Genomic DNA, 72,089 nt, shown 5'->3' with positions numbered 1-72,089 from the left:
TCGGGGTCCACACCAACATCATTGTAACAACTAGGACTCTCCTCCTCGAGATGACCCTCTAGGCCATACTGGCATCTATTTGCAAAATCATCTAAGAAAAATAATGTATAACAGAGTGTGAGCCCCACTGAGCTCGTGAGCAAATAACATCAATCATGTATGCACATGCAATCGTAATTCATAATACATATGATCCTACATGATGTGCAAGTCCTGTTTATTATTAGCCACCCAACAATACAACTAAGTCAGGTCAGTGCTACTACAATCCCCAATACATGTATCCCTGGTGCGGGTTTCTAATCCTTTCCCAGATTACACCCATTGAATTGTCGGAGAGGACCAGCCAGTTCTTGCATCTCCCTCATCAAGGTCAACCCGACCAGCCCTCTGTGATTAACCTATAGGGCAATCCATTTCTTTTCTCTTTTCTTTTCTTTTCTTTGGCTTATAGCCCATATTCACCATTCCGGTGTTCTTTCATTTCTTTTCATTTCTTTTGTCATATTCATATGGTCACCCACACAGGCATCCAACACCTACGCCCCTATTGGCAAGGGTGCGTAGCACGGGTGATGAAACTTTAGCCCCATGTCTATATGGCATCGTATGAGTTGGGTGGTGTCAACTGCATCCCATTCTACGGGCTACCACAGGCCTCATTTTCAAGCCGACTACGGCATCTAATATAACAATCACAATCATCATCAAGAATTCATAGTGTTGATCAACAGACAGTCATTATGCAATGATTTGAGTAATTTGAACAAAAGTAAATAACTCAGCATTTATATTCACAATTCTTAATAGCCGGCACAGTATTACAATTGCACATACACATATGATGATATTATCTACTCACCTGAGTTGGGTTCTAAGACCTCAGTTGCAAACTCAGTTCCAAAAGCAGTTTGGTTATTGACCTCGAGTGCGGGATCAATTCCTAGATATAAATCAAAAGTTGTCATATTAAGTTTCCAATCTGTCTTTGATAGGTCTAGGGTTAACCTAAGCTTACTGGGTTGACCCGGTGCTTGATTGGTACTCTTTTGGGATCACTGGGCCTTGCACTGGGTCTTAGGTTCATGTCCCGGTGCATCATCCAGTGTTAGTGGCAAAAGGGTAATATGGTCATTTTCAATAGTTATACCTGACCCTAGGTCAGATCAGATCCACAGTGCTATCCATAGCTTGCCTGTACTGTAGGACCAAGCATAATAGGGTTTCCTTCACCTGCGGGGCCCACTAGGGTTCTAAAGTATTCCTCCACCAAGGATAGATGCGGGGAAGGGATTTTTGGTCATTTCCCAACTTCCCACAGTGTCCCACAGCTAATGGGTGAGGTTCCCATAGCCAGATCAGCATTTTAGCAATTTTCCATTCACTAGGCGATGGCTCTGGGCGATGTTTGCATCGCCCAGTGCATCACCCAGAGGCTGCAATCGACAAATGGGCTGAGATTCCAAGGTGGGGCTTCTTGGGCAGTGTGCTCAACATCACCCCATGCATGTTAGGGTGCTGTGTAGCCCCCGGGGTGGTCTTTCTACTGGTCCAAATGGATCACCCATTTGGTCAACCATTTGGCTGCCCAGACAACCCAGTGAATAGTGTCACAGGGTTTTCTCTAAACTTGGAATTCGATTCCAGCCACATGCAAGGCTAGAAATGGATGCAAAACAGTGGTTCAAGGCTGCAACCACCTAGGGTTTGGTCTCTGCAGCCATGGCTTGCATCTAGGGCTCCAATCAGTCAGCCAGAAGTGAATCTGGGCAGTGCAGCTGTGCACAGCCAGATTCGGCTCCAACGAACAGCAAAACAGAACTATAGAATTAAGTAAAAATCCCAGATCTTCCATGCTCAAGGCTTGCATGGCGGATCTGGTGCTGTTCTGGGCAAACCCTAGCTGTTCAGGGCTGCCCAGGGAGCAAAATCACATCAAACATAGAGAAACAATGGGGACAGCAGGCATATACAAGTATGTTTATACCTGAACAGGTCTGATAGAACTCGGGTTCAGGCCTGGTGCAGGGCTGCAACATCTCCTCTTCCTTCTTCCTTCCTTCCTTCTTCCCCTTCCTCTCTTTTCTCTCTTTCCTCTCTCCTTTCTCTCCTCACGGTTCCAACAAAAATAAGAGCTCTAAATGAGCTCAAGACCCTTCTATTTATAAGCCCGGCCCACACTGAGGCTTGTTTGGTTGTAAAGGCCCCTTTTGAAAATCAGTTTTTAAACTGATTTAGACTGATTCTGGGCACACTGGTGGGGTCCACAGTGAACCAAGGGTATGAGGTGGTCCCTCGGACTTCCCTCTATGAGTGGAGGGTACCCATGTTCATATTGGGTGGTCCCCATAATTAAAAATCAATTAAATATGCAGAATCACTCACTGGGCGATGTCACTGGGCCTTGCTGCATCGCCCAGTGCCATCTTCCAGAGAATTCCAGCAAGCTGAAATTCAATGGGCTTGCACAGGGGTCTGACCCTTGGTTAGGGTATTGTCCCCATATGCCCCATAGGAGATTTTCCACACTTTTATAAAGGTGGGTCCCATCATTATACGGAGGAGAGAGATTACCTGGGATCAAATCCATATATCAAGCAATGGGCTGTACATTTGCAGGGGTTTGCTGTCCACCTACTGACAGCCATGTAGGATGATCCACACAGAGTTTTCTCATTAATCCAAACCACTGGTGTGATACTCCACAGTGTTCTTGGTTGCCTGATCAGGGGTTCCTGTCCTTCAATCAAAATTCCAATCAGCCAGGGGCAGGGTTTGACACCGACAACTATAAGGACTAGGAGCGGGTGCCCTAAACCTCTCTAAGGTCACTAATTTTGTTACATCATTGGTCTTGGAGAATCCATGGATTGGTCTCTCCCTTGATCGATTCTTAGGGTTAGGGTTGGAGGGATCATTAGACAGCAACAAGGTTGCAAATAGGGCTCCATCGGGGTTGAATGTAGAGGGTGGAACCCACTAGTAAGGCTTATTGTATAGTTTATCCCATACATTGGGTTCCAAGTGGAACCCTAGGTAAAATCCGTTCCCTAGAGAATCCCCAAACCCAAAATAGAATAGAAGGAAAGAGAGAATAAGGGTGTTTGCCTCAATCAATGTAGGGGTTAATGTAAACCACCCTAAGTTAGCAAGCATTCAAGCCTTTCTCCTCTTTCTTTACTTTTCCTTCTCTTCTCTTCAATGCCCCAATCGATTGTGGTTGGAATGAGTAATGCCAATAAGGTCAAGGGTCTTATTTAATGCAAGTGGCTCTAAGGCCCTATTTGGTTTACCTATAAGTCATAAAGCTCACCTATTGTCTAAGTTAAGCCCTATGGGCCCGCCTATATTGTCAAACCCTACTCCTGACTGACTGGAATTTTGATTGAAGGACAGGAACCCCTGACCAGGCAACCAAGAACACTGTGGAGTATCACTCCAGTGATTGAAATTGATGAAGAAACCCTATGTATGTCTTCCTACATACCTGTCAGAAGATGGACAGCTGACCCCTGTAATTGCACAGCTCACAACATTATGTATGGCCTGGACTCCAGGTAATCTCTCTCCTCTCTATAACTTTGGGACCCACCCCTGGAAAAGTGTGTAAAAACCACTAATTGGCATGTGGGGGACAATGCCCTAACCATGGGTCAAACCCCTATGCAAGCCCCACTGAGATTCAGCCTTGCTGAAATCTCAGGGCGATGCACTGGGCGATGCAGACAACGCCCAGAGACATCGTCCAGAGTGCAAAACAGCATATTTAAATAATTTTAAATTATGGGGACCACTCATATTGGACATGGGCACCCTCCATAGGTAGAGGGGAGTCTGAGGGACCACCTCATACCACTGGACTACTGTGGACCCCACCAGTGTGCCCAGAATCACTGTGAATCAGTCTAAAAACTCATTTTGAAAAAGGGCCTTAACCAGCCAAATAGGCCTTAGTAAGCTTGGGCCTATAAATAGCAGTGCCATGGGTTCACTTAAACCCCTTGGCTACTGTTCAAATCGTGGGGAAGGGAGAAGAAAGGAAAGAGAGGAAAATAGAGGGAGAAGAAGAAGAAAGAGAGGAAGAAGAAGAAGGGAGGAGCAGCTCACACATCTGAGCTCGGATTTCGTGGCACCCAAGCTCAGCTTAGGTATACAAATTTCTGCCCAAACCTGTTGCTCCCTTTGATGCCTGTGTTTTGGATGATTTTTCGCTCTCTGGCAGCCCAGAATAGCTGGGAACTGCCTAGAACTGCTCCAGATCTGCCATGCAAATATGAAGCATGGAAGATCTGGGGATTTTAAGTAATTTTACAGGTTTGTTTTAGTGGTTTGAGAACCGAAACCTGGCTGTGCATAGCTGCACTGCCCAGTTTCACTGTTAGTTGGCTGTTTGGAGCCTTGGATGCAAGTCCTGGCTGCATGGGACCTAGCCCTACATGGTAGCAGCCTTGGATCATCATTTTACATCTATTTCCAGCTTTGCATGTGGCTAAAACTGAGTTTCATACCTAAAGAAAACCCTGTGATACTATTCACTGGGCTGTTTGGGCAGCTCTGGCAGCCAAGTGGTGGGCCCAGTGGAAAATCCACATGGACCAAAATGAAGATCACCCCTGGGGTCACCTAATACCCTAACATGCATAGGGGAAAGATTTGATCACAGCCCATAGCCAGCAACCTTGGAAACTCAGCCAAATCTCGTTTTGAAATCTTTGGGCGATGCACTCAACACCCAGAGACATCGCCCAGTGAATGATTTGCTACTATTTTGATGTTCTGACTTTGGGGACCTCACCCAGTGGCCATGGTACTGTGTGGGAAGGTGGAAAATGATCTAAATGCCCCTCCCCACATCTGTCCATATGAGGAAATGCTTGGGACCCCAAGTGGGCCCTGCAAGAATTGGAAACCCTGCCTGTGCTTGATCCTGCAGCATTGTCAAGCTGGGGATAGCACTGTAAGCCTATTATGACCTAGGGTCAGGTACTAATACTATAAATGACCATTTTACCCCTAGGCCACCATCTTTGGATGATGCACCGGGACATAGACCTAAGGCCCAGTGCAAGGCCCAGAGAATTCCAAGTGAAAACCAACTGAACACCGGGTCAACCCAGTAAGCTTAGATCAATCCTAGGATCTCCAAAGATAGATTGGAATATTAAAATGACAATTTCTGATTTATACCTAGGATTTGATCCTGCGCTCGAGGTCTACAACCAGACTGCAGTTGGAACTGAATTTGCAACCGAGTTCTTAGAATCAGACCCCGGTGAGTGAAGTATTATCATACATGTATGTGTAACTGTGTTACTATGCCGGTAGTTAAGAATCTTAAATTATAAATGCCGTGTTATCTAATTTTACTCAATTACTCAAATGACTACACATTAACTGTCTGTTGATCAACACTGTGAATCTTATTTGATGATTGTGAATGTTAGACTAGATGTCATAGTCAGCTTGGAAATGAGGCCGGTGGTAACCCGTAGTATAGGATACGATTGACACCGCCCGACTCATACAATGCCATACAGACATGGGGTTAGAGTTTCATCACCCGTGCTATGCACCCTTGCCAACAGGGGTTAAGGTGTTGGATGCCTGTGAGGGTGACCATATGCATATATGAGAAATGAAAAGAAATGAAAAGAAAAGAAATATGTTTGCACCGGAATGGTGAATATGGGCTATAAGCTGGAAAAGAAAAGAAAAGAGAAAAGGGATGGATTGCCCTACAAGTTAATCACAGAGGGCTAGTCGGACTGACCTTGGTGAACGAATGTGGGAGTTGACTGGTCCTCTCCGACAACTCAATGGGTGTATCATGGGAATGGGTAACCAAGCCCGCACTAAGGATACATGTATTGGGGATTGTAGTAGCACTGACCTGACTTAGTTGTATTGCTAGGTGGCTAATAATCAATCTGGACTTGCATATCATGTAGGATCATGAGGATTGCGGTTGCACGTGCATGCATGATGATATGTTTTGCTCACGAGCTCAGTGGGCCTCACACTCTGTTATACATTATTTTTCTTAGATGATTTTGCAGATCGATGCCGCTGTGGCATGGAGGCTCATTACGAGGAGGAGAGCCCTGGTTGTTATTATGATATTGGTGTGGACCCCGACGAAGGTTGTGCCGATGATGCATGCATTCTCGGTGGTCATTGATGAAGACCGTTGAGGAGTGCACTTGATGCTTTTTGTCTCAGGGACTCTTTTTTGATTCTGTTAAGAGTTTATCCTCGTCTTGTTTGTGGTGCAATTTTAGTTCTTTTTCTTTTTGGGGTTGAGTTATCTCACCTTATATATATATATATATAAATATGTATGTATTTCAGTCTTTTAGCTTTTGTCAGCTTTGTTTCTCTTTGTGGGTTATATCTGGGTGGGAATGTTTCAGAACACTTTATATATATACATATCACCTCATTCCCGTAATGCTACGCTTTCTCTTTGATTATTACAATTGTAGTTTATCTGCAACACTCTGATCTTACCTGTAGTAATGTGATGAATGTGGGACAGTGAATGTAATAACTGCTTCTAGATCCGTGGGATTTGGCGGATTGCCGTTACGTAATTTGGGTCACCTACTTAATCCTCCCAGGGGGTGGTTTGGGGTGTGACAGAGCTTGATATCAGAGCGTGAGGCTCTTCTTACATTCACGGAGTGTAGATTAGGGTTAATAAGCTACCAACATTAAAACTAGTAATAATTAAAAGCTACAGGTGAGGTAGATGTAATTAAATAGAAGATGCATAATTTCCATTAAATTTAAAGACAACTGTGGCTAAGCCACTACATAAGTTTGATTGAAAGTATTACTTCAGTATTTACATAAGCTAAAAAAAAAACTACATACATTTCCAACCAAAAAAAAAGAAAAAAAAGTACATAAGCTAAAAAGAAAAGATATGTCTGAACCACGTAGCACTGAGTCAGAAGTTGGCTGAAAGAAACTACTCCGACGGAGGCTGTGACTGGCACGAGTTAACACGGTAGAACCTGTCCCAGAAGTCCAGGCACTGCTCTACAGACACTACTACGCTCTCCAATGATGTGAAGCCCCGATCCACCTAGTCAACATATCAGTGAGCTGAGTGCTGAGACCTTGAAAATGTGACATCATCTAAGCCCACTCAGATGGCCTTGGCACATGTGAGCTAGAAGCACTCATCGTTCCATAAGCAGGTAAATCTGTGAAATATGCACCAATGCCCTCGAAGCCTCCCTGCTCCTCACCCTGAATGTCTCCCTAGATGTCACCCCGCTCATCACCACCCTGCACCTCATTATACTCCACATCCTGCTCATCACCTAGCATCCCCATCTCCTCATCCTCCGATGGATCACCCCCTGGCACCTTCATCTTCAATATTGAGGTCTTATCAATGGGCTTGGATCTATCCTTCTCCATATACTCACCCACCAAAGGAACCTCAAAGTGCCGAAAGACTAAGGTAAGGAACTTCCCATATGGAAGGTTCCCATCAGATGGGTTCTGTGCATGATATAGCATAACCTAGAGTAATAGGTATGGGAGGTTTATGACTGGACCCCCTCTGCCTGCTCCGAATAGGCAGTATGTGATATATGCTCTCATCATAGAAATGCTACCCCTGTTACCGCCCTTGGGGTAGATGTTGTAGGTTACACACCTACTAATGACTCGGGCACTGGGCTTATAGGAAGCCTCAGATTTGGGAGTGTCCTGTGAACCTGTCAATGTTTTGCAGACCCTCCTCCTGGTCTCCAAAGAGAACATCTCAGAAATATCAACACGGGGCTTGTAATAGCACCTCCCCCCAGTGTTGGGCAGCCCCAAAATCCCTGCTAGTGAGGCAGTGGTCAACCTGATATCCACTCCCTTCACCCTACTCTCCAACCCGAACTCTTGTGCCCCAAATGGCACCAAGTTGCAGCAGAAATACCGGACCAAGTTGGGATAACAAGGTTCAGTAGGAGTCAACATGGGGGTCCAACCCAAGGTGTTGAACCTAGTAAAGAGACTATATTGATGGAAGTCATCCACTTGGACCACCCGACCATTGACTATCTTGAGGGACTTAAACTTGTCCCAATCCTTAAAATGCTCATACCTAGAGAAGAGGAATCGGTCAAACTCGGACTCCTCCGAAGATGAATCGTCCCTAGGCGAAGAGGGAGGCACAGTAGATGATGATGATGATGATGAATGATCACTCTCAACCCGTAGCCTCTTCTGGGCTACCGATTTCCTAGCCGTCCGATGACTTGTAGACATTGGGCTACAAAAAAAAAAAGGGAAGGAAAAAAAAAAAGTTAGGGTTATGGGAAAATAGGTAAAACCCTAGCTAAAACAAGAGTAAACTAAGAAAAGATCTAATGTGGAGAAAATGATTAAGAAATCTTACCTTGGCTCGTGTGGATTCGCGAAAGACTTGAAGAAATGTGAGGAATTGGTGTGGAAACAGTCACACTATCCAAAGAGCTTTCTTAGGTGTTTAGAGAAGTTTAGGAAAGGGATGGTACAAAATGGGCCCCTCTCGGACTCATATACCTATGCCCTGATTCTCTGGGCGATGGCACTGGGCGATGCATCCAATGCCCAGAGACATCGCCCAGTGATTATATTTTTGCTGATTTTGTGTTTTGACACATAGGAACTTGGATATTACCTAAAATAACCTTAATAAACATGAAAATATAAACTTTTATAAATAATCAAAAAAAAAAATAATAATAATAATAATAATAATAATATAAAATAAAATAATTCACTTATTGCTTGATAACCCATATAGGGGAAAATAGCCATCACTTGGGAGGTTCTAGTACAAGACACATAGGAATTTGAAAATTTCTTTTATGCCTAAATATTTAATGATAGATAAATACATATATGCCTATAAGAAACAATTTGTATGTGAATAATTAATATTATGTGCTTGATACTATGATGTACAAACTGAGTGGATTAATGCTATGCAAAACCAAACATAGGTATGTAGGTATGTTGTAATACGTATTTATGATGTGTAGGGAGCGTAGATCTTACCCTATCCAAAGACTAGGTCAGCCAAGAATAGGATCTAGTAGGTTGTCTCGCCAATCAAAACTCTTTAGACGCTAAGGTACCTTGAGCCAACCCAATTATATTCTCATTATTTATAGTCATCTGAATTTTAGTAGACATGTACTTAATTCCTTTAATTAAGTATAACCTGATGCTTAGAACCATTTCTATGACAGGACCCATTACCTCAGCCAAGGTTGGAGACCCCAGCATCATGATCTATATTAGACAACTACGAGAGAGATTGAGACGGATACGACTAGTACTACCCTGACCCGGGAACCGGTTGGACTTTTATCTAGCCCTTGCTGCCATTAGTGGACCAGGGGAGCGAGACTTTTATATGTCCTTAGCTGAAGAAGTAAGAGCCGACATAGAGTACCTACTTGCGATGGAGTTTGTGACTGGAAGGAAGCTGGAATTGCTTGCCTGTTAGACCAGGTAAATAATTAAAAGTCTTTTACTTAAAAACTTGAAGACTCTCATATAGTGTCATGCATAGCACATCATTACATGAAATGTTTAAGAAAGAGAAACAAAACACAAAGTGAAAGAAACACCTCATAATAAACAAAGATGACATATCTAACAATCCACCTTACTGGTGCGACTCATGAAGATCACTGGAACTATGGACTTAGTTTGTACCTGCACTAACTAGGAAACAATTGATGACCCCAATGAGCAATATTGGAATATTAAACATGCCCCTCTTTTTAGAGAAACAACGATGGTCAACACAAGAAGAAGTTCACAAGGTGGTCGCAAAGGAAAACAACCTCGTATTATACCGGAGGTTGAATTGCCAAATGGGACTGAGGCTCAAAATTTTAAAGCATCGGCTGCTTCGTCAAAGGCACCAGTGGCTGCCCAAGCCACTACTGCAGCACCTCAACCAAATGTGGCAGCCGGCGATGTAACAGCATTCATGACCACTATGATGCGGACCATGCAACAATAACAAGAATTGCATGGTCAGATGTCCACACAGTTTGCAACCATGATGCATGAGTGTGCGACGCCACCACCACCACCCAACTGGCCTGACTATTTCCACCACCTGTGCCTCAGCACCTAGCGGCGAACTCTATCGCCAAAGTTATGGAGAGATTTAAGAAACTCCAATCGCTTGCATTTTCCAAAATAACCTCCGAGGCAATGCAGCCGGAACGGTGGATTAGTGCCCTAGAGAAGGCATTTGAAGTACTTGAGTGCACGAATGCATAGAAGCTGATATATGCGGGTTATCAGTTGCAGAATGAAGCCGAAGCTTGGTGGAAAGCTACTAAGCCTAACTTGGAAGCTACTCACCCAAATCCCAGGTGGGAGCAATTTAAAGAAGTTTTCTTCAAGAACTACTTCCTAGAGAGTTTCAGGAATAAGAAAGAAACTGAGTTCACCACACTGGTGCAAGGGACCAAGTCAGTGTTGGATTACCAACAGCGGTTTGAAGACCTGTTCCATTTTGCTCCAGAGCACCTAAAAGGGAAAGTTAGTAAGGCAAAGAAATTTGAGAAAGGACTCAAGACTGAGATTGGATTAGTACTTTCAATCATGGACATTCAGGACAATGCTCAGATGATCGACAAGGCGAAGACAATGGAAGATAGATTTAAAGAGAAAGAGAAAGAGAAGGCTACGATGTCGCCTAGGTTGAACAAAAGGTTAAATAATTTTTAAACTTTTGGATGGCCAAATAAATTTTATTGAGGAACCAATTCAAGCCCTAATCCGACTTCGTATCGTAGGCCGAATGTGGGTCAGAACCCTTTCTGCCCCACTTTCAATCGACCTGCTCAACCGACTACGAGTCAAGCGACAACAGCAGCTTCGCCAGTCCAACCAGCTACCAGTTAAGTGAACCAAGCCTCAACACCTGCTGTTCCACCCTATAAGTGCTATGTGTGCAGTAAGGAAGGACACATGGCTAGAGATTGTAGATCGTGTGGGTATAGCAACAACTCACCAAACCAACCCTACGCTAAACCATTCCAGCCACGGGACAATCGGACACGAGGAAAGGTGTTCACAATGATAAATGAAGAAGTTGAGGCAAACCCCGATGTATTGACAGGTACATTAGCTGAACACTACTAAATTATAGGGGATAACTAGTTTACCTTATGTAACCTAAATTACATACAAACCCTAGGTACCCTGAATGTCTCAACCATACCTGCATGAGTATTATTTGACTCAGGCGCATCCCACTCTTTCGTTTCTACCACTTTTGTGAGTAGGATGAAAGATCAATCGAGGGACATCGGGCACGAACTAGTAGTCAGCACACCAACGGGCAGTGTCGTGAGTTTGAAGCAGGTCTACGACCCTTGCCAGATTGAGATTTATGGGAAGAATCTAACCGCACAATTGGTAAAGTTGGATATGAAGGATTTTGACGTGATACTCGGCATGGATTGGTTATCCGCCTACGGTGCAAATGTCTTGTGTGCGGAGAAGAAGATAGTGTTTAAAATGGATGATGGGTCAATCCTCGCCTATCAAAGTGCACCAAGAAGGAAACCCAGAAGGATAACCTTATCAGCCCTCCAGGCATGAAAATTGTTAGACGAGGGATGTCAAGGCTTTTTGGCCTCTGTGATAGACATGGAGGCAAAGATAAAACCCTTGGAAGAACTGGATGTCGTCAGAGAATTTCCTGATGTTTTTCCAGAAGATCTGACACAGCTACCACCTGATCGCGACATAGAGTTTACGATTGATCTAATTCCTGGTGCAGCACCAGTATCCAAGGCACCATATCGAATGGTGCCAATCGAACTAAAGGAGTTGCAGGTTCAACTTCAAGACCTGCTGAAGAAGGGATTTATACGACCCAGCGTATCACCCTGGGAAGCACCCATGCTGTTTGTTAAGAAGAAGGATGGTAGTATGCGACTGTGTATCGACTACCGCGAGCTGAATAAGATGACTATTAAGAATCGATATCCGCTGTCACGCACTGATGACCTATTTGATCAGTTACAAGGAGCAAGAGTTTTCTCCAAGATCGATCTTAGGTCGGGATACCATCAATTGAAGATCAAAAGCGGCGATATTCACAAAATGGCATTCCAAACTCGATACAGACATTATGAAGTCCTGATTTTGTCGTTCGGATTAACCAACACCCCAGCAACGTTCATGGACATGATGAACAGAGTATTCCAAGACGTATTGGATAAGTTCGTCATTGTGTTTATTGATGATATTCTGGTGTACTCCAAGAATGAGGAAGAACACGCTCGACACCTTACTTTTGTGTTGCAGCGGTTGCGAGAACACCGACTTTATGCCAAGTTTAGTAAATGTGAATTCTGGCTTCACCAGATTGGATTCTTGGGACACATCGTCATTAAGGACGGCATCAAAGTAGACCCAGGAAAGGTGAAAGCGGTTCTCGAGTGGGAGACTCCAAAGAGTGCCATTGAGATTCAAAGTTTCTTAGGTTTGGCCGGGTATTACCGGCGGTTTATTGAGAATTTCTTACGCATCTCGGCACCCATGGCAAAACTTACAAAGAAGGGAGCCAAATTTGAATGGAATGAAGCATGCGAGAAAAGTTTTCAGGAATTGAGAAATTGATTGGTGACAGCTCCAGCCTTGACCATTCCGGACGGCACCGGAGGAATGGTAGTACATACTGACGCATCCAGGATAGGATTGGGTGGCATCTTGATGCAGAAAGGTAAAGTAGTCACCTACGCCTCCAGATAATTAAAAGAACATGAAAAGAACTACCCCACTCATGACTTAGAGCTGGTAGCAGTAGTCTTCGCGTTAAAGATATGGCGGCATTACCTATATGGTGAAAAGAGTGAAATCTTCAGCGATCATAAAAGTCTAAAGTATTTCTTCACCCAGAAGGAGCTGAACATGAGACAGAGGCAGTGGTTAGAACTGGTGGAAGATTATGACTTTGAAATCCAGTACCACCCTGGTAAGGCCAATGTTGTTGCTGATGCATTAAGCAGAAAATCTCAGACTGCATCACTCGATTCCTTGGTTGTAAGCAAACAGTTGGTAGAAGAAGCTCGAAAGTTTGATCTGGAACTCGTGATCGAAGGAATGGCTATACAATTAGCAGCTATGGATCTACAGCCATCGATACGAGAAGAGGTAATTGCGAAGCAACCATTGCACCCCGAGCGGGCCAAGATCATTTGGGAAGTACAACAAGGAGTCCATAAGGACCCAGATTTTTCTTTGGCCCATGATGGTGCACTAAAGTTTCAAGATAGATTGTGCGTGCCTGATGATTATGATGTCCAAGATCGAATCCTTAAAGAGGCGCACAACTCACCCTATACAATTCACCCCAAAAGTACAAAGATGTACAAGGATTTGAAGAAGTATTACTGGTGGATGGGAATGAAAGAGACCATAGCTATATACGTGTCCAAGTGCCTCACCTGTCAACAAATAAAAGCAGAGAGACACCGACCGTATGGATTACTGCAGCCACTTCCCATACCTGAATGGAAGTGGGACAGGATCACTATGGATTTCATGACAAATCTACCCAACACCAGGAAGGGCATGAATGCGATTTGGGTGATCGTAGACAGACTGACAAGGGCAGCTCACTTTATACCAATCAAGATAAGTTATTCTATGGAGAAGCTTGCCCAATTATACATCAAAAATATAGTCTGCTTATACAACGTGCCTGTCAGTATTGTGTCTGACAAAGATCCTCGGTTTACCTCAAGGTTTTGGAGGAGTTTACAAAAGGCATTGGGATCTCAACTGAATCTTAGTACAACTTTCCATCCGCAGATGGACGGACAGTCAGAAAGAACTATTCAGACTCTAGAGGATATGCTCCGAGCCTGTGTTTTGGAAATGAACAATAGTTGGGATTCTCACATACCTCTGGTGGAATTTGCATACAATAATAGTTATCACTCCACCAGTGGCATGGCACCATTCGAAGCTCTTTATGGATGGAAATGTCAAACTCCGCTATATTAGGATGAAGTTGGTGAACGAAAATATCTTGGGCCTGAGATGATACAAGCAACCTGTGACAAGGTGGATGTCATAACAGAGAAGATCAAGGCAACCCAGTCAAGACAAAAAAGTTATGCGGATAATCGAAGGAAGGACATTGAATTTGAAGTCAAAGAAAAAGTGTTCCTTCGAGTGTCTCCAACTAAAGGATTGCTACGTTTCAACAAGAAGGGCAAGTTGAGCCTAAGATTCATCGGTCCATATGAAATCCTTAACAAAGTGGGACCCGTAGCATACCGACTGGCATTACCACCATCTTTGTCGGGCGTCCACGATGTTTTTCATGTGTCAATGCTTAGGAAGTACATTAACAACCGGACACATGTACTATCAACTGAACCTGAACAATTGGACGTGGACATGACCTACGAAGAGCAACCTACGGAGATATTGGACAGAAAGGAGCATAACCTCCATAACTGTACGGTCGCCTTTGTGAAGGTTCGATGGGGAAACAACCCGATAGAAGAAGCTTTATAGGAACCTAAAGAGGAAATGAAGGAAAGGTATCCTCAACTCTTTGAATTGCAAGGTAAGCAAATTTCGAAGATGAAATTTTTGTAAGGTGGGGAGAAATGTCAAACCCTGCTCCTGAATGGCTGGAATTTTGATTGAAGGATAGGAACTCCTGACTAGGCAACCAAGAACACAGTGGAGTATCACTCCAGTGATTGAAATTGATGAAGAAACCCTGTGCATGTCTTCCTACATACCTGTTAGAAGATGGACAGCTGACCCTTGCAATTGCACAGCTCATAGCATTATGTATGGCTTGGACTCCAGGTAATCTCTCTCTTCTCCATAACTGTGGGACCCACCCCTAGAAAAGTGTGTAAAAACCTCTAATTGGCATGTGTGGACAATGCCCTAACCATGGGTCAAACCCCTGTGCACGCCCCACTGAGATTCAACCTTACTGAAATCTCTGGGTGATGCACTGGGCAATGCAGACAAAGCCCAGAGACATCACCCAGAGTGCAAAACAGAATATTTAAATGATTTTAAATTATGGGGACCACTCATATTGGACATGGGCACCCTCCATAGGTAGAGGGGAGTCTGAGGGACCACCTCATACCCCTGGACCACCGTGGACCCCACCAATGTGCCCAGAATCATTGTGAATCAATCTAAAAACTCATTTTGCAAAAGGGCCTTAACCAGCCAAACAGGCCTTAGTAAGCTTGGGCCTATAAATAGCAGTGCCATGGGTTCATTTAAACCCCTTGGCTACTGTTCAAATCGTGGGGAAGGGAGAAGAAAGGAAAGAGAGGAAAGAGAGGGAGAAGAAGAAGAAAGAGAGGAAGAAGAAGGGAGGAGCAGCTCACACATCTGAGCTCTGATTTGGTGGCACCCATGCTCAGGTCAGGTATACAAATTTCTGCCTAAACCTGCTGCTCCCTTTGATGCTTGTGTTTTGGATGATTTTCTTCTCTCTAACAACCCAGAACAGCTAGGAATTGCCTAGAACTACTCCAGATCTACCATGCAAGTATGAAGCATGGAAGATCTGGGGATTTTAAGTAATTTTACAAGTCTGTTTTAGTGGTTTGAGAACCGAAACCTGGTTGGGCATTGCTGCACTGCCCAGTTTCACTGCTAGTTGGCTGTTTGGAGCCCTGGATGCAAGCCCTGGTTGTATGAGACCTAGCCCTAAGTGGTAGTAGCCTTTGATCATCATTTTACATCTGTTTCCAACTTAGCATGTAGCTCAAACTGAGTTTTATACCTGAAGAAAACCCTGTGACACTATTTATTGGGCTATCTGGGTAGCCTCTGGTAGCCAAGTGGTGGGCCCAGTGGAAAATCCACATGGACCAAAATGAAGATCACCCCTGAGGTCACCTAATACCCTAACATGCATAGGGGAAAGATTTAATCACAGCCCATAGCCAGCAACCTTGGAAACTCAGCCAAATCTCGTTTTGAAATCTCTGGGCAATGCACCCAACGCCCAGAGACATCGCCTAGTGAATGATTTACTGCTGTTTTGATGTTCTAACTTGGGGGACCTCACTCAGTGACTATGGTACTGTATGGGAAGGTCTAAAATGACCTAAATGCCCCTCCCCACATCTATCCATATGAGGGAATGCTTGGGAACCCAAGTGGGCCCGCAAGAATTGGAAACCCTGCCTATGCTTGGTCCTGCAACACTATCAAGCTGGGGATAGCACTGTAAGCCTATTATGACCTAGGGTCAGGTACTAATATTGTAAATGACAATTTTACCCCTAGGCCATCTCTGGACGATGCACCGAGACATAGACCTAAGGCCCAGTGCAAGGCCCAGAGAATTCCAAGTGAAAACCAACCGAACATCGGGTCAACCCAGTAAGCTTAGATCAACCCTAGGATCTCCAAAGATAGATTGGAATATTAAAATGAAAATTTTTTATTTATACCTAGGATGTGATCCCACACTCGAGGCCTATAACCAGACTGCAGTTGGAACTGAATTTGCAACCGAGTTCTTAGAATTAGACCCAGGTGAGTGAAGTATTATCATATATGTATGTGTAACTGTGTTACTATGCTGACAGTTAAGAATCTTAAATTATAAATGCTGTGTTATCTAATTTTGTTCAATTACTCAAATTACTACACATTGACTATCTATTGATCAACACTGCGAATGTTATTTGATAATTGTGAATGTTAGACTAGATGCCATAGTCGGCTTGGAAATGAGGCCGGTGGTAGCCCGTAGTATGGGATACGGTTGACACCACCCGACTCATACGATGCCATCTAGACATGGGGTTAGAGTTTCATCACCCGTGCTATGCACCCTTGCCAATAGGGGTTAAGGTGTTGGATGCCATTGAGGGTGACCATATGCATATATGAGAAATGAAAAGAAATATGTTTGCACTAGAATGGTGAATATGGACTATAAGCTGGAAATGAAAAGAAAAGAGAAAAGGGATGGATTTCCCTACAGGTTAATCACAGAGGGCTGGTCGGGCTGACCTTTGTGAACGAATGTGGGAGCTGACTGGTCCTCTCCGAGAACTCAATGGGTGTATCGTGGGAAGGGGTAACCAAGCCCGCACCAGGGATACATGTATTGGGGATTGTAGTAGCACTGACCTGACTTAGTTGTAATGCTAGGTGGCTAATAATCAATCTGGACTTGCATATGATGTAGGATCATGTGGATTGTGGTTGCACGTGCATGCATGATGATATGTTTTGCTCATGAGCATAGTGGGGCTCACACTCTATTATACAATATTTTTCTTAGATGATTTTGTAGATCGATGGCGCTGTGGCATGGAGGCTCATTTCAAGGAGGAGAGCCCTGGTTGTTATGATGATATTGGTGTGGACCCTAATGAAGGTCGTGCCGATGATGCATGCATTCTCGGTGGTCATTGATGAAGATCGTTGAGGAGTGCAGTTGATGCTTTTTGTCTTGGGGACTCCTTTTTGTTTCTATTAGGAGTTTATCCCCGTCTTACTTGTGGTGCAGTTTTAGTTCTTTTTCTTTTTGGGGTTGAGTTATCTCACCCTGTATATATATAAATATGTATGTATTTTAGTCTTTCAGCTTTTGTCAGCTTTGTTTCTCTTTATGGGTTGTATCTGGGTGGGAATGTTTCAAAACACTTTATATATATATACATATCACCTTATTCCCGTAATGCTATGCTTTCTCTTTGATTATTATAATTGTAGTTTATCTGCAGCACTCTAATCTTACTTGTAGTAATGTGATGAATGTGGGACCGTGAATGTAATAATTGCTTCTAGATCTGTGGGATTGGTGGATTGCCGTTACGCAATTCGGGTCACCTACCTAATCCTCCCAGGGGGTGGTTTGGGGTGTGACATATATGGCCCAACAATGTAAGTGAAGGTCAAAAGTGGGTCTACCCCACCCGGGGGCATAAACACTACATACGGAGTGCGGAGTTGTGGGTCCCATGCATAAAATACCCAAAACAGCCATGACAGCTCGAACGGACTCACCAACAATGGTTTTGTTCATGGATTCGTTCCTGCTATCAAGGCTGAATCAGCCAAGAAACGCCATGGGCTTTGATCTGCACTTCAAAGGCTTCGAAGAGGGTTTGACCACGTCAGTGCTAGGGTAAGGACTATATCCATGGTATTTACTCACCTCTCATCAAGACTCAGTTCACGGACCCCGAACAACAGTGTCTTTTCAATGCACAAGGTGCAAAGGCACCACTTGTTGATGCAAGCGAACACCGGATTCTCCTTGTGATCTTCTTTACTTTTGGGACTGGTGCTAGGAGGGAAATCTAGGAAATCACCATCCATGAACCTTTCCCAATCTCAGTTAAGGAATCTCTCTTCAACCGGGAGTCCGGTGCTTCGATCGACGATCTTTATGAGTTTGCTTAACGACAATTGCAAATAATTAACCGACGTATGTTGCTGCCTTGCCTATGTGGCACAATATTATAATTATATATTAGGGTTGGGGATGCGGTTATAACATTCCCCACACCTTATAAGAAATTTTGTCCTCGAAATTTGATGTACCTTGTAAATCAAGAAAGGAGGGATACTTTGCCCACATTTCTACTTCAGATTCCCAAGACGCCTCCTCAATCAGGTGATTGCACCACTTGATCTTCAGATAAGAGAGGGGGCAGTTGTGGAGGTGAAGTACCTTATTGTCCAGTATCCTTTCATGTTGTTCTAGGTATGTTATATCAGATGCGAGCTCCGATGTTTCTTGTGATAGGATGTGGCCTGGATCTTGAATATACTTCTGCAACATGGAGACATGGAAAACATCGTGTACACTTGCCAAGGAAGGAGGAAGAGCTAATCAGAATGACACCGGCCCAAACTTTGCAAGAATCTCATATGGGCCAATAAACCTTGGACTCAGTTTCCCTTTCTTGCTAAAACGCATCACCCCCATGGTAGAAGATACCTTGAGAAACACCTTGTCCCCAACAGTGAATTCTAAGTCCTTGCGCCTTTGGTCCACGTAATACTTCTGTCTAGACTGGGCAGCCTTGATTCATTCTCTAATCAGATCAACCTCCTCACAAGTTGCCTGAATCAATTCGGGTCCCAGAAGGTGACGCTCTCCAACTTCATCCTAGTATAATCGTGTCCTACATTTCTTCTCGTACTAGGCTTCGAATGGTGCCATACCAATAGTATCCTAATAGCTATTATTATACACGAACTCGATGAGCAAGAGGTGCTCATCCCAACTGCCCTGCATGTCTATGGCACAGGCTCGGAGCATGTTCTAATGTCTGTATGGTCCTCTCCAATTATCCGTCCATTTGAGGATAGAATGCAACGTTGAAGCTCAACAGGGTCCCCCTGGCCTTCTGAAAGCCATCCAAAAATTTTAAAGTAAACCTAGGATCCCTATCAGAAATTATGCTAACAGGTACTTTGTGCAGGCAAACCACATTGTTGATGTATAAGCGAGCCAACCTGTCCATCGAGTACGTGACCTTCATAGGAATGAAGTGGGCTGTCTTTGTCAATTTGTCTATGACCACCCATATGGCATTGGCACCTCTAGGCGTACAGGGTAGCTCGGTGACGAAGTCGATAGTAACATGTTCCCACTTCCACTCAGGGCAGGGATTACAATAGATCATGTGGTCACTGCCTATCAGCTTTCACTTGTTGGCAGGGAAAGCAATTTGCCAAAAACTCGGCCACATCTTTCTTCATTCTACTCCACCAGCAGTGCTGTCACGTCCCTATCCCAAGCTTATGCCATAAGCATAGTCAAGAGGGTGATTAGGATGACACACGTCACCCTAATACCTACCAGGATCATCGACATAGTATCCCAGCGCATAGTCACCACCCAAGGGCCCACCCAAATAAATACATTTGACCAAAAGGAATTAGATATTCCAAATCATTGTCAGAGTTATAAAGAGCAGAAACAATATTTGAATAAGCAATTGTAGTATGTTTAGCTGTCTAAGTGATAGTATAATAGTTAGTACTGACATCAGCTGACCATGACATAACTACTCAAAATTATAATAAGTTATTACAGAAAGTGTTTATAACGGGCACAATGCCCCAAAAAAATCAAAAGGTGGGAACAATACCCCAACACCATCAGTGCCCATAGGCATAATCATCACAAGGGAAACCATCGTCGTTTCCTCTGACACGTACTCCGGCTCCTCTATGCCTATAAAATCATAATCCGCCGACTGTACATCTAGGCCGGCCAAATATCCATCACCTGCATCAAAGTCTAAAAGTTGTGTACACAAGGGGTTAGCTCCATTGAGCTAGTGAGGGGAAAGGGGAGTGCACATACACACAATCACAAATAGTCCATGATGCATGAAATGTTAAATACATATTTTCCACCTAGCAAATAGTCTAAGTCATGATATATGCAACTGTGATAACTTGGGAGACACTGAGGGTCACTTATCCTATCGCCCCAGTGAAACCTCATTTATCACAAGGGACCTACGCCGGTAGAAGCCATCATGACCACCTAGTGGTAGACCCTGATAGCCGTTACTACCCCTGACCTGGCCTCTCCCACCTCCACAGACATCAGGTGCTTCAACTATCCAACAAGTAAACCCCTGTTGGGAAGGGTCGTAGCATAAGGGAGTATAATTCCTAACCATAGATATACTACATGCAATTTTATCGTCCCGAGAGGTATTCCGGGGGCATCAACGTCCCATTCCATCTAGCACCCAGGTACTAACATGGCATGGCGCATACAGACCAAGATGGCAAGAAATAAAAATAATAAGAACTTTGGGGTTCCGACATCGGCATACCCGGCACCGTGACCCAATATAAGAATGTAAAGCATCATATCAACATCCCATCAAAGATATCCAGCATGGTTTTATATGCAAATGCAACATGGCAAGGATGAATGCAAGCACATAAACCATTATATACTTCATATGATTGTATCTATATATATGTATATGTCAAGCCCAAACATCACCCACCCAAAACCCACTCACAGTTTGTTTGTTTGCCATTCAGTGAGGTTTGCTCTAGTGCACGTACTCCCGTATAAGTTCCAAAGTCTGAGGATGATTGAAAGTAGTGTTAAAAGTATATAGGTGGGTCCCATAAAGGGTCCCAACAAATTAAATGAAGTTTGGGTCAAGACAGCAGGAGCGAATGAAGGAACGGAGTCAGTCAGGTGAGTCCAATCGTGGATCCGTCCAGGCCACACCTAAAAAATACATGGAACGGACTCACAGGCGGATGCGAAACATGGATCCACTCAAGCATCCGTCCAAAACCTGAGACATACCCAAGAGTAACCTGAGCTACGGGCAGATTCACTTGGGTGGGTCCGCTCGTGGGTCCACCCAGAGGAGCAGCCAGGTTAGGCTGAACGAACTAATGGACGGATACAAGACAGTGAGTCCAGTTGTGAGTCTACTGCCATACCTTTGAAAAGCTACGAAGATTATCACCTCCAGCCCTTCATTCATGGATCCTTAAGGGTCCTGGGGTTGGGGAGGTGAGCTCAGACCTTCGTTGGAGGTCCAATACACATGGCCCTTTAAGGAGGTAAGGGGATTCGAGGGATTTACGTCCATCCCCAAGGTTCTTCCCAAAACAAAGCTAGGTTTAAATGCTTGAACAGCGTAAGGGTCATTCAAAGCCATGGATGCATTTCAGAATAGGGAATGTGAGTCTCAAAGGAGCATTAACTAGGGTTTATTAGGTTTTCATGAGAAACCCCAAGCTTGGAATCGATTTCAAGGGGATCTCCGAACCCAAAAATGGAAAAGAGAGGGAGGTAGGTGAGGTCATTTACCTTAAGGTTGGATATGTGGATGATCCTCCACCTCCATAGCTCCCTTCAAGTTTCCTTCCACCAAGGCCTTCAATGCTCCAAGTCTCCAACGTTTTAGGTAGGTAGAACAGTAAATGAGACTTGAGAGCTAAGTCTTGGTTTTAAGACTAATCTCCCTCTGAGGGTCTGTTTGGATTTAGGCCTTTAAGGTTAAAACCCATTAAGAGGTTTATTTAGCCAATGGATCCACCCAAATGGCAAACCCACAAACCAAGGGAACCAAGGATGAGAACAACCTCGTCCAAAAGGCTAAAATAGGGTATCCGAGGCACGCGGTGTGGGTCTCACGTAAAGAAAACACATAAAGTCCAAAAATAGCATGGCCAGACTAACAGGTGGATTCAGTCTTGGTGAGTCCGCTCATGCGTCCGTTGCTGCTATGAGGGTAGAAACCTAAGGAAATTGGTCAGGCTTTGGCCCACCCCTCAAGTACAACTAGAGGAGGGTACAACAACATTCACAAGGTCAGCATCTTACCTCTTTGCCATCATGACACGTGTCCTTCATGATCTTGAATAATTTCCCAATCGCGATACTAAGCTCATTGCCAAAGGAGGTGTCTAGTTGGGGGGACACGAGGAACGCCTTTCGGTACTCCTCATTTCGTGGACTCGTGCTAGGAGGATGATTGACAAAATCACCATTGATAAATCTTCCCCATTGTCGGTTGAGGAACCTCTCCTCCACAGGCAGGCCTGTGATCTGGTCAATGATCTTATGGCTAGGTTTGACCATAAGTGAAAACAACTCGCCAGCATACACGACAGCAGGATCTATACATCACACGAGAGAGAAAACAATAATTAATAGTAAATCCAAGCACGGGTGTAACATCCTCCCCACCTTACAAAAATTTTATCCCCAAAATTGTCGTACCTTGTAGGAATCCAAGGGAAGGGTACTTTGTTTGCATTTTCACCTCGACTTCCCAGGAGGCTTCCTGTTCGGTGTGGTTGCACCACTTCACCTCCACATAATGAATAGGTCTATTACGGAGATTTACCACTTTATTGTCCAAAATCTTCTCAGGTTGTTCTTTATAAGACATATCTGCTGCCAGCTCTGGTGGTTCCTGAGATAGAATATGACTGGGGTCATGCACATACTTTTGCAACATAGAAACGTGGAAGACATAGTACACGTTGTCTAAGGATGGTGGAAGCGCCAATCGATAAGCCATGGGTCCAATCTTCGTAAGAATTTTATAAGGTCGAATATATCTCGGGCTCAGCTTGCCCTTCTTGCTGAACTGCATCACGCCTTTAGTAGGCCACACTTTGAGAAATACTTTGTCACCGATAAGGAACTCCAGATCCTTTCACCTTTGATCTGCATAGCCCTTCTGCCTAGACTGGGTAGCTTTAATTCGTTCACGGCTCAAATCCACCTTCTCACAGGTTGCTTGGATCAGTTCAAGCCCAAGGATACGCCGCTCACCTACTTCATCCCAATACAATGGAGTACGACACTTTTTCCTATACTGTGCCTCAAAGGGTGTCATTCTAATAGTAGCTTGGTAATTATTGTTGTAGGTGAACTCGATAAGCAAAATGTGCTCATCCCAGTTGCCCTGCATATCAATGGCATATGGTCGAAGCATGTCTTCCAATGTTTGTATTGTCCTTTTCGATTGACCATCAATTTATGGATGGAAGGCAGTGCTAAAGCTCAACAGGGTAGCCATAGCTCTCTGGAATCTACCCCAAAACTTAGACGTGAATCTGGGGTCCTGATCCGAGATAATACTAACTGGAACTCCGTGTAGGCGAACCATGTTATCAATGTACAAGCAGGCCAATTTATCCATAGAATAGGTGACTTTGATTGGGATGAAATGAGCCGTCTTCGTCAACCTATCCACAATAATTCATATAGCATCAACACCCCTAGGTGTACGGGGTAGTCCTGTGACGAAGTCCATGGTGACATGTTCCCACTTCCATTCTGGCACAGGCAATGACTGTAGTAGGCCATGAGGCTGCTGTCTATCTGCTTTCACTTGCTGACAAGTGAGACACGGGGCCACAAATTCAGCTACATCCCTTTTCATTCTACTCCACCAGTAATGTCCTTTTAGGTCCTTGTACATTTTAGTACTACCTGGGTGAATTGAGTAGAGGGAATCATGAGCCTCTGACAACACTTCCTTTCTTAGCTGATCGTCCTTGGGAACACATAGGCGATCTCTAAACATGAGTACGCTGCTATCTATCAATGTAAAAGCCAAATCTCATTGCATGTCACCTTGGATAGCTTCAATAATCTCATGAAAGTGTTCATCTGAAGCTTAAGCTGCTTGAATCTTTTTAACCAAGGTTGATTGCACCGACAAAGCTGCTAGGGATAGGGTAACACCCTCTACAAATAACTCCAAATCCATCTTTCAAGCTTCTTCTAAAGCTCCTTACTAACAGCTAAGGATGCGATGGATAAGGTCTGGGATTTTTTACTGAGAGCGTTTACTACAACATTTGCCTTTCCCAGGTGATAATGAATGGTGCAATCATAATCCTTCATGAGTTCCAACTAGCGCCTCTACCTCATATTGAGTTCCTTCTGAGTAAAGAAATATTTAAGGCTTTTATGGTCGTTGTGAATCTCACTTTTCTCTCCATAAAGATAGTGTCTCTAGATCTTCAGAGAAAAGACCACAGCCACCAACTCTAAATCATGAGTTGGGTAATTTCTCTCATATTCCTTCAACTGACGAGAAGCGTAGGCTACCACTTTATCACCTTGCATCAGAACACAACCGAGGCCCATTTTTTATGCATCACAGTAGACTACCATCCCTCCAGTATCATTTGGGATGGTAAGCACAGGAGCCGAGATCATTCATTGCTTTAAGTCTTGGAAGTTCTTATTGCATTCATCTGACCACTCGAATTTCACTTCCTTTGGGGTCAATCGAGTTATAGGAGCAGAGATTTTTGAAAAGTTCTCTATAAATCTCCTATAGTAGCTGGCCAGACTGTGGAAACTGTGAATATCTGCTACATTCTTAGCTGTCTCCCAGTCAACTACTGATTGTACCTTGCTAGGGTCAACTTCAATACCCTTTACAGATACCAAATGACCTAGAAAAGCCACTTGTTGCAACCAGAATTTGCACTTGCTGAACTTAGCATATAACTGCTTTTCTCTCAAGCATTGTAGCACGAATCGAAGATGGTCAACATGCTCTTCTTCGCTCTTAGAGTAGACCAGGATGTCGTCAATAAACACAATAACGTATTTATCCAACACATCATGAAACACCCTATTCATCAACTCCATAAAAGCTGTCGGGGCATTGGTTAGCCCAAAAGACATAACTAAGAACTCGTAGTGTCCATATCTCAATTTGAACGTGGTCTTGCTGATGCCACTACCTCTGATCTTCAGCAGGTGATACCCCGAGCGGAGATCAATTTTGGAGAATACCCTCGTACCTTACAACTGGTCGAACAAATCATCGATCCTAGGCAGTGGGTACCGATTCTTGATCGTCAGCTTGTAGAGTTCACAGTAGTCAATGCATAAGCGCATACTACCGTCTTTCTTCTTTACAAACAAAATAGGTGCGTCCCACGAGGAAACTCTTGGCCTGATAAAACCTTTCTTCAGTAGGTCATTAAGTTGTTCCTGAAGTTCTTTCAGTTCTGATGGGGCCATCCTGTACGGTGCCTTGGACACTGGAGCGGCACCGGGTACCAGATCAATCATAAATTCTGTTTCTCGATCCGGTGGTAACCGAGTGATGTCTTTCGGAAAGACATCAGGAAAATCTCTTACCACACTTATATCTTCCATAGGTGTAACCTTGGCTTTAGTATCCATTACAGAGGCTAATAGCATTGACAACCTTGTGCTAAGAGCTTTTGAACTTGGAGAGCCAATATGATTGGGTTCTTGGGCTTCTTACTTTTGTTGCCCTTGAATACGAACTCATTATCCTCTCCTATCTGGAAGAGTATCTTCCTCTCTGCACAAATCAGGCTAGCTCCATAGGTGGATAACCAATCCATTCCCAGAATCACATCAAAATCTTTCATGTCTAAAATGATCAAACTGGCCTCAAGGCCGTGGTCGCTTACTCAAACAGGGCAAGAGTGGAAAGATCGCTCAAGCTCAACTTTGCTTCCCGGTGGCGTACTAACTATCAACTTTTGTTCCATCATGGCCGGTTCAATAGGTAACTTCTCGATAAAGGAGGGGGATACAAAGGAGTGCGACGCCCTCGAATTAAATAACACATAAGCAGATCATGCCTAACAAACACCGAATAGCCAAACATGATAAACTCAACGTAAATGATTTAAGTTAAGATGGTTGAGTATCATACCTGTGATAACACCGGGGTCAGATTGGGCTTCCTCAAGGGTGACAGAATAAACTCGCCCTTGAGTCTTACTCACTGGAGAGGGAACAAGTGGCCAAACAGTAGTCTTTGTCAAGGGTGCTTTGGAAGTCACAACTGGCCATGAACCCGATTGTCATGGTTGTGGACAATCCTTGGCCATATGGTCAGACTCCTTGCAGTTGTAACAAATAAGAGTCTGAGCCCCATAATGAGAAGCAGGTATAGATTTAGGCACTTGAGCCACATCAGGTCTACAGAACTGAATTAGGGCTGCATTGGTATAAGCCCCTCTCCTCTAGAACTTGCTGGGTCCCCTAGAGTCATGAGATGGCACTGGCCTCCTGCCTACCTGGATAGCCCGATAATTCTCCCTTTATTGATCTTCTATCAACTTAGCAGCTTCAACCACTTCTGCATAGGTGGGGTACTTGTGTAACACCACTAAAGTACTCAAGCTGGATCTAAGCCCTCTTTCGAACCTTCTTGCCTTCACATCCTCAATCTTCAAGTGAGTCGGAGCAAATTAGAAATACTCCTCAAAGAGCTATTGATACTCAAGGACCACTTTGGATCCTTGACTGAGGTTCATGAATTCAATTTCCTTCTTTTCCCAAAAATTTCTTGGAAAGTAGTTCTCGAGAAAAGCTTCCTTAAATTGAGCCCAAGTAGCATTGGGATATTTGGCCTAGAAATGATCCTTCGAGGAATGCCACCACACATCAGAGGCACCTCGGAGTTGAAAAGTAGCACATTGGATCCTCTCGAGATCATTGCATAATAGCACCTCAAAGATTCTCTCGAGATCCTGTATCCAAGTAGCTGGGAACATCGAATCATGGATCAACTTGTAAAAAGTAGGAGGATTATGCTTTTGAAATCTCTCAGAAAGTTTAGAGGCATCAACCCATTCCGATACCACATTTCTGACTGGTAGGGTAGCTGGAGGAGGGAGAGGAGGGGGAGGTGGATCTTGGTTCACTTGCGCTGCAGGAACTTCATTTGCAACCAGCCCAAAAGGAGGAATGATGGGAGTGGGATTAGCCAAGGGGTTTGGGACTTCGTACACTGGAGGTGGTACTCTTGGTCCTTCTAGTCTGACATTTTGAAGCTGGGCAGCCACATTTTGTAGAAATGTGCGTTGTTCACTTTGGGATTCACGGTGGTCTCTCTGCATGTCAAACAGAATATTCCCTAAGAGCGCGGCGACATCTGCATTAGTGCTCACTGGAGGTGGCGCAGGCAAACCTTCCTTGGAAACATCACCAGCATCATCCCTAGGAGGGGAACGATTCCGATTGCGAGTATTGACCATATTTTAGCACCTGATCAAATTAGATGCCTTACATGTTAGCACAAGGAAGAGAGGAATAAACACATTATAGAGGAAGAGCATATAAATGCACACAAAGTTTGTGTTCCAACACACAGAAGAAACAAGAGTCCTAAGAAGGAAGCTGAGCCAAAAATAGAGGCCAATAGCTCTTTAGAACACGAGCGGATCCACAGACGGATCAAATCCTTTGAGTTCGATCATGACTCCGTTCATGAAGTTGGCTTGGGCAGACTTACGAGCGGATGCGGAACGTGAGTCCGCTCCTTCGTTCATTTTCAGGGTGGCCATTGGCCGAGAGGAACTAAGTCAAACAGATTAACGGATGGATCCTTGTATCGTGGTTCCATTCGTTCATCTGCTCAGTACAGAAGATGAAAGGTCAAAGTTTTTAGGCTTAGCGAATTCACGTGCGGATTCATGATAGTGAGTCCATTCGTGCGTCCGCTCGACAAATTTTAACAAAATAGCAACCGACGCAGTTCAGTTTTTATATTTTTTGGTTGGTTGGTTAGGAGCAGAGGAACAGAGCAAGGGTGCCCAAGCTTCCTCAGCCCCAATTTCTTGCCCAAGAACCGTGGACTTTGGTTCTTCTACTCCCAATCTCAAACTCTCTACTTCAAGGTATGAGATTCTCCAACCATTTTGGATTCCTTGGAATGTTCCAGTTCTTCTTCTAGGGTTTCTATTCAAGTTTTTTTTCTCCCTTACTCTTTCACATTGGGTTTGGTTGCTTGATAATGTGTGGAGATATTATTTTCTTGTTCTCTTTACTCTTGATCTATTTGTGAACATGTTTAACCATGCACACCTCCATCGAATTGGGCTACGGTTAGCCAAACCCTTGCCAAAATCAAAATTTCCCACTAGTTTTGGTGGTTTAATTCTAGGACATGAAGTCTATCACTTATTCTCCCCACCTTACATGGGTTTATTGTTATTATATCATTTTGTATAATTTCTTGTTTAAAGTTATTATCAATGTCTTTGTGGAAATTTAAAGAATTCCCTATCTTGTCATTTGAGATGGGATTATCTTCGACCTTGAATGTGTGTATATTATTTATTTTTATTCAAGAAGACCATTGCTCTTCAAATTTTCCTATGCTCAATCTTCATGTTCTTATTAAAATCATAGTGATTAGTCATTCACATTGCCTCTTTTATTTCATTTGAATGTGTGTAGGTTGAGTTAAGGAAAATGGCTCCCAAGACCAGAGGAAATAGGGCTCCTGCGGCCGCAATAGCACCAGTCCCAGTCCCAATCCCATATGATGCCAACTTCTTTGTGTCCGCAGAGGCTGAGAACTTGTACACCCAAACACTGCGAGCACGAAAAATTGAGACTGGGAGAGATGTTATTGTGGAAGAGCTCCTGGCCTTCAAGGTGGGGCCAAGATTCGAGCACTCGGGGTGGTCCAATATGCTAGTCCTGCCCAGGCATTACTACGTCAAACTGATTGGGCATTTTTATGCCAACATGACCATAGTGCAAGAGAATGTGGAGATGCTTCGAATCAACTCCTTTGTGAAGGGAGTCAACATTTCCTTCAATGAGGTAGAGTTGGGGGTAATCCTAGGGATCAGTTCCATGGGTGCTTGGGTATACCATTCGCCCGCAAGAGATCCTTTATCCTGCATGTCTTTGGCAGAGTACGAATACCTATATGAAACCCTGACTAATGACAAGCACAGAAGCCGGGTGAATCTGACCAAGTTTGGTTATTCACAGAGGATCCTGACCATGATAGTCAAGTCAAATCTGGTGCCTGTCAAAGGGCACAACACCGGGCCTTCTCTTATGTCTGCCACCTTAGGGTACTGTCTATATCCGGGGAACCAAATAAGTCTGCCTTATGCCATCATCAAGCACATGGAACAAGTCCAGTTCAAATCCAGAATTGAGAAAACCCTTCCTTATGGGAGGCTTCTGACTTGCATCTTCCAACATTTTTGGGTTAACCTAAATGATGAGCCACCATGCAAAAGCTTTAAGGAACCTTATGGAAAGAATTCTCTAGCTTGCATGAAGATTGTAGTTAACACTTACAGTGATGGGGAGCCAGTGGTCCCAATAGTTGGTGGAGATGCAAGTGCAGAGGCTAGTAATGAGGATGAGGGTGAGGTTCCAATGCAGTATGCTGCTGGTACCTCCAGTTCTGGAACTTCAGAGATGGGTGCAGTTCTGAGTGCCCTAGATCAGATGAATCTTAACTTGGCCAAGCTTAATTCATATATGCTGGATGGTTTTGCAGGTGTCCACGGGTAGTTCACTTCATACAACCATCGCTTGGAGAGGATGGAGAAGGACATTCATAACATCAATGCATATCTCTATTATGAAGGTGATGATGATGAGGAGGACAACGATGAGAGGATGGGGGATTAAACCCCAAGTCTAATGGAATTTCTATTGACTGTTCTTAAGTTCAGTTTCTTTTATGGTCTTATGGGAAGTTTATATACAATACTTTATTTTGTTGTTTACTTGTCTTTTTATCTTTTGCCTTTTTTTTTTTATCATGTAATTATGGGTCTTCCAGCTAGAGTTTTGGAACTTTCTCTTTTTGGGTCTTTATGTGGTTTGCTCGCCTCCTCAGGAGGTTGAGCAACAGACAGATGTAGGTGTACAGAACTTACAAGAATATATATATATATATATAATCTCTTTAACTCTCATGTTATCCCTATTATTTGTTCTGTTCCCGGATTTCTCCCTATCTAGTCTTCTCCCTACGTTCTGCACACATTCCATTTATGCTTGTTAAAAGTTTTTAATTCAGACCCTGTTGTGTAGAGTAAATCACGAGCCCTTAGTGAACCACAGCTAGTGCAGAGCATCATGCTCTGATATCACGCTGTCATGCCCTTATCCCAAGCTTATGCCATAAGCACAGTCAAGAGGGTGATTAGGATGACACACGTCACCCCAATACCTATCAGGATCATCGATATAGTGTCCCAGTGCATAGTCACCACCCAAGGGCCCACCCAAATAAATACATTTGAGCAAAAGGAAGTAGATATTCCAAATCATTGTTAGAGTTATAAAGAGCGGAAACAATATTTGAATAAGCAGTTACAGTATGTTCAGCTATCTAAGTGATAGTATAATAGTTAGTACTGACATCAGCTGACCATGACATAACTACTCAAAAGTATAATAAGTTATTACAGAAAGTGTTTATAACGGGCATAACACCTTAAAAGAATCAAAAGGTGGGGACAACACCCCAAAAACATCAGTGCCCATAGGCACAATCATCACAAGGGCAACCATCGCCGTGTTCCTCTGACATGTACTCTGGCTCCACTGTGCCTATACAATCATAATCCGTTGATTATACATCTAGGCCGGCCAAATATCCATTACCTGCATCAAAGTCTAAAAGTTGTGTACACAGGGGGTTAGCTCCACTGAGCCAATGAGGAGAAAGGGGAGCACACATACACACAATCACACATAGTCCATGATGCATGAAATGTTAAATACATATTTTCCACCTAGCAAACAGTCTAAAGTCTAAGTCAAGGTATATGCTACTGTGATAACTCGGGAGACACTGAGGGTCACTTATTCTATCACCACAGTGAAATCTCAACTATCACAAGGGACCTCTTCCGGTAGAAGCCATCATGACCACCCAGTCATAGACCCCGATAGCCATTACTACCCCTGACCTGGCCTCTACCACCTCAACAGACATCAAGTGCTTCAACTATCCAACACGTAAACCCCTGTTGGCAAGGGTCGTAGCATAAGTGAGTATAATTCCTAACCACAAATATACTATATGCAATTCTATCATCCCGAGAGGTATTCCGGGGGCATCAACGTCCCATTCCATCTAGCACCTGGGTACCAGCATGACATGGCGCATACAAACCAGGATGGAAAGAAATAAAAATAATAAGAACTTTGGGGTTCTAGCACCGGCATACCCAGCACCATGACCCAATATAAGAATGTAAAGCATCATATCAACATCCCATCAAATCATATCCAATATGGTTTTATATGCAAATGCAACATGGCAAGGATGAATGCAAGCACATAAGCCATTATATACTCCATATGATTGTATCTATATATATGTATATGTCAAGCCCAAACATCACCCAAAACCCACTCACAGTTTGTTTGTTTGCCATTCGGTGAGGTTTGCTCTAATGCACGTACTCCCGCACAGGTTCCAAAGTCTGAGGAAGCGTGAAAGTGGTGTTAGAAGTATATAGGTGGGTCCCACAAAGGGTCCCAATAAATTAAATGAAGTTTGGGTCAAGACAGCAGGAGCAGACGAAAGAACAGAGTCAGTCAGGTGAGTTTGGTCGTGGATTCGTCTAGGCCACACCCAGAAAATACATGGAACGGACTCACGGGCGGATGTAGAACATGGATCCGCTCGTGCAACCGTCCAAAACCTGAGACACACTTGAGAGCAACCTGAGCTACGAGCGGATTCACCTAGGTGGGTTTGCTCATGGCTCCACCCAGAGGAACAGCTAGGTTAGGCTGAACAGACTAACAGACAGATACACGACAGTGAGTCCAGTCGTTCGTCCGCTGCCATACATTTGAAAAGCTATGAAGATTATCACCTCCAGCCATTCATTCATGGATTCTTAAGGGTCCTGGGGTTAGGGAGGTGAGCTCAGACCTTCATTAGAGGTCCAATACACATGGCCCTTCAAGGAGGTAAGGGGATTCGAGGGATTTATGTCCATCCCCAAGGTTCTTCCCAAACCAAAGCTAGGTTTAAATGCTTGAACAGCATAAGGGTCTTTCAAAGCCATGGATGCATTTGAGAATAGGGAATGTGAGTCTCAAAGGAGCATTAACTAGGGTTTATTGGGTTTTCATGAGAAACCCCAAGCTTGGAATCGATTTCAAGGGGATCTCCGAACCCGAAAATGGAAAAGAGAGGGAGGTAGGTGAGGTCATTTACCTTAAGGTTGGATATGTGGATGATCCTCCACCTCCATAGCACCCTTCAAGTTTCCTTCCACCAAGGCCTTCAATGCTCCAAGTCTCCAACATTTTGGGTAGGTAGAGAAGTAAATGAGACATGGGAGCTAAATCTTAGTTTTAAGACTAATCTCCCTCTTAGGGTCTGTTTAGATTTACGCCTTTAAGGTTAAAACCCAGTAAGAGGTTTATTTAGCCAATGGGTCCACCCAAATGACAAACCCACAAACCAAGGGAACCAAGGATGAGAACAACCTCGTCCAAAAGGCTAAAATAGGGTGTTCGAGGCTTGGGGTGTGGGTCCCACGTAAGGAAAATACACAACGTCCAAAAATAGCACGGCCGGACTAACGAGTGGATTAAGTCTTAGTGAGTCCGCTCGTGCGTTCGTTACTGCTGTGAGGGCAGAAACTTGAGGAAATTGGTTGGGCTTTGGCCCACACCTCAAGGTCAACTAGAGGAGGGTACAACAACATTCACAAGGTCAGCATCTTACCCCTCGGTTGTCACGATGTGTCCTTTGTGATCCAGAATAGTTTCCCAATCATGATACTAAGCTCATCGCCAAAGGAGGTGTCTAGCTGTGGGGACACGGGGAACGCCTTCCGGTACTCCTCGCTTCATGGACTCGTGATAGGAGGATGATCGACAAAATCACCATTGATAAATCTTCCCCACTGTCGGTTGAGGAACTTCTCCTCCATAGGTAAGCCCGTGAACTAGTCAATAATCTTGTGGCTAGGTTTGACCAATGAAAATAACTCACCAGCATACACGGCAGTAGAATCTACACGTCACATGAGAGAGAAAATAATAATTAATAGTAAATCCGGGCGCGGGTGTAACAAGTGCCCCTTCAGATCTTGATACATCTTGGTGCTACCTGGATGGATTGAATAGGGGGAGTTACGGGCTTATGCCAGAATGTCTTTTCGCAGCTGCCCCTCCTTAGGAACACACAACCGATCTCTAAACAAGAGGATGCCATCCTTGGTCAATGTGAAATCTAGTTCCCATTTTATGTCTTCTCGAATAGCTTCAACAATCTCTTAAAAACCTTCATCGAACACCTGGGGTGCTCGGGTATTCCCACAAGTATTGATTGTACTGTTAAGGCTGCAAAGAATAGGGTAACACCCTCTACCAATAACTCCAGATCCATCTTTCTTGCTTCCTTAATGAGTTTCTCACTGACAGCTAAGTGATGCCAGCAAGGTCTGAGATTTTTGGCTTAGTGCATCCGCTACAACATTTGCCTTACCTGGATGGTAGTGAATAGTGCAATCATGATCTTTCATCAACTCCAACCATCGCCTCTGTCTCATGTTGAGCTCCTTCTGGGTGAAGAAGTACTTGAGGCTCTTTTCTTTATGCAGATAGTGCCTCCAAATTTTCAAAGCGAAGACTACAGCCACAAGTTCCATATCATGAGTTGATTAATTCTTTTCATAATCTTTCAGTTGTCGCGAAGCGTAGGCTACTACCTTCCCATCTTGCATTAGTGCACAACCATGGCCCATTTGATGTGTCATTGTAAACTACCATCCCTCCAGTACCATTAGCAATGGTGAGTACTAAAGCAAAAAACCAACCTTTGCTTCAATTCCTAAAAACTCTTCTCACAATCACTAGACCACTCAAACTTTACTCCTTTTGAGTTAGTCGAGTCATGGGAGCTAAAATTCTTGAGAAATTCTCGATAAATCTTCTATAGTAATCGGCTAAGCCCAAGAAACTACGAATGTCAGCCAAATTCTTGGGTGCCTCATAGTCAACCACCAACTTCACTTTGCCGAGGTCTACTTCAATACCCTTAGCAGAAACTAGATGCCCCAAGAATGCTACTTGTTGCAACCAAAATTCACACTTACTGAACTTGGCATATAATTGCTTCTCTCTCAATCGCTGCAGTACCAGGCAGAGATGGTGTGCATGCTCTTCTTCGCTCTTGGAGTAAACCAAGATGTCATCAATGAACACGATGACATACTTGTCTAGAACATCATGGAACACTCGGTTCATTAACTCCATAAAAGCCATTAGGGCATTGGTCAATCCAAAGGACATAACCAGAAATTCATAATGACCATAGCGAGATCTGAATGCTGTCTTGCTTATGCCACTACCTCTAATTATTAATTGACGGTACCCCAACTGGAGGTCAATTTTTGAAAACACTCGGTGCTCCCCACGGGGATATACTAGGTCTGATGAAGCCCTTCTTCAACAGGTCTTGAAGTTGTGCTTGTAGTTCTTTCAATTCAGATGAAGCCATCCTGTAGGGAGCTTTAGACACTGAGGCTGCACCCAGCACCAAGTCAATCATGAATTCTGTCTCTTGATCTGGTGGTAACTGTGTGAGGTCTTCTGGAAAGACATCCGTGAATTCCTTCACCATATTGATTTCTTCGAGTGGTTTAATCTTCTCCTCAACATGTATCACTGATGCTAAATAGCATTGGCATCCCTAATTTATCAATTTCTGGACTTGCAGTGCAGAGATAATTAATTTCTTGGGTTTCTTACTTTTGTTACCCCTGAACTCAAACCTTACACCCTTCTTTGGTTTGAATAGTATCGTCCTCTTTGCACAGATTAGGCTGGCTTCGTGCACTAACAACCAATCCATTCCCAGAATCACGTCAAAATCCTTCATATCTAGTTCTATCAAGCAGGCTACCATTGCTCTATCCTTTACCCTAACATGGTTGGGTTCTTATACCCGGTTGAGTTAGGTGACACTGCCAGTAGGTGTACTAACCCTCAAGCCTTGAGATAATTGTCTCGATTTTACGCTTATCTTCTCAGCAAATGATGGGGAGATAAACGAGTGAGAAGCCCCCAAATTGAATAACACATATGCAGGTTGTCAACATACGGAGATTAAACTTGAGATGACATTAAACAACCAATCATAGCAATAAAATCTTCATATGTGTACCATGTCAAGGGTTGAGTTGCGATACCTGTGATGACATTCGGATCAGCCTGGGCCTCCTCATTGGTGAGAGAGTAGACATGCCCTTGGGGCTAGCTTGCAGTTGGAACAAGGTGTGGATGACTCACAGTCTATGTTTGGGAAGCCTTGGAAGGAAGAGCAGTAGAAGGGCTCCCCGTCAAGGCTGTGAACCATCTCTAATCAGGTGCCCGGTTTCAATGCAGTTATAGCACACCAAAGTCTATGTACCATAATGAGGTACTGCAGCCGTCTTGGGTGCCTGGGTCACATCAGGTCTGTAGTACTAGACTAGGGATGTAGTGGTGCAGGTTTGTAGCCAGGTGAACTAATGGGCCTATTACCAGCTTGTATAGGAATCAACGTTGGACTTATTGGATCCTTAGCGATTCATGCGAGGATTGGTCATTGGGGCTCTCTAGAAAGCCCGTTTTATGAAATATCTGAGAGATCCAAAGAGGTACGAATGCTTTATTTATCACCAAGTAGAGATGAATACTATATGGTAGCGGCGGGAAATTCTTTGGCGTTAAATCAGGGTATTTCGGAAGAACAGGTTGTTCCAGCTCGATACCGTCAAGAATTCTGACTATTGCATGGGAACAGGTTCATCTTGAAGCATTTTCCCTTCCAATATTTTTCTATTGGGGCTTCCTCATTCCTTTTATCGAGCATAATGATGTGAATCGGGCTTTAATGAGTTCGAATATGCAACGTCAAGCGGTTCCACTTTTTCTCGATCCGAGAAGTGCATTGTTGAAGCGGGGTTGGAACGCCAAGCGGCTTTAGATTCGGGGTTTCATTATATAGCGAGAAAGATCATTTATACCGATCTGACAAGATCATTTTATCGAGGCAATGGAAACACTCTAAGCATTCCATTGGTTATGTACCAACGTTCCAACAAAAATACTTGTATGCACCAAAACCCCAGGTTCACCGGGTAAATGCATTAAAAGGGACAAATTTTAGCGGACGGTGCCGCTACGATTGGTGGCGAACTCGCTTTGGGAAAAAACGTATTAGTAGCCTATATGCCATGGGAAGGTTACAATTTTGAAGACGCGATACTCATTAGCGGCGTCGGTATATGGAGTTATTTATACTTCTTTTCACATACGGAAATATGAAATTCAGACTCATGTGACAAGCCAAGGTCCGGAAAGGATCACTAATGAAATACCGCATTTAGAAGCCCATTTACTCCGAAATTTAGACAAAATGGAATTGTGATGCTTTGGGATCTTGGGTAGAAATGGGTGATATTTTAGTAGGTAAATTAACGCCTCGGATGGCGAAAGAATCATCGTATGCTCGGAAGATAGATTATTACGAGCCATACTTGGCATTCAGTATCCACTTTAAAGGAAACTTGTCTAAAATTACCTATCGGTGGAAGGGGTCGAGTTATTGATGTGAGATGGATCCGAAAAGGGGTTTCCAATTATAATCCGAGAAACAATTCGTGTATATATTTCACGAAACGTGAAATCAAAGTAGGTGATAAAGTAGGCTGGAAGACATGGGAATAAGGGTATCATTTCCAAAATTTTGCCTAGACAAGATATGCCTTATTTGCAAGATGGAAGACCTGTTGATATGGTCTTCAACCCATTAGGAGTCCCTTCACGAATGAATGTAGGACAGATATTTGAATAGCCCTTTAGCTTTCCCTTTGCTGATCCTCGATGATCTTGGCAACCTGACCCACCTCTGCATAAGTGGGGTAGTTGTGCAGCACCACAGAAGTGCTAATGTTGTGCCTAAGTCCCTTCTCAAACTTTCTAGCCTTGACATTGTTAGGCATTTGGTGCTCTGGAGCAAAGTAGAATAAGTCCTCGAAGGTCTGTTGGTACTCAAGGACCAACTTAGATCCCTGACTCAGACTAAAAAATTCCACTTCCTTCTTGTCACAAAAGTTTCGTAGGAAGTAGTACTAGGAAGGTCTCTGTAAACTGAGACCAAGTAGCATTAGGGTACTTGGCCTAAAAATTCTATTTAGAGGAACGCCACCAAGCATCGATGTCGCCTCGAAGTTAGAACACAGTGCATCTAATCTTGTCCAAATCATTGTACTCTAGGACTTCAAAAATCCTTTCAAGGTCCCTGATCCAAGTTGTCGGAAATAAATAGTCGTGGATCATCTTGGAGAAAGTTGGGGGACAGTGCTTTTGGAATATCTCAGATAGCTTGGAGGCATCAGCCTAAACTGGTGCCACAGCTTGGACTTGTGGAGTATCAGGAGTAGGGGGAGGAGCTATTGGCACCACTTGTGCTAGAGGAGTGCCGACCACAGCAACAAGTACTGGTGGAGGAGTCCCAGTTATAGTAGCAGCTACTGGTGCTGGTGGGGGAGGAGCCACTTGCATCGGAGGGGGCACTTGTTGTCTTTTCCCCATAATATCCCTAAGTTGGTCGGTCATTGTCTGCATGAAAAGACGTTGCTCCTGCTGTGCATCCCTGTGCTCCTATTGCATGACCTAGAGCATATTGCTCAGTAATGTGGTGGCGTCTGCACTATTATGATTAGAGGTGGTACCGGTAAGGACATATTAGAAGCATCACCGGCATCATCTCTGGAGGTGAGCGGTTCCTATTCTGAGTATTAACCATGGCGAACAATTGTTCATGTCCAAGATGCCTCGTATGGTAAAAACACAAGATACAAAGAAGCTTTAAGACAAATGATAGTCAATAGGTGCAAGTACTAAAAGATGGTGCATTAGATAGGGGTAGCATACAAAAGGGGAACAAGGGTCCTAATATAGATGCCCGCCAAAAATCTGTGCAAAAGCTGTTTAAAACTCGAACAGAACTATGGACGGAAGTAGTCCTATGAATCCATTTGTGAATCTGTTATGAAGATTGGCAAAATTGGGGAGGATGGACTTATAGACGGAATCAACCTTGTGGTTCCGTTCGTTACTCTGCCGTAACTGAGATTTTACCAAACAAAATGGAACATTGGATGGAGCCTCGATCGTGGTTCTGTTTATTAATCCGCCCCAGTTCAAAAGTTCAATTTGCTCAACTAATACACTCGGTGGATGATCAGACGGAAGCACGATACCTGGTTCTGTTCGATCACCCGTTGCTAAAATTTTACAAATTACCCAGCCATGAGTTTTTAAACTCATTTAGGACTTTTTATGAGAAGAGGAGTACATCTGTTCGTCCTTCCACCCCAAGGGTTAGCACAAGGGAGCATTTACTCGACTCGATCACACTCTTAAAATGTCACGCCTCCATTCCAATAAGGAATATAATAATATATAAAGGGGTGACTGGGATGATACACGTCATTCCAAACACTACCAAGATCATAGATGCAATGTCCCAGTCCACAGTCCTAAATTAACATCAACGTCACATCAATATTAGAGTGCAGAAAGGAATAAATATTACATTCCCAATTATCAAATGTATAAGCGGAAGCATTTAAAAAGGATACTAGTTATAGTATGTTCAACCGACTAATGATACATAATACAATTCTATTATTGTTACCGACTGGCCGTAACATAACTACACAAAATATAGTGTAACATGAATGTTTATACAAGGCCTAAGGCCCAAAAGTCAACAAAAGGGGACCACATCCCAAGAATCACCATGGCCCGTAGGCATAATCATCACACGGGCATCTGTCTCCCTGTTCCTCGATCACAGCCTCTGGATCCCCAGTTCTGATATCATCCTATCCCGAGGGTTTAACCTCGAGACCAATTAGATAGCCAGTACCTGTATCATCATCTAAAAAGATTGTGTACACGGGGGTTAGCTCCATTGAGCCAGTGAGGGGATGGGGATGCACATACACACAATATTGCAAATAGTCCATGGTGCATGCTATTATTAATTCAATTACTACCTAACACACAATGCTAAGTCAATAGGCATATGCTACTATGGTATGTTAGGAAAATGGTCCTACACTCTACTTCCTCCAAGTCATCCCTATGATGATGTTTTGATGATAACAAATAAGACTTGGACTAATGCTTGTGTTCTAAGTGTTTTAGAGTCAAAGCATAGCATCAAGTGAGGGGGAGCATATACAAGTGTTCAAAGACTATTTTCAAAGAAGATTGAACCTTGGAAGTCAAAGTTTTACATATGAAAGCTTAAAGTCTTGAAGAATTGAAGACTTTCTAAGAATTACAAACATGTATTTTTTGTTGTCTCTTGAGTCACATTCGATGTAATGCACGCACACACGCATACATCCATGTAGAATGTCCCTAGGAGGTAGTTTGAACCCTAAGACATATGCCCTTGGGTAAGAAGACCCTAAAGTTAAGCCTTCAAGGAATTGGACAAAATTACCTGTAATTGCCCAATCCGGCATACCGGATCCCAATCCGGCATACCGGATTAATGGGTGTCTCAGAGAAACACCTCCAGTAACCCCTTTACCCATGCTGGATAACGATCCAGCATACCGGATCCTCTCTTGGGTGTATTTTTCCCTGATCCGGCATACCGGATCCCAATCCAGCGTACCGAATCAGTGCTTGACTAATTAAATATGACCGTTATTCTCCTATCTCTTAAGAAAAGTAGGTAATCCAGCATACCAGATTCCCATCTAGCATACTAGATTACTTATAGAATGTGGGATTCTTTTCTTAATTGGATTCCTAATTGGTTCTAAGCCTCTAACCTATAAATACCCTCTTGATTTGTGTTCTAAACACTACAACAATCATCAATCAAGAGCTCTAAGCAATCAAGCACTCCCTTGTGAGATTATTCTTTCAAGATCAAAGAAGATCGAAGAAAATTCAATCTCATTCTTGGTCCCTCATTGCATACTTGCATGCAAGTTACATTGACTAAGAGGTAGCACTCATTCTACTAAGTTTTAAGGTAATCCTGAACTACTTAGTACTTCATTTAAAATTGTTGTTGAGTCCTCTTGCTCCAAATCAAGAGAAAGAGTCCTCTTGCTCATTTCTCAAGAGTAGTCATTTGAGTCCTCTTGCTCATATTTTCAAGAGTAGTTGTACGAGTTCTCTTGCTCACTCAAGATTCGTTATAGTGAATTTTGTCTAAGGTGAGAGGAGTGGATGTAGGCACATTTTGGCCGAACCACTATAAATTGTTTGTGTCTTTTTACATTGCTTGTCTTTACTCTTCTCTATCTTTATTGTTTGATTTTATTTCCGCATAGTTATTTTAATTTTTAAACCTACACCTATTCACCCCCCCTCTAGGTGAATTCACATGGTAATTCGGGAATACATTGTGGCTCCTTCCTTTCAAAGCCACAATGTAACCTCAATTACCACATTGGAGCCCAAGTCGGCCGTAGTCATCGCCACCCAGGGATAGACCCTGATAACCATTACTACCCCTGACTTGACCTCACTAACTCCCCACAAGTATCAGGTGCTCTAGTTACCCAACACCTAAATCCTTGTTGGTAAGGGTCGTAGCATAGGGAACAAAGCCCTAACCATAGCTATACTATATGCTTCCTATCGTATCGAGAGGTATTCTGGGTGTATTAACATCCCATTCCATCTAACACCCGGGTACCACCACAACACGATGCATACAGGCCATCATGACATGCAATAGTAGTTGTCAATCATGGGCCCCAGTGCCGGTTTGACCAGACACCGAAACCCTTATAACAGTATAATTCAAGTTGCATCACATGCATTCCATAATCCATATTATCAGTAACCAGAAGAGATATATGTAGTAATGCAAGCATGATCATAATGATGCAACCAGTATTATTAAAGGTATAGATGCATATAGGCAAACCCAAACAAAGCCCACTCACTTGTCATCCATGTATTATTTGGTGTGATTGTTATAGATTACCCAGATACACGCTCCCCCGTATTAATTACATCACCTAGGGATGCATAACCATGATTAGAAAGTGTAGGAGGAGCCCCAAGGGGAGTCCCCCAAAATAATTATTAATTTCATTGAGTACAGCAAGAACAGATTCAGGGGCAAAGGCAATAGGGTGAGTCCACCCCTGGATCCGCCTAGGCATTTGGGCTCAAATAGATGGAACAAAACATCTCTTGTAGTTCTGTTCGTCCGTTCACCCATGACTAAGACCAAACTGAGAGGAACGGAACATCAGACAGAATCACTCTTAGGGTTCCATTCGTTGTTCCGCCTAGGACTGAGGCCTAGCTGGGAGGAACGAAACCATGAACGGAATCACTCCTTGGATCCGTTCGTTGTTTCCGCCTAAACATGTTACCCATTTATATGGAACAGAACCACGGACGAAAGCATGATAACTTGTTCCATTCGAGGCAACACAGGCATTCCTTAGGTTTCCATCTCCAAACCTTTTTCCTTGGGGTTCATCAGCTACAAGGGCTAAGAGAGGCTGTCCTAAGCCTTCCTAAGGTCACAATGATCCTAACCCTTCATTGAATCTAGGGGTCACAAGCATTTGGCTCCCATTTGTCTATTTCTAGGGTTTTAGAGTTGGGGGAGCCATTGGACAGCAATTTGGCTGAAATTAGGGCTTCATAGGGTTGAAGTTGGGGTGTAGAACCCATTAGTGCAGCCCCATTAGTCATCAAGTCCATATCCTTGGGTTCCAAGTGGAACCCTAGGTGAAACCCATTCCCTAGAAGTTCCCCAAACCCAAGAAATGGATTAAAGAAAGAGGGAGGAGGGGTATGAGCTTACCTTGGCCAATGAGAGATCAAGGTCCCCCCCAATTGGTTCTGCATTCAAGGCCCCCCTTTTCTCCACCTTTCTTCAATGGTCAAGCCTCCCACGATTTGGGTCGGTGTATTGGAATGAATGAGCCTTTAAGGCCAGCCTTTATTACTAGTCAAATGGCCCTAACGCCCTGTTTGGTTTACCTTTAAGTTATAAGACTAACTTATTATCTAAGTTAAGCCCTGTGGGCCCGCCCATATGGCCCAACAAGGTAGGTGAAGGCCAAGGGTGGGGTCTACCACACTTGGGGGCATGGACACTATGTCTAGAGTGTGGGGTTATGGGTCCCACGCACCAAAATTCCCAAAACAACCTTGATAGCTCGAACGGACGATTGAACGGACTCACAAGTAGTGGTTCTATTTGTTGTTTTGTTCCTACTGTCAAGGTTGAATAAGCCTTAAAATGTCATGGGGTTTGACCTGTACTTCAAGGGCTTTGAGGAGGGTCCAACCATGTGAGTGTTAGGGTAAGGACTATGCCCATGTTATGTGCTCACCTTTCATCCAAGCTCAATTCCTAGACCCCAAACAGTAGGCTCTTCTCAATGCATACGGCATAGAGGCACCACTTGTTGATGCACATGGCCATCGAGTTCTCCTTGCGGTCCTCTTCGCTTTTGGGACAAGGACTAGGAGGGTAATCTAGGAAATCATCATCCACTAACCTTCCCCAGTCTTGGTTAAAGAACCTCTCTTCAACCGAAAGTCTGGTGCTTCTGTCAATGATCTTATGAGTTGGCTTGATAACCATCGTAACTAATTCCCTAGAGTATGTTGTTGCCTCGCCTACATGGCACAACGTTACAATTTTATATTAGAGTTCTGGGTGCGGTTGTAACATCCCCCACACCTTATAAGAATTTTGTCCTTAAAATTGGCATACCTTGTTAGTCAAGAAAGGAGGGATACTTTACCCGCATTTCTACTTCAGATTCCCAATATGCCTCCTCAATCGGGTGATTGCATCACTTGATCTTCAAGTAAGAGAGAGGGCGGTTGTGGAGGTGAAGCACTTTATTGTCTAGTATCCTTTCGGGCTGTTCCAGGTAGGTCATGTCGGATGCAAGCTCCGATGGTTCTTATGATAAGATGTGGCCCGGATCATGAAAATACTTTCACAATATGGAGACGTGGAACACATTGTGTAACCTATTAAGGAAGGAGGAAGAGCTAATGCAAGAATCTCATACGGGCCAATAAACCTTGGACTCAGCTTCCCTTTCTTGCTAAATCGCATCACTCCCTTGGTAGGAGATACTTTGAGAAACACTTTGACCCCAACAATGAATTCCAAGTCCTTACGTCTTTGGTCCACGTAACCCTTCTGTCTAGACTGGGCAGCCTTGATTCGTTCCTGAATCAAATCAACCTTCTCACAAGTTACCTGTATTATTTTGGATCCCAAAATCCGACACTCTCCAACTTCATCCCAATATAATGGTGTTTTGCATTTCTCTCCATACTGAGCTTCAAATGGTGCCATGCAAATAGTAGTTTGATAACTATTATTATATGCAAACTTGATGCGCGAGAGGTGCTCATCCCAACTACCCTGCATGTCTATGGCACAAGCACGGAGTATGTCCTCTAATGTCTGTATGGTCCTCTCCGACTATCCGTTTGAGGATGGAATGCAGTGTTGAAGTTCAATAAGGTCCCCATGGCCTTTTGAAAGCCACCCCAAAATTTTAAAGTAAACCTGGGATCCCTATATGAAATGATTCTGACTGGTACAATGTGTAGGCAAACCACATTATCGATGTATAAGCGAGCCAACCTATCCATCGAGTACGTGACCATCATAGGAATGAAGTGGGTTGTCTTTGTCAATCTATTTATGAACACCCATATGGCATCGACACCCCTAGGTGTACGGGGTAGCCCGGTAACGAAGTCCATAGTAACATGTTCCCATTTCCACCTAGGAATTGGTAGGGACTGCAGTAGACCATGTGGTTACTGCCTATTAGCTTTCACTTGTTGACAGGTAAGGCACTTAGCCACAAACTTGGCCACATCTTTCTTCATTCCACTCCACCCGTAATGCCCCTTTAGATCTTGATACATCTTGGTGCTACCTGGATGGATCAAATAGGGAGAGTTATAGGCCTCTACCATAATGTCCTTTCGTAACTTCTCCTCCTTAAGCACACACAACCAATCTCTAAACATGAGAGTGCCATCCTCGATTAATGTAAAGTCTAGTTCCCGTTGTGTGTCTTCTTGAATAGCTTCAACAATCACTTAAAAGCCTCGTCCAATGCTTGGGCTGCCCGGATTCTTCCCACTAATGTTGACTGTACTAATAGGGCTGCCAAGGACAAGGTAACACCCTCTACCAGTAACTCTAGGTCCATCTTTCTTGCTTCTTCAATGAGTTTCTTGCTGATAGCCAGCGATGTCAGTGACAAGGTTGAGATTTTTGGCTTAGCGCATCCGCTACAACATTTGCCTTACTCGAATAGTAGTGGATAGGGCAATCATAATCCTTCATCAGCTCCAACCATCCCCTCTGTCTCATGTTGAACTCCTTCTGGGTGAAGAAGTACTTGAGGTTCTAGTGCTTTCTATAGATCTCGCTCTTTTCACCATATAGATAGTGCCTCTAGATTTTCAAAGCGAAGACTACAGCCACAAGCTCCAAGTCATGAGTTGGGTAATTCCTTTCATAATCCTTTAGTTTTCATGAAACATAGGCTATTACTTTCCCTTCTTGCATTAATACATAGTCGAGGCCCATTTTTTATGCATCGCTGCAAACCACCATACCTCCAATACCATTAGAAATGGTGAGTACTGGAGTAGAAACTAACCTTTGCTTTAATTCCTAGAAGCTCTTTTCATAATCACTAGACCACTCAAACTTCACTCCCTTCCAAGTCAGTCGAGTCATGGGGCCTAAAATTCTCAAGAAGTTCTCGATGAATCTTCTGTAGTAATTGGCTAATCCTAGTAAACTATGAATGTCCACTACATTATTGGGTGTCTCCCAATCAACCGCTGACTTCACCTTGCTGGGGTCTACTTCAATACCCCTAGAAGAAACTAGATGTCCCAGGAATGCAACTTGCTGCAACCAAAATTCGCATTTACTGAACATGGCATATAGTTGCTTCTCCCTCAATCTCTGTAGTACCAGGTAGAGATGGTCTGCGTGCTCTTCTTCTCTCTTGGAGTAGACCAAGATGTCATCAATGAACACAATGACCTACTTGTCTAGAACATCATGAAACACCCGGTTCATTAACTCCATGAAAGTTTTCAGGGTGTTGGTCAATCCAAAGGACATGACCAGGAATTCGTAATGACCATAGCACGATCTGAAAGTTGTCTTGCTTATGTCACTACCTCTGATTTTTAACTGGTGTTACCCTAATCGGAGGTCAATCTTTAAAAACATCTTGGCACCTTATAGTTGATCGAACAAGTCATCAATTCTAGGAAGGGGTATAGATTCTTGATCGTCAACTTGTTAAGCTCATGCTAGTCAATGAACATTCGCATACTACCATCCTTCTTCTTCACAATCAACATCGGTGCTCCCCATGAGGATACACTGGGTCTTATGAAGCCCTTCTTCAATAAGTCTTGGAGTTGTGCTTCCAATTCTTTCAACTCAGATGGTGCCATCCTGTAGGGAGCTTTAGACATTGGGGCTGCACTCGACACTAAATCAATCATGAATTCTGCCTCTTGGTCCGATGGTAAGCATGTGAGGTCTTTTGGAAAGACATCTAGGAATTCTTTCACCACACTTATCTCCTCTAATGGTTTAACCCTTGCCTCAACGTCTATCATTGACGCTAAATAGCATTGGCATCCCTCATTTATCAATTTTTGTACTTGCAGTGCGGAGATAATTAACTTCTTGGGTCTCTTGCATTCATCACCCTTGAATTCAAACCTTATACCCTTCCTTGGTTCGAACATTATCCTCCTCTCCACACAGATTAGGCTGGCTCCGTGCACTAACAACCAATCCATCCTCAGAATTATGTCAAAATCCTTCATGTTCAGTTCTATCAAGCGGGCTACCATCCCTCTATCATTTATCCGAACATGGCAGGGTTCATACACCCGGTTGAGTTTGATGACACCGCCAATAGGCGTACTAACCCTCAAGCCTTGAGACTACTATCTTGGTTTTGTGCTTATCTTCTCAGTGAATGATGGAGAGATGAATGAGTGAGAAGCCCCCAAATCGAATAACACATATGCTGGTGGTGAGTATACAGAAATTATATCTGAGATGACATTAACAACCAATCTTAGCAATAAAATCTCATATGTATAGCATGTTAAGGGTTGAGTTGCAATCCCTGTAATGACATTTGGATTAGCCTGGGCCTGCTTATTGGTGATTGAGTAGACACACCCTTGAGTCTGACTCGCAGTTGGAACAAGATGTGGACGACTCACAGTCCGTGTTTGGGAAGCCTTGGAAGGAAGAGCAGCAGTAGGGCCTGCCCATCGAGGATGTGGATAGTCCCTAATCATATGCCCAGTTTCATTGCATTTGTAGCATACCAAAGTCCGTGTGCCATAATGAGGTGCTACAGCCGTCTTGGGCGCCTGAGTCACATCAGGTTTATAGTACCAGATCGGGGATGCAGTGGTGTAGGATCCCCTCTGGAATTTATTAGCCCTTTGTAGCCAGGTGAACTCATGGACCTCTTGCCAGCTTGTATGGCCCTATAGCTTTCCCTCTGCTAATCCTCTATGATCTTGGTACCCTGAACCACCTTAGCATAGGTAGGGTAGTTGTGTAGCACCATAGAACTGTTGATGCTGTGCCTGAGTCCCTTCTCAAACTTTCTGGCCTTGATGTTGTCGGGCTTTTGTTGCTCTGGGGAAAAGTAGAACAAGTCCTTGAAAGCCTATTGGTACTCAAGGACTGACTTGGACCCTGGCTCAGACTCAAGAACTCCATTTCCTTCTTATCACGAAAGTTCCATAGAAAGTAGTTCTCTAAGAAGGTTTCAGTGAACTGGGCCCAAGTGGCATTAGGGTACTTGCTGGCCCAAAATTTTCCTTGGAGGAATGCCACCAGGCATCAGTGTCACCTCGAAGTATTGTCCAAGTCATTGCACTGTAGGACTTTCAAAAATCCTCTTAAGATCCCGGATCCAAGTTGCCAAAAACAAAGAGTTATGGATCATCATGGAGAAGGTTGGGGGACTGTACGTTTGGAACTTCTCCGATCGCTTGGAGGCATCGGCCCAAACTAGCGCCACAGTTTGGACTTGTGGAGTATCAGGAGTAGGGGAAGAGGCATTTGCATCACTTGTGCTAGAGGGGTGCCAACAGCAGCAACAGGTGCCAGTGGAGGGGTTCCCGCTGTAGTAGCAGCCACTGGTGCTTGTGGGGGAGGAGCCACTAGTACTAGAGGGGGCACTTGTTGCCTTCTCTCACAACGTCCCTAAGTTGGTTGGTCATTATTCGCATGAAATGACATTGCTCCTGTTGTGCATCTTTGTGCTCCTGTTACATGACCCAGAGCATATTGCTTAGTAATGCAGCGGCGTTCGCACTATTTTTTATTGGAGGTGGCACCGATAAGGCCGTGTTTAAGGCATCATCGGCATTGTCTCTGGGAGGAGAGCGGTTCCTGTTCTGGGTGTTAACCATGTTAGACACCTATTCATGTTCAAATCATCCTGTATGTTTAAAACATAAGTCAAACAAAAGTTGTAAGATATATGTTAGTCAATAAGCACAAGTACTAAAAGAGGGTGCATAGACTAAGGGCAACATACAACAAGGGAAAGTGGGGGTCCTATAAAACTCAAACTGAACTACGGAAGGAAGCAGTTCTATGAGTCCCATCAATCAAACTCGGAGAATTTCAGGCCACTGGTGTAAGGGTGTAAGGATGGATACTATTAAAGAGAGGATCTTAGACTGTTGATAGAAAGTACCATAAGGTCATTTACAACTTTAGTGTTACAATCGACATTGATGGAGAAGATCAAAGAAGCCTGATCTACTGATGCAGCGTTACTAAAGTCAATAGATGTATTCGAGAAGAGAAATAGTAGGAGCGAAGCCAAAGTGTACGGGTTGATACTGTCACCATCCTTGACAGGTAATTATGATGTGTTCCATGTATCGATGTTGAGAGAGTATACTCTAGCCCGACGGTTGTCTTGACTCGTGAGCTGCATTAGCTTGTTGTGAACTTGATAATGAAGAGTTATATCCCTATGGGAAGGGAGGACCTAGAGTTTGTCGTAGGAGACAATGTGTTACTTCAAGTATCACCAACCAAATGGGTGATGAGGTTCAGTAAGAATGAGATTTGAGAAGATCACTAACCAAAGGCGTAAAGGTTGGCATTACCTTTAATTGGCAGGAATCCATGATGTATTCCATACATTGATACTGAGGAGGTACAACCTAGACTCAGCTAATGTTTTGATTTGGGAATGACCTGAACTTGTTGCTGCCTTGACCTATGGTGAGGACCTGAAGAGAACCTAGGGTGCAACAAGCTCTGTCTCCACAACCATACTATCTCACTGTGAAGGTACCATGGAGTAAGCATTTGATCAAGGAGCGTCTGGGTGATGAGAAGACGAAAGGTGGTCGGAGTATCCTCATCTATTCGGAACCCCAGACACGTCAAATTTCGAGGAAGAAATTTCTTATAAGGTTGGGGGAATGTTACACCCGCACCCAAAATACACCCTAATATCCTGGGCCAAATTGAATTTTTGCTGACAGGTGTCGCCACGATGCCAACAGTCAACTCCTGTGACCTTGGACCATATCAGTCAAAGGAAAAGCTCAAACACAAGGATTGTATTTACACCTTCATGGGCGAGTAGACCATAGAATGGGTAAGCTTTGAACCCTAAATGTTTGATATACATACTCCCCTTGAAGTCCTTGAAGTGCGGGTCAAAGCCCCACATCCCCAACTGTTGATTTTGCTTTGACAACAGGAATGGAACCACGAATAGATCCACTACTGGTGAATCCGTCTGATAATCCATCCATGTTGTAATGCTAGATTTGTGTGTTTTCTCATGTGGGGCCCACTTGCCTGTGCTCCGGACACCGTGGTTAGGACCCCGAACATAGTGGACCCCCACCCTTACCTTCTTTTGCATTTTTGGACCTTGTATGTGTGCCCACAAGGCCCAAATATGATTTTAATGAGTTTTAGTGATTAAAGGCCTAAACCAAGCAAGACTTAAGACCCTAGCACTTGAGGTTTTAATGAGAAACCAAACGGATCTTAAGGCCCATGCTTTATTCTAAAACTAGCTTTAGATGTGTTTCTTGTTAAATGAACTTTTAAGCTACCCTACCCAAATAGGCCGTAAGTTATAACTAAGAGACCCTAGCCAAACAAGCCCTAGACTAAAACACATTTTTGGGCCTTAAGCTAAGTCAAACATACCCTAACTAATTGGACCTAAGAACCTTAGCCAAACTGGCCCTAAGGCCCAATTTGAGTTAAATTAGATTTTGGGGTTTAAGGACCTAGGCAAACAACCCCTAAGGCCCATTGAAGTTATATATGGGTATGAGCTCTTTAGCTCATTCCCATTTCTCCAAATTGCTGAAACTATCACACCCCAAACCACCCCCTAGGAGGATTGGGTGGGTGACCCGAATTGCGTAACAGCAATCCGCCAAATCCCACGGATCTAGAAGCAGTGCTTACATTCATGAAACCACATCCACATCTTAACCATAAGTAAGATCAGAGTAATGCAGGACATCTACAATTCAAAAGTAAATGGAAGCATAGCGATACGGGAAATGGTGATAATACATACATATAAAGTCTTGTTTGGTACATCTCCCGGGCACACACAACCTACAACAAAGAAACAAAAGCTGATAACTGCATACGAAAATATATATACAGGGCGAGCATTCTCAGCCCCAAAAGAAAAAGAAAAGAAAACTACAATAACCAAGTCAAAACGGGGATAACTCTAGAAAATCCAAAAGGTGTCCCCAGTCAAAACATCATATGCACGCTTCAATGGTCTTCATCAACAACCACCAAAAATGTACGCAGAATCAGTATGACCTCCGTCGGGGTCCACACCAACATCGTCAAAACAACCAAAACTCAGCTCCTCAAGATGGCCCACCATGCCACAGTGGCATCCACCTACAAGATCATCTAAGAAGAAAGCAACATATAACAGAGTGTGAGCCCCACCGAGCTCGTGAGTAAATAACATCCATCATGCATGCATATGCAATCACAATCCACAGTTCACATGATCTACATGATATACAAGTCTAGATTTTATTATTATCCACCTATCATTACAACTAAGTCTGGTCTTGCCACTACAATCCCCAATACATGTATCCCTGGTGCGGGCTTCGAACCCCTTCCCGTGATACACCCATTGAGTTGTTGGAGAAGACTGGTCAGCCCCCGCATTCGTTCACCAAGGTTGGCCCGACCAGCCCTCTATGATTATCTAGGGGGACAACCGTTTCTTCCCTCATGCACCATTCCGGTGTTCTTTTATTTATGCACCATTCCGGTGTTCTTTATTCTTTTTTTTTTCACTCCCTGATAATTGTCCCCACAGGCATCTAGCACCTCAACCACTCCTGGCAAGGGTTCGTGGCACAGATGATGAAACTCTAGCCCCATGTCTATATGGCATCGTATGAGTCTAGCGGTGTTAACCATACCCCATAATACAGGCTACCACAAGCCCCATTTCCAAGCCGAGTATGGCATCTAGTCTAGCAATCACAACCATCATATAGAATTCACAATGTTGATCAACAACAGACATTATGCAGTGATTTGAGTAACTTGAATTATAAATAAATAACACAGCATTCATGATTCAATTATTAATAGCCGGCATCAGATCATAATTACATTTGCACATACGATAGTATTATTCACTAATCAGTACTTGGCTCTAGGTACTCTATCACAAATTCAGTTCTAGCAGTTGTCTGATTGTTGTCCTCGAGCACGGGATCAGGTCCTAGATGTAAATCAAAAGTTGCCATGTTAAGTTATCAGCTCTACACTGGTGGTCCTAGGGTTACCCTAATTTACTGAGTTGACCCGGAGTTCAATTGGTTCACTCTTGGAATCACTGAGCCTTACACCGGGCCTTAGGTCATGTTTCGGTGCATGGGCCAGTGCTAGGGCATAGGGGCAAATTGGTCATTTGTAATACCAGTACCTGCCACTAGGTCAGAACATGGTCCCACAACAGTCTATGACATAAATACACTGTTGTCCACTTTAACTCAGTGATGTAGAATCAAACACAGTAGTGCATAGTCACATACGGGGCCCACTTAGGGTTCCAAAATATTTTTCATTTATGGACAGATGTGGGGGAAGGGTATTTTTATCATTTCCCACATCCCATAGTGTCCAAGGATCAAGGCCATCAGGAAATTATAGATCTGCCCCTTCATTTTTGAAAGATTCCATCACTGGGCCTTACTGCATCGCCCAGTGCCTGCAGAATCGACCTTGGGCTGAGTTTCCAAGGTGGGGCCTACAGGGGTGGGCCCAGACATGATCCTCTGCAGTTTAAGGATCTGGGTAGCCCTTGCAATGGTGTATCTCATGGTCCAGTCAATTTCATCATCAGGGTTCCAGTCAGGCTGACTGTGGCTGCCCAAATAACCCTGGTGAATAGTGTTTAGGGTTTTGACAAACCTGAAATCTTGGATTCAGCCACTTGCAAGGCTGGATATGCATGTTCAATAGGGTTTCAGGGCTGCAACCATCTAGGGTTTGGTCTCTGCAGCCCTGGCTTACGGTCTGGGCTTCAATCCATTAGCCAGAAGGGGATCTGGGCAGTTTAACCATGCACAGCCAGATTTCAGCCAAGGCAGCAGCATAACTCAATATTGATTTTCATAGAAAAACCCAGATCTACCATGCATAAGGTCTGCATGGCTGATCTGGACCAAGATTGGGAAAACCCTAGCTTGTCTGGGCTTCCCAAGGTATAGAACACAGCAAGAATAGGGAGGAAACAAAAGGTAGCAGGTATATAGGGGATTTTTATACTTGAAAATGGCTGAGGGAGGTTCGGTTGCAAGCTGGAATGGCTGCAGCTGGTCTCCTTCTTCCTTCTTCTTCCTTCTTCCTTCCCTTCCTCTCTTTTCTCTGTCTTCTTTCCTTTCTTCTCTCTTTCGGATTCAGTTTCTGCCAAGGGTTCTAAAATGAGCCCATGGCCTCCTATTTATAGCCTAAGGGCAACTAAGACATGTTTGCCTTCAGTCCCTCTTTTAAAAATTGATTTTTGGAACTGATTCTATTCAGTTTTGGGCTCTCTGGTGGGGTCCACAGTGAAATAGGGATATGAGGTGGTCCCTCAGAGTCCCCTCTATCACTGGAGGGTGTCCATGGTCAAGTGGGGTGGTCCCCACATTTTTAATAATTAAAAATGTGCAAAAACAACCACTGGGCGATGTCTCTGGGCATTGCCACATCGCCTAGTGCCATAGCCCAGTGAATTCCAGCAACATGAATTCAAAGGGAGATTGCACAGGGGTTTGACCCTGGGTTAGGGTATTGTCCCCACATGCCCACCATGGGTTTTTACATGATTGTTTAGAGGTGGGTCCCACCATTTAGGGAGGAGAGAGATTACCTGGGATCCAAGTCATACATCAGTCTATGAGCTATGCAAGTACAGGGGTCTGCTATCCATCTCTAACAGGTATATAGGGAAACCTGTTCAAAGCATTCTCATTGATCTCATTGAGTGGAGTGATGCTCCACAATGATCCTAGTGGCCTGGGCCAGGGGTTCCTGCACTTCAGTCAGATTCCAGCCAGTCAGAGAGCAGGGTTAAACAGAAACCGTAGAAGAGAGAAAGGAAGGAGGAAGAAGAAGAAGAAGAAGAAGGAGAAAGGAGGGAAAGGGAACTCCCTCACTCACACTCTCTCCCTCCCCTCTTGCTCTCTGAATAAGGAAAGAAAGGAAGAGAAGGAAGAAGGAGAAGAGGAAAAGGAAAGAAAGGAAGAGGAGAAGAAGGAGAAGTAGAAGGAAGGAGGTCAAGGGGGGCTCACCTAGCCTTGGGTTTTGCTTCAATGGTCCCACATACATTATATATATGTATTTTCTTTGGCTCTTGTTCTTGTCAGCTTTACTTCTCAGTTTGTGGGTTGTTTGGGGGAAAGTATCAGAACAAACATATGTATGCATATATTATCATCATTCTCGTATCGCTACGCTTTCTCTTTTGTTATTATGATTGTAGTTTATCTGCAGCACTCTGATCTTGCTTGTGGTAAAGTGATGAATGTGGGACTGTGAATGTATTAACTGCTTCTAGATTCGTGGGATTTGGCGGATTGCCATTGTGCAATTTGGGTCATCTACCTAATCCTCCCAGGGGGTGGTTTGGGGTGTGACAGAGCTTGGTATCAGAGCGTGAGGCTCTTTTTACATTCACGAGATGCAGATTAGGTTTGATGAATTACTAATATTAAAACAAGTAATAACTAAAAGCTATAGGGGAGGTAGATGTAAATAAATAAAAGATTCATAATTTCATTAACATAAAGACAACTGTGGTCGAGCCACTACATAAGCCTTGATAAGGCAGTAGTACATTCAATATTTACATAAGCTGACAGAAAGAAACTACATATATTTCGAACAAAAAAAAAACATAAGCATAAAAATGAGAAAAAAAAATATAGTCTGAACCACGTAGCTGAAACATCAATGCTGTCTGGAAGAACTACTCCGATGGAGGCTGAGTCTGGCATGAGTCAACATAGTAGAATCTATCCCAAAAGTCCAGGCGCTGCTCTACAGATACTACTCTGCTCTCCAAAGATGAGAAGCCCTGATCCATCCTGGTCGACATGTTAGAAAGCTGAGTGTTGAGACCCTGGAACTGTTACATCACTTGTGCCCACTTAGAAGGCTCTGGCATGTGCAAGCTAGTAGCACCCATCACTCTATAAGCAGGTAAATCTATGAACTGTGTGCCAACACCCTCAAAGTCGCCCTGCATCTCGCCCTGAATGTCTCCCTCAATGTCATCATGCTCCTTACCATGCTCATCACCACCCTGCATCTCACCCAGCTCCTCATCTCTCTGCTGCTCATCTCCTGACATCTCCATCTGCTCATCCTCCTGTGGATCACCCCCTGGTACCTTCATCTTCAGTATCGAGGTCTTGTCAATGGGCCTGGATCTATCCCTCTCCACATACTCGCCCGCCAAAGGAACCTTGAAGTGTCGAAAGACTAGAGTGAGGAACTTCCCCTATGGAAGGTTCCCATCAGATAGGTTTTGTGCATGATATAACATAACCTGAAGCAGCAGGTATGGGAGGTTTATGACTGGACCTCCTCTGCCCGCTCCCAATAGGCAGTAAGTGATATAAGCCCTCAGCATAGAAATGCTACCCCTGTTTCTACCCTTGGGGTAGATGTTGTAGGTCACACACCTACTGAAGATGCAAGCACTAGGCTTGTAGGAAGCCTCTGACTTGGGTGTGCTCTCAGACCCAATCAATATCCTGAAGACCCTTCTCCTGGTCTCCAATGAAAACATCTTTGAAGTATCAACCCAGGGTTTGTAGTAACACCTCTCCCTAGTGTTGGGCAGCCCCAATATCCCTGCTAATGAGGCAGTGGTCAACCTGATATCCACTCCTTTCACTCTGCTCTCCAACCCAAACTCTTGTGCCCCAGATGGCACCAAATTGCAGTGGAAGTACCGAACCAAGTTGGGATAACAAGGTTCAGTAGGAGTCAACATAGAGGCCCAACCTAAAGCATTGAACCTAGTAAACAGGCTATACTGATGGAAGTCATCCACCTGGACCACCCGACCATTGACTATCTTGAGGGACCTAAACTTGTCCCAATCCTTGAAATGCTCATACCTAGAGAAGAGGAATCGGTCAAATTCGGGCTCCTCCAAAGATGAATCGTCCCTAGGTGAAGAAGGAGGCACCATAGATGATGATGATGATGATGAGTTCTCACTCTCAACCCGAAGCCTCCTTTGGGCTACGGACTTCCTAGCTGTAAGATGACTTGTAGACATTGGCCTACAAGGACAAGAAAAAAAAAGGGTTAGGGTTATGGGAAAGATGATAAAACCCTAGCTAAAACAAGGAGAAACCAAGAAAAGATCTAAAGCAGTAATCATAACCAAGAATCTTACCTAAGCTTGCGTGGATTTGCGAATAATCCGAGAAAATGTGAGGATTTGGTGTGGAAATGGTCACACTACCCTCCAAATAGCTGCCCTAGGTGTTTAGAGTAGTTTAGGACAAGAGTGGTATAAGATGGGCCCCTCTCGGATTGTTATACCTACGCCCCGATTCTCTGGGCGATGCATCTAATGCCCAGAGACATCATCCAGTGATTATTTCTTTGTTGTTTTTGTGTTTCAACACATGGAAACTTTAGTATTACCTAAAGTAACTTCAATAAACATGGAAATATGAATTTTCATAAAATAATCATAAGGTATAAAAAAATATAAATATAATAATAATAATTAATCTAATTAATTAAATAAAATAAATACAATGGTATCAAATAATCTAGTTAGGAGAATACAACACCTACTTAGGAATGTTAGTAAAACACATGGAAATGGGAATTCCTTACTTTTATGTTTAATTCAAGTATCTAATAATAGATAAATATATATATATATATATATATATATATATAAGAATTAATGTATGTGTAAATAATTAAGACTATGTGCCTGATACTGTGATGTATAAACTGAGTGGTGTGATGCTATGCAAAACCAAACATAGATATTACGATGCGTAATGAGCATAGATCTTACCATACCCACAGTCTAGGTCAGCTAAGATTAGGATCTAATAGGTTGTTTAGTCAATCTGAGCTTTTAGCCGCTAAGGTACCTCGAGCCAACCCAATTATATTCTTATTATTTATAGTCATTTAAATTCCAGTAGACATGTACTTAATTCTTTTAATTAAGTATAACCTGATGCTTAGAACCATTTTCTATGACAAGACCCATTATCTCAGCCAAGGTCGGAGACCCCAGCATCATGATCTATATTAGACAACTATGAGAGAGACTAAGACGGATACGACTAGTACTACCCCGAGCTGAGAACCGGTTGGACTTTTACCTAGCCCTTACTGCTATTAGTGGACCAAGGGAACGAGATTTCTATCTATCCTTAGCCGAGGAAGTTAGAGCTGACATAGAGTACCTGCTTGCGATGGAATTTGTGACCAGAAGGAAGTTGGAATTGTTTGCCTGTTAGAACAGCTAAATAATTAAAAGTCTTTTATTTAAAAATTTGAAGTCTCTTATATAGTGTCATGCATAGCACATCATTACATAAAATGCTTAAGAAAGAGAACATAATAAATGAAAGAAACACCTCATAACAAACAAAGAAAACATATCTAACAAGCCACCTTACTGGTGTGACTCATGAAATTCACTGGAATTATGGACTAGATTTGCACCTGAACTAACTAGGAAGTAATTGCTGACCCCGATGAGCAATATTGGAATATTGAACATGCTCCTCTTTTCAGAGAAGCAACAATGGTCAACATAAGAAGAAGTTCTCGTGGTGGTCGCAAAGGAAAACAACCTCGTGTTATACCGGAGGTTGAATTGCCAAATGGGACTGAGGCACAAAATTCTGAAGCATCAGCTGCTTCGTCAGAGGCACCAGCGGCTGCACAAGCCACTACTGTAGCACCTCAACCAAATGTGGCAGCCGGCGATGTAACTGCATTCATGACTACTATGATGCGGACCATGCAACAACAACAAGAATTACTTGGTCAGATGTCTACACAGTTTGCAACCATGATGCATGAGCGTGCGGCACCACCACCACCACCCAACCGGCCCATACTATTTCCACCACCTGTGCCTCAACACTTAGCTGAGAACTCTACCGCCAAGGTTATGGAGAGATTCAATAAACTCCAACTGCCTGCGTTTTCCAAAATAACTTCTGGGGCAATGCAGTCGGAATGGTGGATTAGTGCCCTAGAGAAGGCATTTGAAGTACTTGAATGCACGGACACACAGAAGCTAATTTGTGCGAGGTATCAGTTACAGAATGAGGCTGAAGCTTGGTGGAAGGCTACTAAGCCCAATTTGGAAGCCACTCACCCAAATCCCACGTGGGAGCAATTTAAAGAAGTTTTCTTCAAGAACTACTTCCCAGAGAGTTTCAGGGATAGGAAAGAAGCAGAGTTCATCGCATTGGTGCAAGGGACCAAGTCAGTGTTGGATTACCAACTGCAATTTGAGGACCTGTTCCATTTTACTCTAGAGCACCTGAAAGGGGAAGTTAGTAAGGCAAAGAAGTTTGAGAAAGGACTCAAGACTGAGATTGGATCAGTATTGTCAATCAGGGACATCCGGGACTATGCTTAGATGGTCGACAAGGCGAAGACAATGGAAGATAGATTTAAAGAGAAAGAGAAAGAGAAGGCTACGACGTCACCTGGGTTGAACAAAAGGCCAAATAATTTTTGAACTTTTGGGTGGCCAAATAAAGCTTATCGAGGAGCAAGTTCAAGCCCTAATCCGACTCCGTATCGTGGGTCAGAACCCTTTTTGTCCCACTTTCAATCGACCTGCTCAACCAGCTACGAGTTAAGCGACAACAACAGCTTCGCTAGCCCGACCAGCAACAAGTCAAGTGAGACAAGCCTCAACACCTGCTGTTCCACCCTATAAGTGTTACCTGTGCAACAAGGAAGGGCACATGACTAAGGAATGTAGATCGCGTGGGTATAGCAACAACTCGCCGAATTAGCCCTACGCGAGACCTTTTCAGCCATGGGATAATCAGACACGAGGAAAGGTGTTCACGATGACGAATGAAGAAGATGAGGCAAACCTCGATGTATTGATAGGTAAGTTACTGAACACTGCTAAATTATAACGAATAGCTGGTTTACTTCATGTAACCTAAATTATATACAAACGCTAGTTACCTTGAGTGTCTCAACCATACCTACATGAGTATTATTCGACTCGGGTGCATCCCACTCTTTTGTTTCTACCACTTTTGTGAGTAGGATGAAAGATCAACCGAGAGACATCAGGCACGAGTTAGTAGTCAGCACACCGACGGGTAGTATTGTGAGTTTGAAGGAAGTATATGACCCCTGCCAGATTGAGATTTGTGGGAAGAATCTAACCACATGATTGATAAGGTTTGATATGAGGGACTTTAACGTGATACTAGGCATGGATTGGTTGTCCGACTACGGTGCAAACGTCATGTGTGCGAAAAAGAGGATAGTGTTTAAAATGGAAGATGGGTCAATTTTTACCTACCAAAGTGAACCAAGAAGGAAACCGAGAAGGATAACCTTATCTGCCCTCCAGGTGTGAAAGTTGCTAGATGAAGGATGCCAAGGCTTTTTGGCCACTGTGATAGACACGGAGGCGAAGATAAAACCCTTGGAAGAACTTGACATCATCAGAGAATTTCTTGATGTTTTTCCAAAAGACCTGACACAGCTGCAACCTGACCATCACATAGAGTTCACGATTGATCTAATTCCTGGTGCAGCACCGGTATCCAAGGCACCATATTAGATGGCGCCAATCGAACTAAAGGAGTTGCAGGTTCAACTTCAAGACCTACTGAAGAAGGGATTTATACGACCCAACGTATCACCCTGGGGAGCACCCGTGCTATTTTTAAGAAGAAGGATGGCAGTATGCGGCTATGTATCGACTACCGCAAGCTGAATAAACTGACCATCAAGAATCGATATCCATTGCTGCGCATCGACGACCTCTTTGATCAGCTACAAGGAGTAAGAGTTTTCTCCAAAACTGATCTTAGGTCGGGATACCATCAATTGAAGATCAAGAGCGGTGATATTCACAAAATGGCATTCCGAACTCAATACGAACATTATGAATTTTTGGTTCTATCGTTCGGGTTAACCAATGCCCTAGCAGCGTTTATGGATATGATTAATAGAGTGTTCCATGACGTGTTGGATAAGTTCGTCATTGTGTTTATTGACGACATTTTGGTGTACTCCAAGAGTGAAGAGGAACACGCTCGACACCTTACTTTTGTGTTGCTGTGGTTGCGGGAACACCAACTTTATACCAAGTTCAATAAATGTGAATTCTGGCTCCACCAGATTGGGTTCCTGGGACACATCATCACCGAGGATGGCATTAAAGTAAACCCAGGAAAGGTGAAAGTAGTTCTCGAGTGGGAGACTCCAAAGAGTGCCACTAAGATCCAAAGTTTCTTGGGATTAGTTGGATATTATCGATGATTTGCTGAAAATTTCTCGTGCATCTCGGCACCCATGACAAAATTTACAAAGAAGGGTGCCAAATTTGAATGGAATGAAGCATGCGAGAAAAGTTTTCAGGAATTGAGAAACCGATTGGTAACAGCTCTAGTTTTGACCATTCCGGACGGTACCGGAGGAATGGTAGTATATACTGATGCATCCAAGACAGGTAAAGTAGTCGCCTACACCTCCAGACAATTGAAGGAACACGAAAAGAACTACCCCATTCATAATTTAGAATTGGTAGCGGTAGTCTTCGCGTTAAAGATATGGCAGCATTACCTATATAGTGAAAAGAGTGAAATCTTCAGCGATCACAAAAGTCTGAAGTATTTCTTCACCCAGAAAGAGTAGAACAAGAGATAGAGGTGGTGGTTGGAACTGGTGAAAGATTATGACTGTGAAATTCAGTACCATCCTGGTAAAGCCAACGTTGTTGCAGATGCGTTAAGTAGAAAATCACAGCCTGCATCTCTCGCTTCATTGGTTGTAAGTGAACAGTTATATGAAGAAGCTTGGAAGCTTGATCTAGAACTTGTGATTGAAGGAATGGCTATACAATTAGCAGCCATGGATCTACAGCCGTTGATACAAGAAGAGATAATTGCGAAGCAACCATTGGACCCCGAGCTGGCCAAGGTTATTTGGGAAGTACAACATGGAGTCCATAAGGACCCAGATTTTTCATTGGCTCAAGATGGCGCACTGAAGTTTTAAAACAGATTGTGCGTGCCTGATGATTATAATGTCCAAGACCGAATCCTTAAAGAGGGGCACAACTCACCCTATACAATTCACCCCGAAAGTACGAAGATGTACAAGGACTTGAAGAAGTATTACTGGTGGATGGGAATGAAAGAGACCATAGAAATATACGTGTCCAAGTGCCTCACCTATCAACAGATAAAAGCAGAGAGACACTGACCATATGGATTATTGCAGCCTTTCTGAAATCTCTGAGCGATGCAAACATCACCCAGAGACATCGCCCAGAGTGTAAAAAAGCATAATTAATTGATTTTAAATTATGGGGACCACCTATAATGGACATGGGCACCCTCCATAGGTTGAGGGAAGTCTGAGGGACCACCTCATACCCCTGGACCACTGTGGACCCCACTAGAGCACCCAAAATGGCTGAGAATGCAGTCAAAAATGCATTTTCAAAAGAGGCCTTATTAGCCAAACAGGCCTTAGTCAGGCTGGGCCTATAAATAGATGTACCTCGGCTCAGTTTAGAGCTCTTGGTACTGTTCAAACCGTGGGGGAAGGGAGAAGAGAGAAAAGAGAGAAAAGAGAGAAAAGAGAGGAAGAAAAGAGAAGAAGGAAGGAGGGAGGAGCAGCATACACTTCTGAGCTCTTATTTCGTGGCACCCCAGCTCAGCTCAGGTATAAAATCCATACACATGCCTACTGCCTTCTTTAAATCTCTATGGTTTTGTTAAGTTTCGACCTCTGGCGGCCCGAACAGTAGGAGAACGCCATGGGTTGTCCCAGATCTTCCATGCAAGCATGATGCATGGAAGATCCGGGATTTATGTGATATACAGGTCTATTTTACTTGGTTTGAGAATCGAAACCTAGCGTGCATGGTTGCCTTGCCCGCTTGACCGAAAGAGGCTATTTGGAGCCCTAAATCCTTTTCTGACTGCATAGGACCAAACCCTATGTGAGGGCAGGCTTGAATCAGTGTATTTCACCTATGATCAGCCTTTCATGTGGCTGAAACCAAGTTTGGGATGTTGGAAAAATCGTGGTTACTATTCACTGGTCATGCAGGCGCTACGCGACCAAGTGGTGGGCCTAGTTGAAAATCCACTTGGACCAGAGTGAAGATCACCCGGGGGTACCTAATACCCTAACATGCATGGGGAGAAGCTTTGGTCACTGCCCATGGCCAGCAACCTTGGGAACTCAGCCAGATCTCGGTTTTACAATCTCTGAACGATGCAGACAACGCCCAGAGACATCGCCCAGTGAATGGAATTTGTCAGTTTTACTATTCTGAATTGGGGGACTTCACTCATTGACCATGTAAATGTATGGGAATATGGAAAATGACCTAAATGCCCTTTCCCATATCTGTTTATAGGAATACATGCTTGGGAACCCAAGTGGGCCCCGCAGGACTTTGAAACCCTGCCTATGTTTGGTCCTGCAGTACTGTCAAGCTGGGGACAGCACTGTAAGCCTAATGTAACCTAGGGTTAGGTACTAATACTGTAAATGACCATTTTGTCCTAGGCCACCATCTCTGGATGATGCACCGGCTCAGAGAATTCCAAGTGAAGACCAATTGTACACCGGGTCAACCCAGTGAGCTTAGATCAACCCTAGGACCTCCAAAAATAGATTGGGATATTAAAATGACACTTTTTTTATTTATATCTAGGATTTGATCCCACGCTCGAGGCCTACAGCCAGACTACAGCCGGAACTGAATTTGCAACTGAGTTCTTAGAACCAGACCCAGGTGAGTGAAGTATTATCATATATGTATGTGTAACTGTATTACTATGACGACAATTGAAATTCTAAATTTATAAATGATGTGTTATTTAAATTCTGTTTAATTACTCAAAATATTACACATTGATTGTCTGTTGATCAACACTGTGATTCTTATCTGATGATTGTGAATGTTAGACTAGATGCAATAGTCGGCTTGGAAATGAGGCCGGTGGTAGCCCCTAGTATGGGATACAGTTGACACCGCCCGACTCATACGATGCCATATAGACATGGGCCTAGAGTTTCATCACCCGTGCTACGTACCCTTGCCAACAAGAGTTCAGGTGTTGGATAACTGTGAGGACTACTGTAAAACCCTAGAGGCATTTATGCCGGGAAGCCTCAGCAAAGCTGGGATGCCCCAGGGCAGATTTGCCGGGAAGCCTCGGGCTATAAGCTTGGGAAGCATCGAAAGGTGAATTTTTGGCGGAATGCCACATATGATGATTATGCACAGGTTTGGATGATTTGATATTGAGTCGATTACCTCACAGGAGTTAATCTAGAGGATCGGTTGGGCTGACCTGAGTAGGGAGATACTGGAGTCGGCTGATCTTCTTCGACAACTCAATGGGTGTATCGCGAGAAGGGGTAACTAAGCCCGCACCAGGGATACATGTATTGGGGATTGTAGTAGTACTAACCTGACTTAGCTGTATTGTTAGGTGGCTAATAATTAATCTGGACTTGCATATCATGTTGGATCATGTGGATTGTGGTTGCATGTGCATTCATGATGATATGTTTCGCTCACGAGCTCAGTGGGGCTCACACTCTGTTATACATGTTTTTCTTCTAGATGATTACTGCGAGTGGATGCCGCCGTGGCATGGAGGCTCATTATGAGGAGGAGAGCCCTGGTTATTATGATGATATTGGTGTGGACCCCGACGGAGGTCGTGCCGATGGTTCGTGCATTCTCGGTGGTCATTGATGAAGACCATTGAGAAGTGCACTTGATGCTTTTTATCTTGGGGACTCCTTTTTGTTTTTGTTAGGAGTTTATCCCCGTTTTGCTTGTAGTGCAGTTTTAGTTTTCTTTTCTTTTTGGGATTGAGTTATCTCACCCTGTATATATATGTATGTATTTTCTTTGGCTCTTGTTCTTGTTAGCTTTACTTCTTAGTTTGTGGGTTGTTTGGGGGAAAGTATCAGAACAAACATATGTATGTATACATTATCATCATTCCCGTATCGCTATGCTTTCTCTTTTGTTATTATGATTGTAGTTTATCTGTAGCACTCTGATCTTGCTTATGGTAAAGTGATGAATGTGAGACCGTGAATGTATTAACTATTTCTAGATCCGTAGGATTTGGCGGATTGCCGTTGTGCGATTCGGGTCACCTACCTAATCCTCCCAGGGGGTGGTTTGGGGTGTGACAGCATGCATCATTCTGCTTGAAACTATTTATGTGTATGTATGTGCATTCCCCTTTGCTCCCTCACTAGCTAGTGTAGCTAACCCCATTGCGCAACCCTTTTTTAGTTGATATACATATAATTTGTTTGACGAGCACCATTGGATGCGAATCAAGTGGAGCCAGTGGCTATGAGTTGGATGTAGATGTACACCCAAGGATGGTGCCCTTGTGACGATTATTCATTATTTAATTTATGTATTCATCCACAATCATGTATAAACTTTATGTTTAATTATAAGGAGAGATTAAATGGTTACAAATATTGAGATTGTACTATGTATTATCATTAGATAACTGATGCTCTATAATTTCACATGATTTAATTAAATTTTGCTTCCGCTAACTCTATGATTGGAACGATTTATTCCATTTGGTACGTTCCTAGCTATTATCACGATTGATGACAGGGTGGACTATGGCTCGGGACACTGTATCTGTGATCCTGGTAGGTATTGGGATGATACTGGTTGTCCCAGTCACCCCTTATTTACTGTAAAATATCTTCATCGGGATGGGGGTGTGACAGAGTGGTATCAGAGCAATGATGCTCTGCACCGACCACAGTCCGACGTAACCTCTTGATTTACTCTCTACAAATTAGGCTCTAAATTACAAGAACAAAAATGATTGAGTGCAGACCTAGGAGAAGACTGATTATGATGAAACCAGAACCTAGAAGATAATAGGCAACATAGAACTATGACATGAAACATAGGCTGTCAAATAATAACCATGTAATTGCTTGGTTGAATTTTAAGTAGGTAATATATGGGTAATCATGTGTGATGATCCATAATAAACATTGATAAACTAAGTGTAACCAACCCATAATTATCAACAATGATCCAAAAGAAGAGAAATAAGTAAACATATATATATATAACTAATTACAATTTCCAAATTGTTCCAAATCTTTCTTGAAGGTAGTTATTGACAAACCCTGCCCCTGACTGACTGGAATCTTAACTAAAAGACAAGAATCCCAGACATGGCATCCAAGCACACTGTGGAGTATCACTCCAGTGATTGAGATTGATGAAGAAACCCTGTGTGGATCATCCTATATACCTGTCTGTCACACCCCAAACCACCCCCTAGGAGGATTAGGTAGGTGACCCAAATTGCATAACGGCAATCCGCCAAATCCCATGGATCAAGAAGCAGTGCTTACATTCACGGAACCACATTCATTCACTTTACAAAAGGCAATATCAGAGTGCTGTAGATAAACTACAATTCCAATAACAAAATAGAAAGCGTAGCAATACGGGAAATGGTGATGATATATATAAATAAATAAGTTTGTTCTGATACATTTCCCTCAACCCACAACTTAATAGCAAAGCTGACAGAAACAAACCTAAAACTACCATATACATATATATACAGGGCAAGATAACTCAGCCCCAAAAAGAAAGAAAAGAAACTACAACTGAACCACAACAGGAATGGGGATAAACTCCTAGACAAAACAAAAAGGAGTCCCCAAAATAAAAAGCATCAAGTGCACCCTTCAATGGTCTTCATCCATGACCACCAAGAATACACGCACCATCGGCACAACCTCCGTCGGGGTCCACACCAAGATCATCATAACAACCAAGGCTCTCCTCCTCGTAATGAGCGTCCATGCCACAGCGGCATCGATCTGCAAAATCATCTAAGAAAAATAATGTATAACAAAGTGTGAGCCCCACTGAGCTCGTGAGCAAATCATATCATCATGCATGCACGTGCAACCACAATCCACATGATCCTACATGATATGCAAGTCCAGATTATTTATTAGCCACCTAACAATACAACTAAGTCAGGTCTATGCTACTATAACCCCCAATACATGTATCCCTGGTGCGGGCTTCTAACCCCTTCCTGCGATACACCCATTGAGTTGTCGAAGAGGACTAGTCAGCTCCCGCATTTGTTCACCAAGGTCAGCCTGACCAGTCCTCTGTGATTAACCCGTGGGATAATCCATTTCTTTTCTCTTTTCTTTTCTTTTCTGGCTTACAGCCCATATTCACCATTCCGATGTTCTTTTCATTCCTTTTCTCTTTTTCTCATATACATACGATCGCCCCCACAGGCATCCAACACCTTAACCCCTGTTGGCAAGGGTGCGTAGCACGGGTGATGAAACTCTAACCCCATGTCTATATGGCATCGTATGAGTCGGAGACACAGGGCCCTGCACCAGTTGGTACTCATTTGGAGACACTGGGCCCTGCACTGGGCCTTAGGCTCATGTCTCAGTGCATCATCCAGAGTCAGTGGCACAAGGGTAAAATGGTCATTAAAAGTGATTGTACCTAACCCTAGGTCAGATTAGGTTCACGGTGCTGTCCACAGCTTGTCTGTGCTGTAGGACCAAGCACAGCAAGGTTTCCTTCACCTACGGGGCCCACTTGGATTCCCAAGCTATACCCACATAAGGACAGATGTGGGGAAGGGCATTTATGTCATTTCCCACCTTCCCACAGTGTCACATGGCCAATGGGTGAGGTCCCCCAGGTCTGATTGCAAAAATAGCAGCATTTCCTTCACTGGGCGATGGCTCTGGGCATTGGGTGCATCGCCCATTGCCCTCAAATCGACATTGGGCTGAGTTCCCAACGTTGGGCTTTTTAGGCTATGCTCAAATCTGATCCCCATGCATGTTAGGGGGTCAGGTAGCCCCTAGGATGATCTATCTTTTGATCCAAATGGATCTTCCATCAAGGTCAGCATTTGGCTGCCAGAGGCAGCCCAGACAACCCAGTAAATAGTATCACAGGGTTTTCTTCAAGCATGAACCTCACTTTCAGCCACATGCAGGGCTGGAATCAGATGTAATTTGATGTTCCATGGCTGCAATCATCTAGGGTTAGGTCTGTGCAGCCTTAGCTTGCACCTAGGGTTCCAAATCACAAAGCAACAGAGCATCTGGCAGTGCAGCTGTGCACAACCAAAATTCGGCTCCAAGAACAGCAAATTAGAATTATAAAATTAAGTAAAAATCTCAGATCTCCCATGCTCAAGGCTTGCATGGCAGATCTGGAGCAGTCCAGGGCAAACCCTAGCTGTTCTAGGCTGCCCAGGGAGCAGAAACGCATCAACCATAGAGATAGGATGGAGGCAGTAGGTATACACATATGTATTCATACCTGAACAGTGCAGAGGAGGCACGAAAATCCAGGCCTAGGGGCTGAGAGCAGCCCTCCCTTCCTTCTTCCTTTCTTCCTTCCTCTTCCTCTCTTCTTTCTCTCTTCTTTCTCTCCTTTCTCTCCTCACGGTTCCAACAGTGTTAGGGCTCTAAATGAGCCCAAGGCCTTCCTATTTATAAGCCCAACCCACACTGAGGCTTGTTTGGCTATTAAGGCCCCTTTTGAAAATTAGTTTTTAAACTAATTCAGAGTGATTCTGGGCACACTGGTGGGGTCCACAGTGAACTAAGGGTATGAGGTGGTCCCTCAGACTCCCCTCTATCTATGGAGGGTGCCCATGTCCATGTTAGGTGGTCCCCATAATTAAAAAGCATTTAAATATGCTATTTCACTCACTGGGGCCTTGTCTGCAACGCCCCAGTGCCATCGTCCAGAGAATTCCAACAAGCTGAAATTCAGTGGAGCTTGCACAGGGGTTTAACCCTTGGTTAGGGCATTATCCCCACATGTCTTATAGGAGATTTTACACACTTTTTTATAAGTGGGTCCCACAGTTATGGGGAGGAGAGAGATTACCTGGGATCCAGGCCATACATCATGCAATGAGCTGTACATTTGCAGGGGTCTGCTATCCACCTACTGACAGGCATGTAGGATGATCCACACAGGGTTTCCTCATCAATCCAAACCACTGGAGTGATACTCCACAGTGTTCTTGGTTGCCTGATCAGGGGTTCCTATCCTTCAATCAAAATCCCAGCTAGTCAGGAGCAAAGTTTGACATTTCTCGCCACCTTACAAAAATTTCATCCTCAAAATTTGCTTACCTTACAATTCGAAGAGTTGAGGATACTTCTCCTTCATTTCTTCCTCACGCTCCCATGAAGCTTCTTCTATCGAGTTATTTCCCCATTGAACCTTTACAAAAGCGACGGTGCGGTTACGGAGGTTATGCTCCTTTCTGTCCAATATCTCCATAGGTTGCTCTTCGTAGGTCATATCCACATCCAACTATTCAGGTTCAGTTGATAGTACATGTGTTGGATTATTAATGTACTTCCTCAGCATTAACACATGAAAAATATTGTGGACGCCTGACAAGGATGGTGGTAGTGCCAGTCAGTATGCTACGGGTCCCACTTTGTTGAGTATTTCATAAGGACCAATGAATCTTGGGCTCAATTTGCCTTTCTTGTTAAAACGTAGCAATCCTTTAGTTGGAGACACATGAAGGAATACTTTTTCTCCAATTTCAAATTCAAAATCCTTCATTCGATTATCTGTGTAACTTTTCTATCTTGACTGGGCTACTTTGATTTTCTCTCTTATGACATCCACCTTGTCACATGTCATTTGTATCATGTCAGGTCCGAGATATTTTCATTTGCCAGCTTCATCCCAATATAATAGAGTTCTATATTTCCGTCCATACAATGCTTCGAATGGGGCCATGCCTATGGTGGAGTGATAACTATTATTATAAGCAAATTCCACCAGCGATATGTGAGCATCCCAACTATCATTCATTTCCAAAACACAGGCTTGTAGCATATCTTCTAGTGTTTGGATGGTTCTTTCCGACTGTCCGTCCATTTGCGGATGGAAAGCTGTGCTAAGATTTAATTGAGATCCCAATGCCTTTTGTAAACTTCTCCAAAACCTTGAGGTGAATCGAGGATCTCTGTCAAACACAATACTGACAGGCACGCCGTGTAAGCGGACTATGTTTTCAATGTATATTCGGGAAAGCTTCTCCATTGGGTAACTTATCTTGATTGGTATGAGGTGTGCCACCTTCGTTAGTCCGTCTACAATCACCTAAATCGCATTCATGCCTTTCCTGGTGTTGGACAGATTTGTCATGAAATCCATAGTAATTCTTTCCCACTTCCATTCAAGTATAGGAAGTGGCTGCAACAATTCATATGGTTCGTGTCTCTCTGCTTTTATCTATTGACAGGTGAGGCACTTAGACACGTATATTGCTATGGTCTCCTTCATTCCCATCCACCAGTAATACTTCTTCAAATCCTTGTACATCTTTATACTTCTGGGGTGGATTGTATAGGGTGAATTATGCGCCTCTTTAAGGATTCGGTCTTGGACATCATAATCGTCCGGCACGCACAATCTGTCTTGAAACTTCAGTGCACCATCTTGGGCCAAAGAAAAGTCTGGGTCTTTGTGGACACCTTGTTGTACTTCCCACATAATCTTGGCCAGCTCAGGGTCCAATGGTTGCTTCGTAATTATCTCCTCTCGTATCGTCGGCTGTAGATCTATGGCCACTAATTGCATAGTCATTCCTTCGATCACGAGTTCTAGATCAAGCTTCCGAGCTTCTTCATACAACTGTTCGCTTACAACCAAAGAAGCGAGAGATGCTGTCTGAGATTTTCTGCTTAACACATCAGCTACAACATTGGCCTTACCAGGGTGGTACTGGATTTCACAATCATAGTCTTTCACCAATTCCAACCACTGTCTCTGTCTCATATTCAGCTCCTTCTGAGTGAAGAAATACTTCAGACTTTTATGATCGCTGAAGATTTCACTTTTTTCACCATATTGGTAATGCCGCCATATCTTCAACGCGAAAACTATCGCCGCCAATTCTAAGTCATGTGTGGGGTAGTTCTTCTCGTGTTCCTTTAATTGTCTAGAGGCGTAGGCGACTACTTTACCTCTCTGCATCAGGACGCCACCCAATCCTGTTCTGGATCCATCGGTGTATACCACCATTCCTCTAGTGCCGTCTGGAATGGTCAGAACTAAAGCTGTTACCAAACGGTTTTGCAATTCCTGAAAACTCTTCTTGCGTGCTTTATTCCATTCAAACTTGGCTCCCTTCTTTGTGAGTTTTGTCATAGGTGCCGAAATCCGCAAGAAATTTTCAATAAACCTTCGATAATAACAGGCCAAATCGAAGAAACTTCGAATCTCAGTGGCACTCTTCGAAGTTTCCCATTCAAGAACTGCTTTCACTTTGCCTGGGTCTACTTTAATGTCGTCCTCAGTGACGATGTGTCCCAGGAATCCAATTTGGTGAACCAAAACTCACATTTACTGAACTTGGCATACAGTTGGTGTTCTCGCAGCCACTGTAACACGAAAGTAAGGTGTCACGCGTGTTCTTCCTCATTCTTCGAGTACACCAAGATGTCATCAATAAATACTATGACAAACTTATCCAGCACGTCATGGAATACTCTATTCATCATATCCATGAAAGTCACCGGGGCGTTGGTTAATCCGAATGACAAAACCAAAAATTCGTAATGTTCGTACCGAGTTCGGAATGTCATTTTGTGAATATCGCCGCTCTTGATCTTCAGTTGATGGTATCCTGACCTAAGATCAATCTTGGAAAAACTCTTGCTCCTTGTAACTGATCGAATAGGTAGTCGATACGTGGCAACGGATATCGATTCTTGATAGTTAGTTTATTCAGCTCGCGGTAGTCTATACACAGCTGCATACTACCATCCTTCTTCTTAACAAACAGCACGGGTGCTCGCCAGGGTGATACACTGGGTCGTACAAATCCCTTCTTTAGCAGGTCTTGAAGTTGAACCTACAACTCTTTCAGTTCGATTGGCACCATCCGATATGGTGCCTTGGATATCGGTGCTGCACCAGGAATTAGGTCAATCGCGAACTCTATATCACGGTCAGCTGGTAGCTACGTCAGATCTTCTAGAAAAACATCAGGGAATTCTTTGACGACTTCTAGTTCCTCCAAGGGTTTTATCTTCGCCTCCGTGTCTATCACAATGGCCAAAAAGCCTTGGCATCCATCATCAAGCAACTTTTGCGCCTGGAGGGCTGATAAGGTTACTCTCCTGGGTTTCTTCCTTGGTTCACTTTGATAGGTGAGGATTGACCCATCCTTCATCATAAATATTATCTTCTTCTCCGCACACAAGATGGTTGCACCATAGGCGGATAGCCAATCCATGTCTAGTATCACGTTAAAATCATTTATATCCATCTTTATCAACTGTGCGGTTAGTTTCTTCCCACAAATTTCAATATGGTAGGGGTCGTATACTTCTTTTAAACACACGACACTTCTTGTCGGTGTGCTGACTACTAGCTCATGCCCGATGTCTCTCGGTTGATCTTTCATCTTACTTGCAAAGGTCGAGGAGACGAAAGAGTGGGTCATGCCCAAGTTAAATAATACTCGTGCGGGTATGGTTGAGACATTCAGGGTACCTAGGGTTCGTAGGTAATTTAGGTTACATGAAGTGAGCCAATCAGTCCCTATAAGTTAGTAGTGTTCAGCAAACTTACTTGTCAATACATCGGGGTTTGCCTCAGCTTCTTCATTCGTCATCGTAAACACCTTTCCTCGCGTCCGATTGTCCCGTGGCTAAAAAGGTCTAGCGTAGGGCTGATTTAGCGAGTTGTTGCTATATCCACGTGATCTGCAATCTATAGTCATGTGTCCTTCCTTGTTGCATTGGTAACACTTAAAAGGTGGAGAAACAGATGTTGTGGCTTGGCTCACTTGACTTGTTGCTGGTCGGACTGGCAAAGCTGTTGTTGTCGGTTGACTTGTCACCGGTTGAGCAGGTCGATTGAATGTGGGGTGGAAAGGGTTCTGACCCACGTTCAGCCTATGGTACGGAGTCGAGACAGAACTTGAGTTGGTTCCACGGTAAACTTTATTTGTCCAAGCATAGGTCTGGAAGTTGTTTGGCCTTTTTCTTACGAACGACGTCACAGCTTTTTCTTTCTCTTTCTCTTTAAGCCTATCTTCCATGGTCTTCGCCTTGTCGACCATCTGAGCATAATCCCGGATGTCCATGATTGACAACACTGATCCGATCTCAGTCTTGAGTCCTTTCTCAAATTTCTTTGCCTTACTAACTTCCCCTTTTAGGTGCTATGGAGCAAAATGGAACAAGTCCTCAAATCACTGCTGATAATCCAGCACTGACTTGGTTCCTTGCACCAGTGCGATGAATTCTGCTTCTTTTCTATCCTGAAACTCTCTGGGAAGTAGTTCTTAAAGAAAACTTCTTTAAATTGCTCCCATGTGGGATTCGGGTGAGTAGCTTCCAAATTAGGCTTTGTAGCTTTCCACCAAGCTTTAGCTTCACTCTACAACTGATAACCCGCACATATAATCTTTTGTGTGTCCGTGCACTCAAGTACATCAAATGCCTTTTCTAGGGCATTGATCCACCGTTCCATCTGCATTGCTTCAGAAGTTATTTTGGAAAATGCAAGCGGTTGGAGTTTCTTGAATCTTTCCATAACCTTGGTGGTAGAGTTCTCCGCTAAATGTTGAGGCACAGGTGGTGGAAATAGTACGGGCCAATTGGGTGCTAGTGGTGGTGCAGCGCGTTCGTGCATCATGGTTGCAAACTGTGTAGACATCAGACCAAGCAATTCTTGTTGTTGTTGCATGGTCTGCATCATGGTGGTCATGAATGCAGTCACGTCATTAGCTGCTACATTTGGCTGAGGTGCTACAACAGTGGCTCGTGCAGCCACTAGTGCCT

This window comes from Telopea speciosissima, chromosome 4, assembly GCF_018873765.1.
Source record: "Telopea speciosissima isolate NSW1024214 ecotype Mountain lineage chromosome 4, Tspe_v1, whole genome shotgun sequence".
NCBI lineage: Eukaryota > Viridiplantae > Streptophyta > Magnoliopsida > Proteales > Proteaceae > Telopea > Telopea speciosissima.
The sequence above is the reverse complement of the archived record's forward strand: the minus strand, read 5'-3'. Positions refer to the sequence as shown.